The 60,948-nt window shown below is 41.9% G+C and overlaps 1 long non-coding RNA gene across 1 annotated transcript; it reads left to right on the top strand.

The window, feature by feature from the left end:
• Window positions 1-50,235: 50,235 nt before the first annotated feature.
• LOC140740350 (uncharacterized) lies at window positions 50,236-60,715 on the top strand. Its single transcript, XR_012101827.1, has 3 exons — window positions 50,236-50,346; window positions 54,974-55,046; window positions 60,358-60,715. It is a non-coding gene; the product is annotated as an uncharacterized lncRNA (long non-coding RNA).
• The last annotated feature ends 233 nt before the right edge of the window (window positions 60,716-60,948 follow it).

Raw genomic sequence — 60,948 nt, forward strand, 5'->3', positions numbered from 1 at the left:
CAAATAACTACGCATTACAACATTGGTGTGCAGAAGAGCTTCTCTGAATGCTCACCACACTGAATCTTGAAATTTTGGGCTACAGCGACAGAAGACCAGACTGGGATTCATGCATGTTGCCACTTTATTAGGCACACTCCAAATAAAGTGGCGACTGAGCGTACAGTAGTTTAAAATGCAAAAGGAGGTTGTAAGCTTAATCAGCTCCATCATGGGCACTAGCCTCTGTAATATCTAGGACATCTTCGAGGAGCAATGCCTCAAAAAGGTGGTATTCATCATTAAGGACCCCATCACCCAGGACATGCCTTGTTCTCATTGCTACCATCAGGGAGGAGGTACAGAAGCCTGAAGACACATGCACAGCAATTCAGAAACAGCTTCTCTCCCTCTGCCATAAGACTTCCAAGTGGTCATTGGATCCATGAACACTAACTCACTACGTTTTTTATTTCTTCTTTTTGCACTACTTATCTATTATAGATACTAATATATGTATTTACTACTAATGCTGCTGCAAAGACAACTTTCATGATATATGCCGGTAATAATAACCTGATTCTGAAACATCGTAGCACAATTGAGAGTGACCATCAAGTTATGGCTGTGACCTCAAAGCTTCAAGACCCAGAGTCATACAACACAGAAGCAAGTTACAGTGAAACTCTCAGCCACAGCGAGAGAAAGTACAAACGATATTAAACATGGAATCCGGAACACACATCAAAAGACCGCAGATCAAATAAAAACAGAAAATGCTGAAAGTACTCAGCAAGTCAGGCAGCATCTGTGGAAACATAAACAGAGTTAACATTTCAAGCCAGAAGATTTTCATTAGAATTCAGAAAGCTAGCTTTAAATTGCAGGGGCGATCTGAGGGATGGGTCGGGCACGGGGTATATGTCTGATCCAAAGAAGAATACTGTGAAGATATGCACTACACGAGACCTCAGGCTCCCCCCACGAGACTGCAAATGCTGGAACTAGTAATCTGGTGGAGGAGCTTACCAGATTCAGCAGTATCTGTGGGAGAAATGAGTAGCTGATGTTCTGGGCTGAAACTTGATACAGATTTTTGGCCCAAAACGTTGACAATTCCTTTCCCCCAAAAGATGCTGCTTGAACCATTGAGATTCGTTTGTTTACTTTTTCTCTCCTTAAATGCCTGCATTATCCTATCAACCAGATGACTTCATTTGATTCCTTTATTTACTGTATATTCTTTTATTCCCTCATTAACCTATTAACCAGGTGGCTGCATCAGCAGTTTATGACCAAGGCAACCCATGCTTCATCCTATTAGCAATTCTCCCTCCGTCCTATCCTGAACCCTGAACATCCTCTGCATAGCACCATCCAGAGACAGAGAAGCAGCTTCAGCGGCAGGTTGATGTCGATGCAATGCTCCTCAGACAGGATGAAGAGATCATTGCTCCCCAATGCCATTCGGCTTTACAATTCAACCGCCAGGGGCAAGGTATGTTAAAGTGCCGGGGTTAGGACTGAGCTTAAGTTACCATTCAATGTATTTTAGTAAACTATTTAAGAACTTTTTAAAAGCTATTTATTAATGCTTTTTTTGAGAGGGTGATTTTAGATGCATATCATATTTATACTGAGTTAAGTATTGTAAGTAATTAGTTTTGATACAATAAGTGTATGGGACATTAGAAAAATGTTGAATTTCCCCATGGGGATGAATAAAGTATCTATCTATCTATCCGTCCCTCCCCACCTTCTCTGCAGTTTAAAACTAACTTGCCTTCTCTCTCTTCTAGTTCTGGCTCAGAATCTATAACCTGACTCACTTTCTCTCTGCAGCCATCTCCCTGATCAGCAGGGTGTTTCCAGGATTTTCTGTTTTTGTCCCGGAAATCCTTGAATTCATCAGCTCTCTGGGAATGGGGATTTCCGAAGATTCACGAACCTCTGAGAGAATGAACTCTTTTTCAGTTTGGCTCAAAGTTATTGCATCCCACTACCCCTCTCTGAGACTGTGCCCACTGAGTTTTATTTCCTGCCCCGGTGGTGCAGCCTCAAGTCAGCCACTCTGTCAAGCCCCTTCAGAATATTATGTTTCAGAAAGATTATCACTCATTCTTCTAAACCTCCCGATTTTTTGACCAAATCTAATCAATTGCTTCTGCTGCATTTTGCAGTCACATGGTGAATTTCCTTCCTGAATTCAGTATTTTCAAATAATATGAACAGTCCTCTGTAAAGGTTTCAGATACAGTGTTTATATAACCATTGGCTCATGAACTCAGTCTCATGAATATTAAGGAAAACAGATTCATCGTTGCTGACAGGTGTCTTGCTTACTGCAGCAATCCAATTCCTTTTGAAGCTCAGCAAAGAACTTTGTAATTAATGTGTGAAGTATAATGAGCAGAATAAATGTTGCAGGGACAGTGCATGGTTATATCATAATTATAATTTTTTATGGTTAGATGCTATACCTTTTATTTTTGATCATCTCTGCTTGCTTCTGACTTAGACCATTAAACAGTACAGCCCAGGAACAGGCCATTCAGCCCACAAAGTTGTGCCAAACCAGTGAAAGAGCAAATCAAAAATATCCAAACACAAATCCCTCCTACCTACACCATGTCCGTATCCCTCCATCTTCCTCACATCCATGTGCCTGTCCAAACATCTCTTGAAAACCTCTAATGTATTTGCCTCTACCACCACACCAGACTGTGCATTCCAGGCATCCATGATTCTCTGAATAAAAAACTTACCCCTCAACCTACATCCCCTATCAACCTACCTCCTCACACCTTCAATGCATAGCCTCTGATATTAGTCATTTCAATCCTGGGGTGAAGATACTGTATCTGCTCTATCTATGCTTCTCATAATCTTGTAAACCTCAGCCTCTAGCGCTCCAGGCAAACTACCCAAGCTTGCCCAACCTCATATCATAGCACACATCCTCCAAACGAGGCAACACCCTGGTAAACCCCTTCTGCACCCTCTCCAAAGCCTCAGCATCCTTCCTATAGAGGGTCAACCAGAACTGTATGCAATCCTCCAGAGAAGGCCTAACCAGAGTTTTATAAAGTTGTAACATAACCTCCTGACTTTTGAGCACAATGCCTCGACTAAGAAAAGTAAGCATTCCATAAGCCTCCTTAGCCACCTTATTGACATTTGTAGTGACTTTCAAGGAGATATAAACTTGGATCCCAAGATCTCTCTGCTCAGCAGCACTGTTGAGAACCTTGCCTACGTTTACTCCAACAGACAGTACAAAAGCACTTATATCTATTCATTTCTATCACAAGAAAAAGAGAGATTTGTGTTACTTCAGTTAAGGGTTTTTAGCTTTTCATTGTCAGGACCATGCTATTCACCTGACTAATTTATGTATATTAGTCTGACCATAAGGGCACCACAAAGTCAGGGAGATCTATGGGCACCACGATGTCAGGGAGATCTATGGGCACCACGGTGTCAGGGAGATCTATGGGCACCACGATGTCAGGGAGATCTATGGGCACCACGGTATCAGGGAGATCTATGGGCACCACGATGTCAGGGAGATCTATGGGCACCACGAAGTCAGGGAGATCTATGGGCACCACGATGTCAGGGAGATCTATGGGCACCACGGTATCAGGGAGATCTATGGGCACCACGAAGTCAGGGAGATCTATGGGCACCACGATGTCAGGGAGATCTATGGGCACCACGAAGTCAGGGAGATCTATGGGCACCACGATGTCAGGGAGATCTATGGGCACCACGAAGTCAGGGAGATCTATGGGCACCACGGTATCAGGGAGATCTATGGGCACCACGGTGTCAGGGAGATCTATGGGCACCACGAAGTCAGGGAGATCTATGGGCACCACGATGTCAGGGAGATCTATGGGCACCACGGTATCAGGGAGATCTATGGGCACCACGATGTCAGGGAGATCTATGGGCACCACGAAGTCAGGGAGATCTATGGGCACCACGATGTCAGGGAGATCTATGGGCACCACGGTGTCAGGGAGATCTATGGGCACCACGGTGTCAGGGAGATCTATGGGCACCACGAAGTCAGGGAGATCTATGGGCACCACGATGTCAGGGAGATCTATGGGCACCACGGTGTCAGGGAGATCTATGGGCACCACGGTGTCAGGGAGATCTATGGGCACCACGATGTCAGGGAGATCTATGGGCACCACGATGTCAGGGAGATCTATGGGCACCACGATGTCAGGGAGATCTATGGGCACCACGGTGTCAGGGAGATCTATGGGCACCACGATGTCAGGGAGATCTATGGGCACCACGAAGTCAGGGAGATCTATGGGCACCACGATGTCAGGGAGATCTATGGCTATTCAACACATCATACCTACGCTAAGGCTCCTATTCAATGACACCCAGATCCAGGAAGGTCTTCTCCCCTCCATGACTGACTACACTTTACACTTCTAGCGAAAGCTGCCAACATAATTTAGAACAGCTCACCCTCCGTTTAATCTCTCTTTGCCCCGTTCCAACCCAGGGAAGATGCAAATTTTGAGAGCACCCACCTACTGGGTTCATGGACACCCTCCATCCCACAGGTATCAGACTTTTGTATGGACTTCAGTGATAAAGGTGAAGTTTTGATCTCTCAATCTACCTTGTCATAGTCCTTGCACTTCACTTGTCTACTTGCACCATACTTTCTCTGCAACTAACTCTATAGTCTGTATTTTGTTTTTCCTTCTTGATTTATTTAAATATGAATCACCTGTTTGAATGGCACGCAAACAAAGGCTTTCCATTGTATCTTGGTATGTGCGCCTCTGATGTTTTAATTTTCTCATCATTTAGATAAGTCTGCACTATTGTTCCTTTTACAAAACTGCATTATCATGCATTTTCCAACTAACAGTGTGGCGCGTGGCCAAGTGGTTAAGGTGTTCGTCTAGTGATCTGAAAGTCGCCAGTTCGAGCCTTGGCTGAGGCAGCGTGTTGTGTTCTTGAGCAAGGCACTTAACCACACATTGCTCTGCCACGACACCGGTGCCAAGCTGCATGGGTCCTAATGCCCTTCCCTTGGACAACATCGGTGGCGTGGAGAGGGGAAGGCCTGCAGCTTGGGCAACTGCTGGTTTCCCATACAACCTTGCCCAGGCCTCAGTCATCATCAAAAATCGATGGACTGCCGAAGATTCCAACTAACAACACACATAAAATGCTGGAGGAGCTCAGCACGCCAGGCAGCAGCTATGGAAAAAAGTATTGTAAAGGGTTCAGCTCAAAACATTAATGATACTCTTTTCCATAGATGCTGCCTGGACTGCTGAGTTTTTCCAGCATTTTGTGTACGTTGCTTGGATTTCCAGCATCTGCAGATTTTCTCTTGTCTGTGACTGTATTCCATCTGCCTCTTTTTTACCCATTCTTCCAATTTGTCTAAGTTCTGCTTCAATCATATTGCTCCTTCAGCACTACCTACCCCCCACACCTATTTTCATATCACCCGCAAACTTTGCCACAAAGCTGTCAATTGCATTACCTAAATCATTGATAAACAATGTGGAAAACAGCGGTTCCAATACTGACCCCTGATGAATTACACTAGTCACGGGCAGCCATCCTTATGCAGTTCTTTACTTCCCTGTTAGCCACAGTGGCCTACTCCTGCTATTTGAGAACTACTTCTTCTGTGGGACATATCTATCTTGTGCCTTGTGAAATATTCCCAGAAACTTCAGCCCCCTCTGCTCTGCTGTCAGGGAATTACAAAAGGAATTATAAAGGCATGAGAGAGGACCTTGCCCAAGTATATTGGAGGAGGATACTGGTGGGGGTGACGGCAGAGCAGAGATGGCTGAAGTTTCTGGGAATAGTTCACAAGATGCAGGATAGATATGTCCCATAGAGGAAGAAGTTCTCAGATGGCAGGGGTAGGCAACCGTGGCTGACAAAGGACTGCATATAAGCCAAGGAAAGGGATATAAGGTAACAAAAGTGAGTTGGAAGTTGGATGATTGGGAAGCTTTTAAAATCCAACAAAAAGCAACCAAAAAAAGCTGTAAGAAGGGAAAAGATGAAATATGAGGACAGGCTAGCCAATAATATAAAGATGGATACCAGAAGTTTTTTTCAGTTATATAACGAATAAAAGGGAGGTGAGAGTTGATATTGGACCACTGGAAAATGTTGCTGGTGAGGTAGTAATGGGGAACGAGGAAATGGCCAATGAACTTAATGAGTACTTTGCATCAGTCTTCACTGTGTCACAGTGGAAGACAATAGCAGTGTGCCAGAGGTCCAAGTGTATCAGTGAGCAGGAGTGAGCGCCATTGCTATTACAATGGGAAAACGTGCTGGGCAAACTCAAAGGTCTTAAGCTGGATGTCACCTGGGCCAGATGGACTACATCCGAGTCCTAAGAGAGCTTGCTGAAGAGATAATGGATACATTGGTCATGATCTTTCAAGGATCATTTGCGTCTGGCATGGTCCCTGAGTACTGGAAGATTGCAAATATCACTCCACTCTTTAAGAAAGGAGGAAGGTAAAAGAAATGAAACTATAGGCCAGTTTTAACCTAACCTCAGTGGCTGGGAGAGTATTGGAGTCTATTATTAATATTAAGGTTTCGAGGTACTTGGAGACTAACGATAAAATAAGTCAACGTCAGCATAGTTTCTGTAAAAGGAAATCTTGCCTGACAAATCTGTTTGAGTTCTTCGAGGAAGTAACAAGCTGTGTGAACAAAGGAGAGGGAGTGGATGTCATTAACTTGCATTTTCAGAAGGCGTTTGATAAGGTACCACACATGAGGTGTAACTAGATAAAATCCGATGGCATAACAGGAAAGATACTGGCTTGGATAGCGGAATGGCTGACAGGCAGGAGGCAGCAAATGGGAATAAACGGGGCCTTTTCTAGTTGGCTGCCAACGACTAGTGGTGTTCCTCAGGGGCCAGTATTGGGACCTCTACTCACATTGTTTGTCAATGATTTAGATAATGGAATTGATTACTTTGTGGCAAAGTTTGCAAGTGATACAAAAATATGTGGAGGGGTAGGTAGTGCTGAGGAAGCAATATGTTTGCAGCAGGACTTAGACAAATTGGAAGAATGGGCAAAGAGGTGACAGATGGGATACAGTGTTGGGAAATGTATGACAATTAATTTTGCTAAAAAGAACAATAGTGCAGACTGTTATCTAAATGGAGAGAAAGTTTAAATATCAGAAGTGCAAAGGGACTTAGGAGTCCTTGTGCAAGACTCCCAGAAAGTTAATTTCCAGGTTGAGTCTGTGATAAAGAAGGCAAATGCAATGTTGGCATTTACTTAAAGGGGAATAGAATATAAAAGCAAGGAGATAACACGGAGGCTTTATAAGACACTAGTCAGGCTGCACTTGGAGGATTGTCAGCAGTTTTGGGCCCCATATCTCAGAAAAGATGTGTTGTCTTTGGAGAGAGTGCAGAGGAGATTTACAAGGATGATTTCAGGAATGAAAGGGTTAACATATGAGCAGCGTTTGGCAGCTTTGGGCCTGTACTCACTGGAACTTAGAAGAAAGCAGGAGGATCTCATTGAAACCTACCGAATGTTGAAAGGACTAGATAGGGTGGATGTGGAGAGGGTGTTTCTTATGGTGGGGTATCCAGAACTAGAGGGCACAGCCTCAGAATTGAGGGGTGCACCCCTTTAGGACAGAGGGAAGGAGGAATATTTTTAGCCAATGAGTAGTAAATCTATGGAATGCTCTGCCATGTTCATGCATATATTTAAGGCAGAAGTTGATAGTTTCCTGATTGGTCTGGGCATCAAAGGATATGGTGAGAAAGCAGGTGTATGGAGTTGAGTTGGATACAGGATTGGCCATGATGGAATGGCAGAGCACAATTGATAGGCTGAATGGGCAAACTCTGCTCCTATGCCTTATGATCTTATGGTCTTCTGGTTATCCCTGCCAGTATCCTCTTCCAATCTACTTGGGCAAGCTCCTCTCTCATGCCTCTGTAATTCCCTTTATTTCATTGTGATACAGATGCACGTGACTATGCTTCTCCCTCTCAGATTGCAGTATGAATTCAATCATATCATGATCACTACCTCCTAAGGGTTCCTTTATGTTAAGCTCTCTAACAAGATCTGTGTTATTACACAACACCTAATCTCAGATTGCCTTTCCCCGAGTAGGCTCAAACACAAGCTGTTTTAAGAAGCCATCTCGTAGGCATTGAACAAATTCCCTCTCTTGTGATCTGACGCCAACCTGATTTTCCCAATCCCCTTGCTTATTGGATTCCCCCATTACAATTGTGACATTGCCATTATAACATGCCTTTTCCACCTCCCTTTGCAGTCGCAGTCCCACATCTTGGCTACTATCTGGAGGCCTATATATGATTCCCATAATTTTTTTTTTACCCTTGCAGTTTCTTAACTCTTCCCTCAAAGATTCAGCATTCTCTGACCCCGTGTCACCTATTTCTAAAGATGTAATTCCATCTCTTACCAACAGAGCCACACCACCGGCTATGCCTTCCTGTCTGTACTTTTGACACAATGTATATCCTATGATGTTAAGTTTCCAACTGTGGCCTTCTTTCAGCCACGACTCAGTGATGCCCACAACGTCATACCAACCAATCTCTGATTGTGCCACAAGTTCGTCCACCTTATTCCAAATGCTAAACCTGTTGGCTCATCCTCAGCTCTATCATACTGGTTCCCATCCCCCTGCCATATTAGTTTAAACCACTCCTAAAAGCTCTAGTAATCCTGCCCACTAGAATATTGGTCTGCCTCAGATTCAAGTGCAACCCGTCACTTTTGTACAGATCACACCTGCCGCAGAAGAGGTGTCAATTATCCAGAAATCTGAATCCCTGCCCCATGCTCTAATTCTTCAGCCATGCATTTATCTGTCAGCTCATTCTGTTCCTATTCAGACTGTCACAGCACAGGTAGCAATCCCAAGATTATTACCCTAGAGGTCCTGCTTCTCACCTTCCTTCCTAACTCCCTGTGTTCTGTTTTCAGGACCTCCTCCCTTTTTCTACCTATGTCATTGGTGCCAATATACACCACGACTTCTGGCTGCTCACTTTCCCTTTTCAGGATATTGTGGGTGTGTTCTGAAACATCGTAGACACTGGCACTTGGGGGGGGGGGGGTAAACTGCCATCCTTGATTCACAGAATCGCCTATCTGTCCCCTAACTATTGTCCGCTATTTCTGCTGCCCTCCTCTTCACTTTCCTACTCTTCTGAGCCACAGGGCCAGACTCAGTTCCAAAGGCAAGGCTGCTGTTGCTTCCCCTAGGTAGGTCCCTCCCTCCACAACACTACTCAAAATGGAGTACTTACTGTTGAGGGGGATGGCCAGGGGGGTGTTCTCCACTATCTGACATTCTCCCCTGCCTCTCCTGACAGTCACTCCTTTATTTGTCTCCTGTAGCCCTGGGGTGACAACTTTCCTGTGGCTCCTGTCCATCACCTCCTCACTTCCGAGCCGCAGCTCCAGCGCCTGCATTCTCTAAGAAGCTGCATCTCAATGCGCCTGGTGCAGATATGGCCACTAGGGAGGCTGGTGGTCTCTTGGAAATCTTACATCTGACATTCAGAACAGAGCACTGGCCCTGTAGCCATACCCCTTATTCTATCAACAGTTAAATAAGATAAAAAAGAAATAAGAAATATGGAATGAACTTACCTTGGCTCCACCTGTTCTCGCCGAAGTCCTGTTGAGTCATAGCTTTACCACTCTGACTCAGACCACTCTGACGACAACCGCTCCCATGATTACTGCTTTGCTCGATGGTACCCCTCTTTTATGGAGACTGCTCTTCGTTGGATTTGTGGAGGAACACTTCTACTGCATCTGTGCAGTACTCCAATCAATATGGTGTACCATATATAAACAGACTCTAGTCCTTGGTTTGACTTCCCAGCCTTGGGAAATGCCCTCTCTTCATTTGTCTTGTTGTGGTCTTTAAGAGTTCACTGTGTTTCAATAGGTTTCATAAGCTGCATTTAACATTGGAGAAATGTACACAATATACATCCTGAAATTCTTTTTTTTCGCAGACATCCACGAAAACAGAGGAGAGCCCCAAAGAGTTAGTGACAGTTAAAACATTAGAACCCCAAAGCCCCCTCCCCCCAACTTGCCCTCCCACACACAAGCAGCAGTGAGGTAACTGTGCTTCTATGAGATCAGCTCCCATCTTTATAAACTAGAAAGCAGAACTTGGTTCAACTCATGGAACAACCCACCATCCCAAAAAAAACAGTCTGTTGAATCATTATCACAGTCCTTCACTGGCATATATATCCTTCAGTAGGTAACGAGATCAAAACTGCGCATGATACCACTGGTGTAACCTTATCAAGATGCCTCTATAATTGCAGTAAGTCATCTTTTTTCCTGTCCCTGAAATGCCTTCACTTAGTGAGTTATATCTGCTTGTTCATTTTCAGTGATTGTGTATAAGGACGCTTACATCCCTTTCGACAAGAACAATGCCCAATCCCTTACCATTTTTACAAACGAAAAGCTTTATTTACAGTTCTGTGAACAGAATGTGGATGATCCCACAATTTTCTGTATTATGTTACATCTGTTGTACTCTCACCAATTCATTTAGCTTGACAATATCTGCTGAAAGATATTTGCATCATTTGCATCGTTCTCCCTACTTCCAGTTCCACTTAGTTTTGAATCATCAGCAAGTATAACACTTAGTCCCCTCAACCAAATCATCGATATGGATTATTCAGCTGAGTCTGAAGGACTGATGCATGCGTAATTAGGACATTTTCCATTGAGATATCGTTGAGCTTCACTGGGTTCCTGTAAGATTCTCATGATGGAGGTATTTCTCATGTAGGTGCTTAAACACCTTCGAGAACTAGCTGGGGTACAAAAATTTCTAACAAATAGCCAGATTCTGGAACTGTTGTAGCACTAGAAGTAGTTGGTCACACAAAATCATCTTTATAGGGTGTTGGGGGGGGGGAAATGTTTTTTTATTCCATAGATTGATCAATTTTATCAGCAATATGCTTGAAAAAATTTTCAATAATTTTTTAGTTTTGTCAGGTGTCATTTACTCTTCACAAGTTCTCTCTGATTGACTGAAATTTTTCAGTGAGATCAGTCACTCAATGCTTGATTGCAAACTCTAGCAATTTCCCAAGTAAAAAGTTAGCTTTGATTTCCTCACTTCTTCATTGTCATCGTTATGTGCCATGTCGAATGACATAGATGACCATGGTCTTACCATGGTTATTCTTGGTAAATATTTCTACAGAAGTGGTTTGCCATTGGCTTCTTCTGGGCAGTGTCTTTACTAGGCGGGTGACCCCAATCATTATCAATACTCTTCAGAGATTGTCTGCCTGGCATCAGTGATTGCATAACCAGGTCTTGTGATATGCACTGGCTGATGATACGACCATTTACAACCTGCTCCCATGGCTTCATGTGACCCTGACCATGGTGGGGGGGGGGTGGTGCTAAGTACTTGTTTCACTTTCTCCAAGGGTGATCTGCAGGCTAGTGCCTTACACCTCCTTTGGTAGAGTCGTATCTCCGCCCTGCCACCTTCTCTTCTTATGTGGCTCTTTAGCACTGACGATGATTCGTTTCCACTCCAGTTTCACAAGTTCTGAACTGACAGTCAGTAGCACTATTGGAACCACTGGTTTGCACAAGGGTTCAGTAGGTGCATGGCTGAGTGGGCAGGTGAGTAGGTTATGAAGAGATAATCTGCTTATTCCATTTGCTCTGGTCTCTTTTGCATTCCTAATACCTGGACCTCTTGTGCTCAGAGCCACCCAAAGTGCACTTTCTCCACTTTGAGCAACAAGTGGCCAGGGGATTCCCAAGAGTTAGGGGAAAAATTCCTGTCAATTTTCCCAAAGAGCTTCTGAGCAAATCCTTGAATCATTCCCTTTTGCTGTCCTCTGTCCCTCAGGCTATCTCTTCCCATAGCATAACATATAATGAAGTGTATGATTGAGATTCTGGTCTTGTGCATGTAAGTTATTCGGTCTGCCCAATGGACATAACTACTGGGAGATTCTTCACAGTTAGGGCAAGGTGAGAGGTGAGTTGATTGCAACATGTAATGTACAGAGGGATTTTGGTAAGGTGTATGTAGAGGGCAAGTTTTTTTCCTGCTGGAGAATCTATAACTTGGATGCACCATTTTTCACTCAGAGATGTACATATCTTCTTAAATTTTTCCTGTAAGGGAGTTGAAAGCTGACATGATTACTTGTTTTTAAAGTAGAGTTAGATTAATATATGTAAGTAAGTGTGTGAATGATTACCACAGAAAAATAGGAATGTGGAATTGGGTTTTGTATCAGATTAGCCATTTGGAAGGATGGAAGAGACTTGAGGGAGCAGTGACCTACACTGGACCTTAATTCATATGATGGTCTGGGGAAGGATACTGATATTGGTTCAGTCACCTTCCCATTGAATTTGGTGTTATTTCTCCAATTATTTGAGGTGCCTACAAAAGTGACTCCAAGTCTCAGAAAGGCAGGGATCGTTGCTTCAGGGTAAACCCATGTTTTGTGCCAGGTTTGAAATGTTGATCTTCAACCACCCTTTTCATATTTCATATGACCATACTGGTACACTGAAGGCAGTGGTGAATTTCATCATGAAAGCCTGAATTTGTTGAGACATTGCTCCACAAACTGTGGGAAGTGGTTTGTGCTCTCCATACTTTTAGTGTGGACCTATACTCCCAAAGCGCAGTGATGGTAAATGAGGACAGTTTGGTAGATGAAATTTGTTTTGCTGATTTTGTACATAAGATCCATACGCTTCAGTGAAGGAATCAATTGGAACTGACAATTGAGTTTTGGGCAGAAATGATCATGAGGAGCTTGGCAGCAAGAACAGCCCTCTACAGTTACTGTAGCTGGATTTGTCTCCTTCTTTGAAGATGGTCATGATTGTGACATCTCTGTAGACTCCTATCATACCTTCTCTTCCAAGATGGGGAAATGCAATTATGATGTTACAATGACTGTCACCCCTCCAAGAGGACCACAACTTTGTCATTGGGTTTGGAGGCTTGCGTGCCTCAATGACCCAGAGAGCTATGTTGGCTAGACTCAGGGCTTTAAGCTTTGGCTCTTGGTGAGGGCACCATGCCAAATAGGTCAAAGGGTAGAGGCCTGACTAAGAGTGGTTCACCAGTCTTCCAGGTTTGAGGGTTCAGCTCAGGGCTAACAACCTTGACCGGTAAAACAAAATAGTTATGGAAACCTTCTACATCTAAGTGCGTTGATATTCCTGAGTCTCCACCCGGGACTTGAGTGACTGACAGTAGTGAAACTACTGACATGATGAAAGAAGCCCTAAATGCCACCATAGATGGTGGTCCTGCATTGCTGCCCTAAATGCCAGCGGTGTAACGGACAGTAAATACAGATTGACAATCACCCATTATCAATGACCAGAACTTCAGTAGGAATACCTTGTGCTGCAGAGACACTGCTTTCTAGGCATTTAGTCCATTTGACGTCTTGTATCTAATTCAGCTTTGCAATCACCCCAGGTGTCATGAAGTCATTTTCCTTAAATAACAGAATGACATGCACAGTTGTTCAAAGTAAAGTAATAGTTCTAATTTGAGGAAAGACTGTTTCAGGCATCTGCAACATTCCCATCTACTTTTTCTCAAATCCTGCATTGGAAACCATCTGCTCCTGGGTTTCTTTCACTTTTTGGTGCCTTTACTTGATAAATCAGTTTTACTAAATTGGGTGAATCACCCTCCCTGATTCATACCTTCCTAGGGATGTCCAATGTATTGTCTTAAGTTAAAGCTGATGTAAAGTAAATATCCAGCATAATGGAACATTTTTTTTTATAAATAAATGCTGATTTGAAAGTACGAATGAGTCTTAAAAAAGGTGGAGGCTTCCCTGGACTAGGAGCCGGTATATATGAGTGAGGATTTTAGTGAATGGACCTGTGTGGGAGTAAGGACACAGGCAGCAAATTGCTCAGTGAATTTAAATTAATAAAAGAAGACAGAGACTGTCTGCTTGTTGGTGCAAAAAAAGCAAAAGAAAACAATAGTTGGCAGCACAGTGAGTGGTGTAGCTACTAACACCGCTACCTCACAGTTCCGACTACCCACGTTCAATTCTAACCATCGGTGCTGTCTGACGGGAATCTGCAAGTTCTCCTTTATGCCTGTGTGGACATACTCTGAGTGCTCCGGATTCCGCACACATTCCAGAAGTGCACAGGTTGGTAGACGGGCCACTGTAAATCGTCCCTAATGTGCAGACAAGTGGGGAAATCTGGGGCGAGTGGATGAGGACGTGGGGAGAATAAAACTGGTTTAAGTATAGAGTTAGTACAGATTGTAAGCAGAAGAGATTCTGCAGATGCTGGAAATCCAGAGTAACACACACAAAATTCCACGGAAAGGAATAAAGATTCAACGTTTCGGGCCGAGACTGGTCTCAGACTGAAACGTTGACTCTTTGTGCCTTTCCATAGATGCTGCCTGACCTGCTGAGTTCCTCCAGCATTTTGTGTGTGTTTGTACTAATAGTTACTTCATAGTTGGTGTAAGGTCAGTGGGGGAGGTTTCCGGAGGTGTAATTCTTAATGACTCTTTGACACACAAGCTCACCACAAGAAGATGAGGGCTCCTTGGCGACTAAACTAGTCTATGAGGAGGAACAAAGAGTTGAAGTTTCAAGTTGAGACTGGTTTCAATTAGAGACACCTGTCTGTGTTAATACAGATAATTACTTAATGGTTGGTGGAGAGTCAGCGGGGGTGGTTTCCTGAATGGCATTTCTTCATAACTCTATGACACACACAATTCAGCGCAAGAGATGTATACTCATTGGTGACTAACTAGTACTCCTTCCTGCCACAGATGCAGTTAGCTTATTTATTCCCCCAGTCGGTATCATATAATCTGGTCTTTCTCACAATCCTCCTCATAAGATTGCCTGCTCTGTTTCCCACAAGACAGCATTACACACTTTTCAACATACACCTCATTGCCTTAAAAAGCTTTGAAAAGACCTGGGACACGAATAGAGCAATAAAAGCACAGGCTGAAAATAGATGTACATTGAGCTGGTAAATATTGAAAGAAGGAATGTAACAGCCTTGATTTTTTTTCAGGTTTACTGAAACTGAATGAACACACCCCTGTATCTATGTGGTAAATTGATTTTTATTTTATTTATTAGTGTGATAAGGTTCTGTACCTGCAAAAAATGTCAACCATATCAAATTTGCATTTTCATTAATTTTGCTTTAAGGATATTACATGTGGCTTTCAAAGTGTTGGTTTAGTGTACTCAGTATTTGCATTTGTCTGTGGGAAACCTTCGTAGTTTGTAAGGTAGGAGGAGAGATCAAAAGGTGTCCAATAGTGCATGAAGGATGGAGGTGATTTTGCCAAATTTCGACTTGGGTAAAATCTGAACTCTTCAGTAACTGTTTTTCAATGCTGTACTGAAAAATAAAGACTGGTATATCCCTGAAGTAAGTCTTAATTAACTGAGAGTATTTGATTTTGCTGGACATAAATAGAAAATGAAATCTGCAAACTGAACCACAACTAAAACTTTTTTAAAAAATCAGGCCATATAGTAAACAGCATTTGGAGAGCGGACAATAATTAAAATTTTCTCTAGGTATTCTACTAGGAAGAGTTTGCTCTAGCCTGACTTAACAGTTAACAGAAAATGGTTCTCCATTGCTGAAGCAGACACCACACAGATACTTTTTAATTCCACATTTAAATAGAGTCGATAGATTTGTAATTAGATGGGGAAATGATGATTTGCCTTTTAAATACAGTAAAAGACTAGCTCCACATGGATCTTTTACACTGATAGGTCTAGGATTGTTTATAAACTGCACCAAGTTAAGAACATTCTCAATTACCGGAATACCAGAAGGTCAATAATCTCAATCCTCATTAGTGATTAGCAGGCAGCCTGGCACATCGCCATTAACTTGGAGAAATAGTTTTAATGATAAAGCACTGCAGGGCCTCGTTCACTGATGATGCATACTAGGAAATCCTAATCATCTCCCAATTGTTAAGCCTACCATTCTATTAAAGTGGATTTTCTTGATTTTAGGAATCTGGTGCACAAGTCTGCAAAGTAATCTGTTATAGAGCAGATTCAGGAAACTTCACAGTCAGTTCCCATAGGAAAAAAAAATGTGCTTACAATAAAATTCTTGAAAGCTGCTTGATTACTAAACAAACTAATGCTAATCATTCATCTTTATCTTTTCCACCTATCACTACCCAGCTTCTTGCTTCAACACCTGCCCCATCCATCTGGCTTCACTTATCACCTTCTAGCTTACTTTGGCTTTTTCCCCCTTCCTTTCCAATCCTGAGGAAGGGTCTTGCCCTGAAACGTCGACTGTTTATTCTGCTGAGGTTCTCCAGCATTTTGTGTGTGTTTCTCTGGACTTCCGGCATCTCCTGTGGTTATTAACACAAACTAAACCCTGCACATGATCCTTCTCCTTATTTATTGGCTGTGCAAGTGTGACATTTGACCAGGTTACTTCATTGTTCCAAAAAAAAAGAACACACTGAACTCTGAAACCTAAAAAGTGGCAGTGACATTAAAAGGAACAATTTCAATTTGCTGCACCATTTGATATTTGTTGAACAAATACGGACTTGTTGATGTACAGATAATCAAATACGGACTTGTTGATGTACAGATAATCATCAACTGACGTGGATTTGACTTCCAGGTGTTAGCTCTTTGAATATTCTCACCGTTTCTCTGCACGCACACGTACACACCTGCTCTACCTGTTGTATTTTCAGGTATAGTCACAAATAAAGTCCCAAAAAAAATGCACTTTGCTTCTTTGCGTCTATCCATCAAAGCTTATAATTTCAACAGCTGTTGGAGCATTGCTTTACTCAGTAAATGATGATAGCAAGATCAGCTGTCAGGAAGACTTGGACTTCTGCGCCGTCCAGGCGCGCAGCAAAAATCAACAATGCTTTGTGCAGATGTACGTCTGAAGATTCAAGATTCAACATTATTTATTGACACTCTTCAGTGCACGGTTTAAAGGGGAATGGGATGATAGCTTACTCCATATCCAGCGCAGCATAAAATAAACACAATCAGCACAAAGGGCACAACAGGAAAACACGATAACTATAAATATAAAAGCAATCCTATTAAAAACAATGTACGGGTAACTGCTTCAGTGTGGCAGTATATACCGTACATAAGATTAGCTTATATACAAGACTGATTGTATGTACTGTACATTAAGTGACAATAGATGCCAGAGTATCTGTACATAAGATGACTGACAGGAAATGAAGCATGAAGCATATATTGTATATAACAGCAGGATTTTTGTTCTTGAATTGAATAAAAGATCGTTTACACCACTGATGGGGAACAATTAGATGGGTCACTACATCTGAGGAGGTCTGTGCTAAGAATGCTTGACTTATGGGGACCCCTACATACAAACAAGCTCTTGCAATATTATTAAAAGTCAAAAGTCTGATGTATCACATATACAGTGTTTGTTGTTACAAATTGGTAGAACTAGTTTCCTCTCTGTCTCTTCACTTTTAAATAATTGTTCTTTTTATTGGTGTTATGCTCTTTTAATGCCATTCACTGCAATACAGTGGAGGTATTTTTACCATCTTGAGTGATTTCTGTGTATTTTCCAATTGATGGTATCCTACAAAGTACCTAGGACGTCTTCAAGGAGCCGGTGTCTCCATTATTAAGGACCTCCAACACCCAGAGCATGCACTTTTCTCATTGTTACCATCAGGTAGGAGGTACAGAAGCCTGATGGCACATACTCAGCGATTCAGGAACAGCTTCTTCCCCTCTGCCACCTGATTCCTAAATGGGCATTGAACCCATGAACACCACTTCACTTTTGAAATATATCTTATTTCTGTTTTGCATGATTTTTAATCTATTCAATATACATATACTGTAATTTATTTATTTATTTTTGGGTTTTTTTTTCTAGATTATGTATTGCATTGAACTGCTGCTGCTAAGTTAACAAATTTCATGTCACATGCCTATGATAATAAAGCTGATTCTGATCCAGATTATGGACAAAATTGACTTAAGGATGTCTGTAGAAATGAAACTTGTCAATTTCCTATGGACACCATGCACATTGGAAAAACGAATATCTGCAAACCCTGGAGATCTGAAACAGAAGCAGAAACTGTTGGAAATGCTCAGCAGGTCAGACGGCATCTGTGAAGAAACAGAACTAATGTTTCTGCTCATTGGATTTTATCTGTTCTGATCTAGAATTCAAATCCATTCCAGACTAATAGGATGGTTTAGTTGCAAAGTTTTGTAGTGAAACGATCTTACAGCTTCTCAATCAGAAAGGCACAGAGGAATCTTTATAATTTTATCCTAATTTGTTAAGACCACACACAGGACCAAGGTGCTGGTAATATTCTTTAGATCCATCTTAATACTGGTTAAAACATTGGATTTTTAATCCAAGTATCCTGGTCTAGTGACTCAGGTATATGAGTTCAAATCCCACTATTTTAATTAGGGAATTTAAAATCAATTGATTAAATAAACTATTGTCAATGGTGACCATTACATGACAGGATTGATGTATAAACCTAATTGATCTCCAATAAATTTTTGAAACAAAAATCTACTCTTTTTTCCTGTTCTGAGTTTTTATGTGACTGTAGAACCACAGCAAAGATGTCTGTGATTGAATCTTAAACTGTTTTCTAAGAAGTTCACATTCCAGGAGAAATTTGCTATGAACATTTCATATTTTCTTGTCTATATTAGCTGAATAATTAAAGAAAAAAACAAGAACTTTTTAATGGAGATGCTGGAAGCTATTGGAAATTTATGAATCTGTAATACAATGAGGAAAAATGAAACTCCATTACACATAATGGATTCTTTGAACTTAAAATGGTTTAACAGTAATGGCAGACATGAAGAGTTTAGAGAGTTAGAGATACAGAATTATAAAGCACTACAGTACAGAAAAAGACATTATATATATATCTTTAACGATAGATAGATAGATAAATAATATTATATTATGTGTTAGAGAAAAAATACCTTTTGAGAAGAAATATATTAAAGGAATCCAAACATCCCAATTTAAAACGGTCATTTTCATTTGAAGAGTTCACTATAGCAAAAACTTGAGGGACTGAACGGTCTTCTGAATTGCAAATAAAAGGGAAAAAAACTCAGCAGCAAAAAGATTTACAAAGAAATAAAAAAAAAACTTACTTGAAAAAAAATACAGTTCCATTTATTGAAGTCCAAATGCATGCACTTTTATTTCAGACCACTTTTCAAACAGCTGCGATCAGGTGAATTTAGAACAACCTCTGGCTCTCAAGCATCCTCATGCCTGGAATAATCTTAGGGGGCACTGGCACCACAGCAGGGTTTCAGGAGAACTGGTAGATTGCTGGAGAATGACAATGTTAACATGAATATTATGCATCGGGTCTGGACATGCTGGGAAAGGTCAGCAGAATTCACACAAGCAGAATAATTCATTCTATTTTAGTCTTTCATTTTATATCGGATTCTGTTTGCTCAAACTTTATTAGTGTCACAAGTGTTATTGCCAGTAAGGGCTGACAATTGCATTGTGCTACAATATTTCATGTGTAATGAATAAAACATCTGTTTTTCTTCCAGTTTCTAGCCTCCATAGTATCCAGGACATCTTCAAGGAGCAATGCTCAAAAAGGACCCCCTTCACCCAAGACTCTCATCGATACCATCAGGAAGAAGGTACAGATGCCTGAAGGCATGCACTCAATGATTCAGGAACCACTTCTTCCCCTCTGCCATCTGATTTCTGAATGGACAATGAACCCATAAATACTACCTCACTACTGCATTGTGTGTGAACTTCAGGAATTCTGTTTGCCAGTTGGTTGTGGAGTCTAAAGCATTTGAGGTTAAGAAATAAGAGGAGAGAAATAATTTGCATTGAAGATCATCAAATTAAGGTGTTGCAGGATTGATGCAAATGAGGAGACAAGTCTGGGCATATCAGCTATGATCCGATTAAATGGCAAGAGAGGTGTGAAGGAGGGTGGAGGAATAGGTTATCTATTCCTGCTTCTAATGTTTTTTTATGGACATGTATTTGTTGTTGTCGACCTGCAATTAAGTGTTGAAGTTCCTGGTATCTCCTAGAGATGATTATATATTGGACCTTCCAGACCCACAAGATTATCTCCATTTGCATTCCAGATGGGCAATGTGATAATGTGTGCCAATTTTCAATCTTGAAAGTTACTTCACATTAGAAGTTCCAAGTTCAAAATTCAAAGTAATATTTCATTCAGAGGGTGATGTACATATGGAACAAGCTGCCTGAGAAAGTGGCAGAGGCAGTTATAATTACAGCATTTAAATAATAATTAATCCTTAACAGCAGTAAGTTTTATAAACTTTGCAACAAATGATAGTCACGGTGTCAGGTTTTTCTGCATTATTTTCTTTGGACTCCTGATTTGCCTATTCAATACTGATGCATTTTATTTACAAGGATGTTACTAAATTAGAGAGATTGAGTTGTTAAGAGAAGCTGGACAGACTGGAGTTTTTTTTCCCTCTGGTGTGTAGGAGGTTGAAGAGTAACCTCAGAGAGGCATGCAGGATCGGGACAAGAAGGGCGGCATGAGAGCTAAATTCTGAAGGAAGGCAGTTCTTTTAAAAACTTCTTCGAGTACAAGAAGGGCAAGACTGTGCAGGCGCGTGATGTAGATAGGACAGTGAGGAGAGTTTAAAAAGACCACCCTATACAGTGGGCAGCGGAGTGAGTGGCAGCAGAGTGTAGGGCTTTGGCTCAACGGGCTTAGGCGGTAATGGGAGGAGGCGAGAATGAAGCACCAACTTTTTTTTTCCCCTTGGCGAATCAGTCTGGACAGACGATGCAACAGCAGGGCTCACACAGCTAACAGTACGAGCTAATGGTTTAAAAAGTTTGTGTGTTTGGCGAGGTTATGTGGGTGAGTAGACTTATTTTTCCTTGTTTCATTCCTGTAGAATTAGGTAGCATGTCTGCAGGGTTAGTGCTTTGTTCAGGGTGTCAGATGTGGGAATCCTGGGAGACCTCCAGCCTCCCTGATGGCCACATCTGCGCCAGGTGCACCGAGATGCAGCTCCTCAGAGACCGTGTTAGGGATCTGGAGCTGCAGCTTGATGACCTACTGCTTATTAGGGAAAGTGAAGAGGTGATAGACAGGAGCTGCAGGGAGGTAGTCATCCCTAGGCTACAGGGGTCAGAAAACTGGGTGACTGTCAGGAGAGGGAAGGGAAATGTCCGGATAGTGGAGAGCACCCCTGTGGCTGCCCCCCTCAGCAACAAGTATATCGTTTTGGATGCTGTTGAGGGGGATGACCTGACAGGGGACGGCCACGGTGACCGGGTCTCTGGCACTGAGCCTGGCGCTGTTGTGCAGGAGGGAAGGAGGGAGAAGAGGAATGCGGCAGTCATAGGGGATTCCATAGTCAGGGGAACAGACAGGAGATTCTGTGAGCCTGATAGAGATACCCGCATGGTGTGTTGTCCCCAGGTGCCAGGGTACAGGATGTCTCAGATCAGGTCCGGAATATTCTGAAGGGAGAGGGCAAGCAGCCAGCTGTCTTGGTACATGTTGGTACCAATGACATAGATAGGGAAAGGGAGGAGGTCCTGAAGAGAGATTTCCGGGAGTTAGGAAGGAAGCTGAGAAGCAGGACCTCCAGGGTAGTAATCTCAGGATTGGTACCTTTGTCACGTGCTAGCGAGGGCAAGAATAGTAGGATCAGGTGTGGCTGAGAGAGTGGTGCAGGGGCAGGGCTTCAGGTTCTTGAATCATTGGGATCTCTTCTGGGGGGAAGTATGACCTGTTCAAAAAGGATGGGTTACACCTGAACCTGAAGGGGACCAATATCCTGGCGGGAAGGTTTAATAGAGCTGTTAGGGAGGGTTTAAACTAATTTAGCAAGGGGATGGGAACCGGAATAATAGAGCGGAGGAGGGGGAAAACAGAAATAAATCTAAGATAGTGAGCAGTAAAGATGTCAGGAAGGACAGGCAGGTGATAGGGCAAATTTGCAGCCATTGGGATGAGTTGCAGAGCAATAAAGTCAAAAGGGGCATAAATTCTGTGAATGGTCACAGTCCTTTTTCCAGAGTAAGGGAGGCTAAAAATTGAGGCCTCAGGTTTAAGATGAGAAGGCAAAGATATAAAGGTGACCAGAGGGGGTAACTTTTTCATAGAGAGGGTGATGTACAGTATATATGGAACAAATTGCCAGAGGAAGTGGTACAGCCAGGTATAATTACAGCATTTAAATCATTTCGACAGGTTTGTGGAGAGAAAGAGTTTAGTGGGATATGGGCCAAATGGGACTAGCTCAACCAGGCAGCTAGGTTGAAATGGGCAAGTTAGGACTAAGGGCATGTCATTTGCTGTATAACTTTATGTATGAAGGAACTACTTTGGATTCCAAATTCAGTTATACAGGGGTGTCAAACTCATTTTAGGTCACGGGCTGGATTGAGCAAAATGCAGCTTCATGCGGGCCGGATCAGTCGGACGCGCACGAACGCAGCTTTCGTTGCCTCCGTTTTTTCAGCCTGCTCTCATGTGTCTCAGTCTCTGCTATAACTACAAAGTGTTTCACTTTACAAATTCCGTTTCTTATGAAGAAGACTGCCGAATAAACACTAAAAACCCTGAAAACCTGGTACCTGAATAAACTCAGCGTTAGCCATATCATATGCCATAGGCGCTCCGATTACTGGGGCCAGCTTTAATAGTAATTAGATATTATCTCGCGGGCCAAAGATAATTCCACCGCGGGCCGGATTTGGCCCGCGGGCCTTGAGTTTGACATATATGATGTATAGCATTCTTCTCATGTCTAACAAGTGGGATTGACTTCTTTCTACGGTATCTATAAAGTTAACTAGATATTAAAATGATAGTGTTTATACTTATTCAGGTAACAGGAGCTGGAAGACTGCAAAATACTTGCTGTGTGTCTGATTATCTATGATTGTGTAATATTACCTCTGGACTCATTGCTGCCATCTGCTGGAAATCTTAGGCATGCCATTGACACTTGCCAGCTGATCATCAATCTTCTTTTGAAGAACTATGTCGCCAAGGTGCTTTTAAATTTTTTACAAGACTTTACAGATGCAAGGAGGGTGTTTCGCCTGGCCGGCAAGTCTAGAACCAGGAATCACAGCCTCTGAGTACGAAGTAGGCAAGTTAAGAGTAAAGCGAAGAGAAGCTTCTTCAATCAGCCAGTTGGAGGTGTCAATGGTGGCATTTAAATCTGACACTGGTAAATTCTGAATATTAAGAGAAACAAGGACTATAGAGGTGGTGCAGGAAAAATGTGTCTAAGGTGGTCATTCAGCCATAAATGATGAATTTCAGAGCTGAGATGAAGGGCCAGATGGCCAACTCCTGCTTCTAATTCTTACACTCTTGTAAGAATAGAGGAATAAACAACCAATAGGCCTTGGCATAAAACATTGACTCTTTATTCCTCTCCATAGATGCTGCCTGATCAGCTGAGTTCATCCAGCGTTTTGTGTGTGTTACTTCAGACTCTGGACCAGCTTCTCCCCCTCTGCCATCAAATATCTGAATGGACATTGAACACACGAACACTACCTCATTACTTTTTTTTGCACTTCTTATTTATTTATATATATATGTATAGATAATTATATAGATATATAAGTATATATACTCATTAATGTTATTCACAGTTTCTATCATTATGCAATGCAATGTACCTCTGCTGCATAATGACAAATTTCACAACATATAAACCCTGATTCTGATTCTGGTTCAGGATCTGTAGAATCACTTGTGTTTATGATTTGGGTAGTTCTCATGGAGTTCAAAAATCTAAACTGGAGTGTGCTTGTAGCATTTTTAAGTTCATAACTGTTCAATTTATACCCCGTTCATCACGATATTGATTGTACCTTCAGTCTTGTCGACCTCAGCTCCAGAAGAATCCTTGCTTGCTCCGTGATCTAAGTGATGGTGAAACTGACTCCAAAGACTTCAAAGGTTGAGAAAACACTCCCATTTTCTTGGCCAAGGAGGAAATGCCACTATTGCACAGTGAATGGTCCAGCAGTCTGACAATGATTGAAATTAGTATGAGAGATTGTAAATTTTCTAACAGAACTCTAATAAATACAAAAAAAAGGAAATACTCAACAGATCAGGTAATATCTGTTGAGGGAGATGCAGAGCTGGTGTTCCATGTCTAACAGAGCTGAAATATATCTGAGTGGAACTGCTAACTCTGTTCCTCTCTCTCCACTAATGCTGTCTGATGTGCAGCTTATTTCTCGTATTTTCTGTCTTCACTTCAAACTTCCAACAACTGCAATTTTGTTCTTTTGTCTTCTATTAGACTGTATTAGATCTCATAACTTAGTTGCCTTTATTCAAAACTTTGTACAGATCTTTCATTCCTCAAACCTCTTGTAATGACACATGCATTCAAGTATATTTATCACTATATTTAAATATTTGGGCTTCATTGTTTGACATAAATGTTCCCCCAAAGACAGCATTTTAATTGTTTTTTTCTTTCACAATTAACTGTTTAATTGTGATTGATTTCAGTGGGAGCAATGTTTGCACCTTTGATCACGGATGTCCTTCCAGACAAAAATATAAATGTTTCCACAATTCCACTGCAACTGCATAGCAACAAATTTCACAGTGTATGCCAGTGATATTACACCTGATTCTAATTCTGATTCACAATATTCCACTTACATGAAATTTTAGAATAAGACTGCATTGCTAACGTGGAATACCAGAATTCATGAAATTGTATTTAGTAGTCTACATTCTTCTTCATCATCTTGGGCCCTTAGCTCTCAGTAGAGTGCAGGCCATCAATGACTTCCTGCCTCCTTCATGCAAAGTTGACAGTATGGTTGTTCGTCAATGTTTTCGTAATCCACTGTACAGAGGAGTGGCCTATACAGCTTCACCAGAGCCCTGTTAGCCGACCTTACCCATTTCCACCTCTCACGAGAGGCAGTAGTCTACGTTGGCAATACTCAAACTTGTGAAGCCTTCACACATTGTGGTTACATGGCAACCTGATGTAATCATATTCAATGGAATTATCCTGGGAACCTTACTGGAGTTTGTGTCCTCATTGAGAGGCAATTGCATGTACATGGTTAAGAAGACTTTCTTCTATCGCTGTGGTCGTCTATTCTGCCTGGTGCTTCTGATGTGGTCTCCTCTACAGTGGTGAGATCTGTGGTAAATAGGGAGACACTTTGTCGACACTTGTCACCAGTTACCATAAACTGGAATTCCCAGTGGTCAAATGTATTCATTCTCATTCCCATTCCGAAGTGTCGATGCATGGCCTCCTCTTGTGCCAAAATGAGGCCACCCCCAGGATGGAGGAGCAACATCATCAGGCACCCTCCAACCTGATGGTATTGATTTCTCCTTCTGAAGAACAAAATTACCCCCCTTCCTCAATTCTACACACTGACACTTTACTTCATCTCACCTGCCTATTGCTTCCCTGAGTCCCCTCCTCCTTCCCTTTCTCCTATTGTCCACTCTCCTCTCATACCAGGTTTTTTCCTTCTCCAGAACTTGACCTTTCCCATTCACCTTGCTTCACCTACTACCTTTCAGCCAGCCACTTATCCCCACTCCCACCACTTAATTCAGGCATATCTCCCTTTCCCTTTGAGTTCTGAAGAAGTGTCTTGGCCAAAAATGTCATCTGTTTACTCTTTTCCATAGATGCTGCCTGACCTGCTGAGTTCCTCCAGCATTTTGTGTGGGTTGTTTTCTTTTATTCTATCAGAATCTTTAGCAACCATTTCCTCTGAGAGAAAGACAACCTCAAAACCCTGAAATCCTGAAAAAGAATTTCAGGATGTATATTATATACATTTCTCTGACATTAAATCTACTGAACAATAACGCTAGTTAACACCCTGCTGAACTCCTTTTGTCCAAAAATTCCATTTCTCTTCCCTTGCCAAATGCCCCTCTCTTATTGTGACTAGTCTGGAGCATGATGTTAGTGATGGGGAGGAAGGGAAAAATAATCAGAAAATGCTTTGTTTATCTGGCCTGGAGCTCATCAGTAGATCCACTGACTTGATTCTGCAATTATCTTAGAAGCAGGAGATTTCCTTCCAATTTGAAATTTCTGACAACTGTGACAATTGTTTGATATAAAATCAGAACGTTGGTTAATTAATTCCATTTGGAGAAGAGAAACTGTTTTTTTCCCCCTTTCCTTTGGATTCCAGACTTGTTTTTGTTCATTTTTGATTGAAATTAAAAAGTCTCCATGATCCATGATAATGGGTTAAATTAAGTTTCGGATTGCCAGCTCTGTGCAGTGTTTCTCGATGAAAAATGCAAGGGGCATTAAGGAAAACTTGGCACAGCCCACAGCAGCAAGCAAGCAATGTAAAATTTGTATTTGACTTGAAGCTACACAAACATGGTTAGTTATTAGTTGCAATCTCTTTTGTGCATCAGCTTTTATAAGAATACTAAATGAGATTATAAGGCTGCTAAAAGCACTGGCTATGGCTGTATTCGTTCAATATTAAATAATCAAAGTGTGTTTTTTCTTTATCAGGTTTTATAAAAGAAGAGATGCTCACTGTCAGATTTCATTTTTTTTGTCGAACTGTGTAATATTGGATGATTCCAGCCTTCTAAATCACTCTGCCTCTCTCCTCCTTCATTACCTCCTGTTTTTCCCTCACTTCTTCCTCTATTCAAACTCTCATAGGATCATGCACAGAAAAGAACTTCCTTCTATAATAATGCATACTAATAATCCAAAGCAGTAATACTCTTATACAGTCCTACCAAATCTTTTCTCAGCCTTCTTTGTTCCAAGTAGAACAACCTGAAAGTGATGCTTTGTAAACAGGGAAAGGAACATGGAAGCAATAGGAGTCCAAATTTAACCATCAGCTGAGCCATTTGAGTAAATCTGATCTGCACCCTCTCTAGGATCTTCATCTTCTCCCTGAAATATACAGTACTTACTTACTTACTGGCCATTACACCACTGGCATTCAGGGCAGCAATGAAGGTTTTCTTCATTGCTGTTTACATAACAATTTTCTTCATCCAGTCAGGATTGTGAACCCTCAGCTGAACCCCTGAACCTGGAGGACCAATGACCCACTCTTAGTCTGGCCTCTACCCTTTGACCTGTTTGGTATGGATGACCCTACCAAGAATCAAAGCATAAGGACCTGACTCCAGCCAACATAGCTCTCCGGGTCATTGCAAACCCTCAAGCCACAGCAAGGTTGTGGTCCTCTTGGAGTTTCCTGAAATATGGAATCCTGTTATTGTGATCCAGTACTCCAGTTGAGAGCTAACTGATACTTTATGCAGGCGCTGTGTAACTTTCCGGGTTTTGCACTTTGTACTTCTGTTTTTCAGTTCCCGAATCCAAAATGGCTTACTGTCCACTCTCTCAACACTATCTTTCATATTCATACTTTCCCAGATCATTTTCAACTACTTCCTTACCTTGACCATCTCATGTCCTCCTTTTATCCATCACCTCAAAAGAGGCGAACTATAGTCACATCCTTACAGTAATAAAGCTTGGCCCAAATTAAGCCCAACTTGTCCACGCCAACCAAGAGGCCTACCTATGAATGTCCCCTTGGTCTTCTTCCAAACAGATGTTTCTGAGTCCCCCAAAAATTCTGCTGTAAGATGCTTAAAAGAGAACTTTTAACAGAACTATTCAATTTGGGTCCTCATTCAATGCAGTAGCTCCACAGTTATTGATTGGATTGATCACACCTTTACTCCATATATAACCAGCAATGGAATAATTGCCATGATTGAAAGACCCCCACCCCCCTTAAACAGGAAGAGAGCCTCATACACAATCATGGTACCCAAGTAATGAATGGTTTGGAATGTATCCCTAACGTCATGTGAAAATGTACCAAACCCCTTTTTCTGTTGATTTGTGAACTCTCACGTGATGTACGACCGATGTCAGAATAACGCGTCACCATATATCTCTATTTGCACTTGACCTTATGGAGTTGAAAGAAGCGTATCAGTTCTCTCATTCTTTCTCACATATTAAAAGGTTGGTGAACTCTTTGTCAGCAAGAGCATGTCATTTTAATTGCTAGCCAACCTGAGATAAGGATTAATGAATACCGTGCAAGAAGCAATAAATTATTTTGCTCCTGTGATCGCTGTCAAAGACACTTAATTGATGATTGCACAGGCATAGACTGAGCAAGAGGAACTGCTACTGAACAGAATAAATCCTGCGGCCGTCTGCATCGAAGGATTGCAGGACTTATGTTAGCATTTACATGTGGAAAATTAGTCTTTGAAACATTAATACTTCTGTCAATGTGTGCTGTGGTTGATTCAACCTTTTTAAATTTTCCTCTTGTGTGTATCAGCTAGGGTTCATTGCTGCTTCTGTGTAAAAGGATAGTGGGTTTAAGTCTTACTTCAGAGTTAGCCCTCAAAATTTGAGCATACTGCACCCATAGTTGGTAGCCAAGCTGGTCGTCGATCTTATTCCAGTCACTTGTATCGTGAGTCACTTTGATCACCATACTGGGAAATGAAATAGCACACGTGACCCATTCACAGAGCAGAAGCTTACAGAGTTGATGGATTATAATGTCAGGCAGTGTGCAACAGTGATCTGATATCACTGCTGTCAAATTAGACCTCAATATACAGCTTTGGTACTGAGGAGGATCCCACACTGCTGAAATCTGATGGGACCTCAATGAACTCAGTGAGTTTCAGACCTCAACGCATTTTGTGAACTTCCCCAGAGCAGACCTTAATTTATTCAGAGCAATTACACCCATGTGACTAATTAACCTACTAATAGGTATGTCTTTGACACGTGAGAGGAGACCGCTACAGTCACAGGGAGAATGTACAAATGCCTTGTAGACAGCGGTGGATTTGAACCCAGATCACTGGCACTATAATAGAGTTATGCTAACTGGTATGCTACTGTCCTGGCAGCAGGTTGCAGCAATAATTTTTATTTGTGACAGAAGCAAGACTGCAACTGCTGGAAATCTGGAGTAACGGACATAAAATGCAGAAAGACCTCAGCAGATCAAGAAGCACCTGCGGGGGGAAATGAACAGACTATGTTTCAGGCCGAGACGCTTCATGAGGATCGGAAAGCAAAGCTTTGATGAGAGCTGGGTGTGCTGCCTCAGTAACTATTGCCCGACAGAACTCACACCTACCGTGATGAAGTGCGTTGAGAGGTTGGTCATGGCTGGAATTAGCTTCTGTCCGGGCAAGGTTCTAGACTGGCTGCAATTTGCCTTCTGCCACAGTGGGTACAAGCAAGAGGAAAGCTTCACACACAAAATGCTGGAGGAACTCAGCAGGGCAGGCAACATCTGTGGAAAAAAAATACAGTCAACATTTTGGGTCGAGACCAGTCCTGCTGAAGGATCTCTCTTACTTCCCTTTGTAAGAGAAAATCTGCAGATGCTGGAAATCAAAGTAATACACATAAAATGCTGGATGAACTCTGCAGGCCAGGCAGCATCTATAGAAAAAAGTAAACGGTCAACTTCTCAGCCTGAGACCCTTCACCAGTGCTGATGAATGGAGAGGGAGGAACACAGAGGAGGGTGGTTACAAAGATAGAGAAATTGATCCTCATGCCATCAGATTGGAGATTTTCAAGACTGAATAACATTCACAAAATGCTGGAGGAACTCAGCAGGTCAGGATTTGAAAAAAACAGTCAACATTTTGGACCAAAACCCTTCTTCAGGACTGTGTCTCGGCAGAGTTCCTCCAGCATTTTGTGCGTATTGTTTTGGATTTACAGCATTTGCAGACTGTCTTGTGTTCAAGACAGAGTATGAGGTGTTGCTTCTCCATTCTGCATCTACTGTGGCAGTAGAGGAGGCCATGACAGATGTGTCAGTGTGGAAATGGGATGGAATTAAAATGGCTGGCCTCCGTGAGATCCTGACTGTTATAGCAAATGAAGCAAAGATACTCGAGGAGCAGTCCCCAATCTGCATGGGGTCTCACCAATGTAGAGATGGTCGCACCAGAGCACTGGATACAGTACTTGAGAAGTGCTGTCTCTTCTGGAAGGGCTGTTGACTTCCTTCCATAGACGCTGCCTGAGCTGCTGAGTTTCTCCAGGATTTTGTGTATGTTGCAATCGATAAAACTAAAGGAATAGTGAAGGAGAGTATGCTCGAAGGGGAGAATTGCATTGTTGAAGCTCAATATCAAGATCTGTTGAAGATCTGCCTGCTCAGATATTTATAAAAATCCTGACAGCAAAAAGCAAAGCATACATCGAGTATCATAGACAATGGTAAGGATAACATTATTACAACCCGGAATCAATTCCACCAGTGTCTGTAAGGGTTTACACGTTCTCCCCATGACCACATGGGTTTCAACCGGGTGCTCTGGTTTCCTCCCACATCCCTATCTGGGTGGTGCGGGCTCCTTGGACTGCACAGGTCTGTTACTGTGCCCAATCCCCAAATAAATAAATAAATAAATAATAAACAAGTAAGTAAATAAAGGATTGATAATGATTAGCACAACACTTTACAGTATAGTGTGACACAGGTTCAATTCCCGCTGCCTCCTCAAAGGAACATACGTTCTCCCCGTGACCATGTGAGTTTCCTTTGGGTCCTCTGGTGTCCTCCCACAGTCCAAAGATGTATCGGTTGGTAGGTTAATTGGTTATTGTAAATTATCCTGTGATTAGACTGGGATTAAATTAGGGGATTGTTGGTCGGAGTGCCTTGAGCGGCTGAAGGCCTACTCTATGCTGCATCTCAATAAATAAATAAAAGCAGTTAGATAAGTAAATAAATAAACAAACTTTCAAACAATGCAGATGAAAACATATCCTCAAAACACTTACTCAGTTAATGCTCGTGAGAGCTTTATGAATTAAAAGTTGTCCAAATTCACCGCCATGAGCTTTCACATGTATCAGCAATATTTCAGTAATGGAAAATTCTTTGAAGAGCTGAAAGATTATGAGAACTTATGTACAAAATCTTACATCAGAAATGTATTCATATCTTTGCTGTCAATAGAGTTGACTGCATAAAGCTCACATTTGAAAATAGCACAACAGCAAAAGTTAGTGCTGTGTACTGGGATTGTTTCTATGTCACTCGAATGACTGACATTTTCTATTGTTGGAAAGAATTAACCTCATGGCTTGTTATGTCATTTTATAGTTTAAAATGTGCTTCCGGCTTCTGCAAACACTCGAGCCCAGTGACGGTGTTTTTGGGCCATTATCTGCAGCAGATCCCTGTTTATTGACAAGTGCCTATCAATCTTCCTTGAGAAGTAGATAGAAGAGCTATGTCATCTTAGGAAGCATGGCAGCTTCAACAAAACAGAAAGGCAATCATAGGTCACCAATGACTTGCAGGGGCTGCTTTTATATTTCCATGAGCATGTCAAGGCCAGGTGTATTCAGGATGAATATGGTTTCAGAATAGAGTATCGATGCCGACCATGATGCCAGTTTTAACTAATCCCCTCCGCCTGCACGTTTCAGATTTCGGATTTAGATTTATTTATCAAATATACATCAAAACGCACAGTGAAATGTGACATTTGTGTTAACAATAGTCTGTATCCCTCCATTTCTGTCTGCTACTGTGCCTTCCTAAATCCCTTTAAGATGTTGCACTGCTATTTGCTTGCAGCACTCCTCCTGGATCTGTGTTCCTGGCACCTACTACACTCTGGTGGAAAAACTTGCCTTGACATCTCCTTTAAACTAACCCCCCCCCCCCCCCCAACCCCACCTCACAGTTCACTTTAAAGCTATGACCTCCAGTATCTGACACTTCAATCCAGGGAGAAAGACCCCAACTACCTTATCCACGCCTCCAATAATTTTATATATGTCGATTACATCCCTCCTCGTACTGTGACTATTCAGAGGAAATCATCTAAATTTGTCCAGCCTTTCATTCTAGCCAACTATAATTCAAGCAGCAGCTTGGCGAATCTCTTTTGCATCCCTCTCCAAAGTCTTCACACCCTTCCTTATGTGGTGGTCAGAGATGCCCACAATGCTCCAAGTGCAGCCTAATTGATGTTAAATTCAGCAGCAAAATGACCTCCTGGCTTTTATACTCAACACGCTAACCACTGAAAGCAAGCATGCCATAGGCTTTCTTTACTACCTTGTCTAATTGTGATGCCACTTTCAGGGAACTGTAGACTTGCACCCCTAAATCCCTCAAAACATCAATGCTCCTAAGACCCCTGCCATTTACTGTATACTTTCCTCCTACATTTGATTTCCAAAGGTGCAAGACCTCACACTTGTCCAACTAAAACTCCAAATGTTATTCCTCTCCTCACATGGTTTGTATCTTGATGAATCCTTTGACAAAATTCCTCAAGGTTGTGTATTAGGCCCCCACAGAGAGGAAGTCATCACCCTGACACAGTGGTGTCAAGAAAACAACCTCTCCCTCAACATCGCTAAAACAAAGGAGCTGGTTGTGGATCACAGGAGTAGTGGAGACAGGCTAACCCTTATAGACATCAATGGATCTGGGGTTGAGAACAACTTTAAGTTCCATAGCATAAACATCACCAAGGATCTTACGTAGTCTGTACGTACCGGCTATGTGGTGAAAAAGGCACAACAGCTCCTCTTTCACCTCAGACACTTGAAGAAGTTTGGTGTCACCCCCAAATTCTATGAATTTTCTATAGGAGCACAATTAAGAGCATCCTGACTGGCTGCATCACTGCCTGGTATGGGAACTGTACTTTCCTCAATCACAGGACTCTGCAGAGAGAGGTGCAGGCAGCCCATTGCATCTTTAGATGTGAACCTCCCACTATTTAGGACATTTACAAAGGCAGGTGTGTAAAAAGGGCCCGACAGATCATTGGAGACCCAGGTCACCCCAACCACAAACTGGTCCAGCAGCTACCATCCAGGAAATGGTACCATGGTATAACAGCCAGGACCAACAGGCTCTGGGACAGCTTCTTCCACCAGGCCTTCAGACTACTTAATTCATGCTGATGCAACTGTATTTTTATGTTATATTGACTATCCTGTTGTACATAATATTTATTATAAACGACTATATTTGCACATTGCACATTTAGACGGAGACGTAACGTAAAGGTTTTTACTCCTCATGTTTATGAAGGAAGTAAGTAATAAAGTCAATTCAATGCCATATAGAATTCCACCAATTTCTGTGACAGTTTTATTAACAGGACAAGATGACAAAGGACAGGACTTGCCTTTTTGTTTGTATTGGGTGTGAATAATTGTAGGCTCCCAGATTAGCAATGTAATTACCTGTAACCATTCTGGGTGTTTGTGCTTGTGCATGCACACAGCTTGTCACAAAGTACATCAAAAAATTGCAGCATTGTTGTTCCCCTTGTAAACATAAAGCCCGCTGGATTATAGTCCTATGTTTTGAGACAAGTGTCATGAGACGTTTTTTGTTAAGCTTCCCACGATTAACATTGGGTTCACTTTCCCTGTAGACAGACCCAGTACCAGTATTGAACAATGCAAATTCAAAACCAATTGTACATCATAGATCCCCAGCTCCTAACCTCAATATCAACCTTCTTACGTTGCTGAGGCATTTCCAATTCAACAACTCATTTTATGTACAGTACAGTGCAGAACCGTTAGGCTCCTTTATATAGCTAGGGTGCCTAAGACTTTTGCAAAGTTCTGTAATAATTCTACATATTGCACTCTACTGCTACCACAAAAATAACAAATTTCATGACTTATGAGTGATGATAAACCTGAATCTAATATGAGCCTTTATAGTGGACTGAAACTTCCAGTTAAAGATGGCACTACTGAAGATGGCTGACAACTGACTGGCAGTTCATTAAGCAAGAAACATAACTAAATTATTAATAAAATTTTTCCTCTGGAAAATTGTGGTAAATTTATCACCACAGACAGTGAAGAGGCGAGCAAGGTCAAGGCTGACTCGAGGTGTGTGGATGTGAGGCAAAGTCGGAGCGAGGGTGAGACATGGTCGGGGAGGAGTGGTTGGAGCAAGTTGGAGACGTGATCAAGACAGAGTTAGGATGTGCGAAGCGGAGGAAAGTTGGAGCAGCGAAGTTTTTGATCCCGTCTGCCTAAATCGAGAGTGAGGTCAGTTCGATCTAGACACTGGGTTGATTTAGAAAGTTTGGGTACTGGCTGGAACAGGCCCAGAGCATATCGAAGTGACAGTGCCTGGGTTCTAGTGTGAGGGACGACCTGTCGTTTGGACAATTGAAACCCCTGGATAGATGGATTGAAAAGGTCAGTTGTGGGAACCGGAGGTGAGGGTCAAGCCGATTCTGCTTGCTGCTTTGCGATGTTTGCTCTGCCCTCTGTGGCACTAAGGCTGTGGCTGTGTCCTGCACCGGCTGCTCCAGACTTTGTATCTACGAGCTCGGGTTTGCTCCGCTGTGTGATGAACTGAAGTTTTGGCTGTGGCCTGCTCCAGCTGCTCTAAGCTTCACGTCTACAAACTCACTTTAGTTCTGAATGCTGTTGCCTTTTATTGTTTGCTCAATTTGTGTTTTTTTTCTCTCTCTACGTATTGGGTGCTTGTTGGACTTTTTTAAATGGGGTCTTTTGTGTTTCTTGTTTTGTGGCTGCCTGTAAGGAGATGAATCTCAAGGTTGTATAATTTATACATTTGATTTTAACTGCACTTTGAACTTTGACTTTGAGTGGGAAGGGGACAGGGAGAAGGGAATCATAGTTGAGAAAAGGGGAAAGGAGAGGGGAGGGAGCACCAGCGAGATATTCCATAATGATCAATAAACCAATTGTTTGGAATCAAATGATCTTGCTGGTGTCTCAAGGGTGGGTATGTCTGCACCTTTATGCCTGGCACTCCTTGTCGGCAACTTGTCCCACATATCTCCCACGATACTCCACCCTTGTCATTCCCAACATCCTTTGCTCCTGCCAGATTTACATATTCGCTCTCCACTCCACGTTGACAAGTACAGTGCTGTGAAAAGGTGTTAGGCACCTTAGCTATATACGTGTACCTAGGACTTTTGCACAGTACTGTATTTGAGAGGTATAAATAATTACATCCATCTTATTGAAAAATTGATACACCATGTATCTGTCTGAGAAAATATCATGGAATGGTCAAAACTGATTTACGGTCAACAGGAAGGGAAACACTTATCTCTTAGGGAAATTAGAGTCTTGGAGTGTATCTACAAGCAATACACTCCTCATTTCTTAGATCATGAACATACTCCTTCAACATCATGAAGGGAGTGATGGTAGCAAGAATGTTCTTTTTCTTATGTACCTCATCATTAATATGTACTTTAGTTTCTATTGTAAAAGATCACAATGTCATTTTGTGGGTGGAGCAAGAATTTCAAGCATTCTAATCACTTCGTTGATCACAAGATTGGAATGTTCTCCTTTGAACTCTTGATCTACTGTAATCCATGCCCTGAAGGTTCTCCCAAAATGCTATTGGGTAGGGAGTATCTCTATGATGATCAGGTAATGAAAACATCTTTCCCAGACGGGGGGCTGTGTGTGAACACGAAGATGGCAGAGATGGAAGAGATGTGAAATTCCACTCAGGTTCTCTCTGACTGCAGATGAGTTCAAACTGTGGTAAATGGTAGAGCTGAGCTCCAAAACACCTAATATTTCTGAGATTAGGCTTGACGCAACCTCCAAATGCTGTTTGCGTTGCCAAAACCATCGTGAAGATGACCTCAGGACAGAATTATTGTCAAGTGATCATGCATCCAAATTCACACTTCTGTCGTGCAGCCAAGATCCAAAGAATGTCAAGAAGTGATCGGCGTATCAGTGGAAGGGTCAACATTTATTGACCAACCCTAATTCTACTTGAGAATGGGATAACGGTGAGACTCACTTGCCATTGAGCTCTTCTATAAGAAGACTGCCACAAAAAATCAGCATCCATCATCAAAGACCCCTGACATTTAGATAATGCTCTCTTCTCACTGTTGCCATTGGGAAGGAGGTACAGAACCTTTAGGTCCCATACTACCAGGTTCAGAAACAGTTATTACCCTTCAACTGTCAGGCTCCTGAACCAGTGTGGATAACTCCACTCACATCAACTCTGTAATGATTGCATAACCTATGGAATCACTTTCAAAGATTCTACAACTCACGTTCTCAGTATTATTTATTTATATATATTTTATTTACATCAGTAGCCTTCTTCTGCATGTAGGTTGTTTGCCAGCCTTTGGACGATGCTTTTCAGTGATTCTATTGTATTCTACTGTGAATGCCTGCAAGAAAATTAACCTTAGGGTAGTCTATGGTGCCTCCATGTCGGCTACCCCGCAGAGTGTTATACGGCTAGCTACATCATGTTCAACGCTCAGCTGGAGGGTCGAAGAAGCACTATAAGGATCAGATGAAGAATGCTTTAAGGAAGTGCAAGATCAGACCTGAGGACCGGGAGGATGTTGCTGCTGACCGTATCACTTGGCGACAGCTGTGTAGGGACGGAGTTCGTATTCTGGAGATGGAAAGAACAACCAGAAGACAGCAGAAGAGAGCCAGGGGAAATGCATCCATGGCTGCCATCACCACCACCACTACCACATATACATGTCCCACCTGCAATAGAGCTTGTGGGTCCAGGATAGGACCGTATAGTCATCAAAGATCTCACCGTTAAAGGAGTGGACGTCGTCATCGGATTCCGATGGACAATCAAAGAAGAAGAAGACGGTATACGTACTTTGGTAATCAATTTACTTTGAAGTTTGAACTTTGAACTCTTGACTAAAATGTTGTTGTGTAGGGAGTTTCATGACTTAGCCTCTATTGTGATGAAGTAATGAGAATATCCTTCCAAGTCAGCATGTTTGTGAGTGAAGAGGAACATGTATTCCCTTGCACCTGCTGCCTTGTTCTTATAACGAAGAGGATTGAAAGTTTAGTTTGCTGGATGCAGCTCCAATAAAATGGGATACTTTATATGGGATGCTAAATATTATTGACAGTTGCACTCATCCAGGCAAGTGGAGAGTTTTTTGTCATGCTCCTCCTTCATGCCTTGTAGAAGGTGGGAAAGGTTTTTGTGTGCCAGGAAGTCAGTACCTATCCACAAGAAATCTAATTGTTAAAAGTGCATTTGTAGGTGCAGTATTTACGCAACTCACGCACAAAGATCTGGAAGAACTTAGCAGCATCTATGGAGAGGAATAAACAGTGATGCTTCAGGCTGAGACTTCAACAGGAAGGGGGAAGAAGGCAGAATAAGATGAGAAAAGGAGAAGTAAAACAAGTTGGCAGGTGAAAGGGGAGGTGAGAGTGTGGTGGAGAATGAGTAAAGTAAGAAGCTGGGAACTGACAGGTAGAAGATGGAAAGGGCTGAAGAAGAAGGAATCTAATAGTAGAGGGCAATGGACCCAGCCTGAAAGGTCAATTGTTTATTCCCCTCCTTAGATGCTGCCTAATCTGTTGAGTTCCTCCAACACTTTGTGTGTGTTCCTTAAGTTTTATATATATATATATATGTATATAGCCATCACTGCTGGCCCACCAACTGGAGAGTGTCGTAGTTAAGGGTTGAAACTCTCTGCGAAGGTTGGGAACCACCCAAGGTTACCTCATAAGATATCTGGAGAAAGCACCCTAGCACCCTAACAGGTGTGTGTAACAAGACAAATGTATCTATATATAGATAGATAGTAGAGAGAGAGAGAGAAAAAAGTAAAAGTGAAAGTTTAGGTGTGCATCTTGTTTGGCATAGGTCATGGACCATGCTCTTCTTCCAAGATCACCTTGGGTGGTAATCCACTTTATTTCCCTACCCAGTGACCCAGTGGCAAATTCAATGGTGTTCAATATACGAGTTCTGTACAACTGCAAAGCTGCTGAACACTCTCATAATAGCTGCATGCTCAGTCAATAGAGCACATTCTTGGGTCCTGAATCATAAAGGTCAGCATTTATTCCTCTCTTTTGTTGCATGAGATGATCTTTGTGTGATCACGGTAGAAATTGACCTGGTGTAAAAATAGAACAGAAGAATATCATCACACATCATCCAAATTGGTGGGGTGGAAACTACTTTTTAAATACTTTACACCTCTTAAACTATGGAGCATATTTGCCTTTTTGCTACTGGCAAAAGAGGTTGCTTCAATCAAGAATTTTTTAACAATGTACTTAAAGGAATTTAACCATATGTTGTTCCTTCAACGGCACAATCATAAAGGTGGAGAATTTAAAGTAGTTTATTATCATATGCATGTGTACATGTATGCACAGGTCCAATAAAAACATTTTCTTGCAGCAGCATTACAGGCACAGAGCTTTAGGAATGTCATATTCACAAGAAAAATATAAATTTAGTATAATTCATACAAATTTATGCAAGAAAGAACACAATTTAAGCAAAAATAATAAGTCTGTTATAGTGCAAATTGTTCACTGTGATGCTATGCTGAGGTGGCGATTAAGATTGTGCAGGTTGGTTCAAGAACTGAGTCGTATCTGTTCTTAAGCCTGATAGTGTGGGACTTCAGGTTTCCATACCTGGTGGCCAATGGTAGCTGAGAGAAGATAGCATGGCCCAGGCTGTGGGCATCTTTGATGGATAGATGTTGCTTTCTTGAGTCGTGGTCCAACGTTGATACTTCTGATGATGGGGAAGGATGTGTCCATCATGTATTGGGCTGAGTACATTACTCTCCGCAGCTTCTTACATTCCTGTGCGTTTGAGGTGCCATGCCAGACCTAGATGCCAACAGTCATGATGTTTTCTACAGCACATGCCAAGCCTCATTAATCTTGTTAGAAAGTAAAGTTTATACTGTGCCTTCCTTGTGATTGCATCTGAGTTACGGTATTGAGGAAAGAACATGACAATTTCAAGAATAATGGAAGAATATTTCCATTTCGAGGGAAAGTGAAGGTGGAATTCCATTAATGGAGGGAAAAGACTGTCGATGTTTCTGGCCGAGACCCTTCACCGAGACACTTCTCAGCCCCAAATGACAGCCCATGTAATCACAAGGAGAATGTGCAAACTCCACACAGACAGCACCCAAGGTCACGATTGAACACAGGCCCCTGGAATTGTGAGACAGCGGCTCTACCAGCTGCGCCACTCAGCTGGAATTTTGAGTGAGACTCTTACGTTTTCATACCAAAAATAATCTCTAAATTTTGGGCAATACTGAACTTGCAACTGACAAGTGCTGGTGTGTGGTGCACTTCCACCCACTTCAACCACACCATACATCACCATCATATACAGGGTGAACTACTGCTACAGTCCTTTTTCATTAGAACAGGACACAGATGAGATTTAAGGTATCTTAATGATAATGAGACACTCATTTCAAATTCCTTAGATGTGAATCCAAGCGACCTGTTTGTATTGACTGTGTTTGTTCTGTTGCCCGGTGATGAACTACAAACACAGGATTTATCTATTACATACGGAACAGCAGAATTTAAATTAACGTAATTGCTTACCTTGCTAGACCACTTTTTATTTGTTAAACCAGAGCGTGTAATTCTTAAAGGATGAATACCCCGCAGGTAAGTGTTTTGCCTAGAAAGGGTTCATTGCAGAAATATTTCCCATTTAACAAAACCTCAGTGGGAATGGAATTTAAAACTTAAAAAAAACACGACTTTAAATTGGACTGGGACTTGGCCAATTATCTTAGCATTAGCATTGAGATGCAGATGTGCTTCACAGGGATCCGCTTGGCCAGGACACGGTAAAGAGATGTTCCAACTACAGATCCTTTTAAAGAACATTAATGACAAGTGCAACAGATTTCAGGAGTAAATACCTCACATCTAGAGTGCCAACCAAGAAGGTCCTTCTCCATTTAATCCCCTGTTTATTTATTTATTGGAATACACTGTAGAATAGGCCCTTCCATCTCTTTGAGGCACTCTGCCTGGCGAACTCCAAATTGACCATAGCCTAATCATGGGATGATTTACAATGACTAATGAACTGGGAAACTGTTTGACTGTGGGAGGAAACCAGAGCACTGAAGTCACAGGCAGCGGTGGGAATTGAACCCACGTCAGCTGTACTGTGAGGCATTGTGCTAACCACTATGCTACCGTGGCATTTATCTCCATTAACCATTTGATCTTCCAGGTGATTTAACACCATTGACACTTTATAGGGTTAATTCTGCAAATCCCGATGAAGGGTTTTGGCCTGAAATGTCGACTTGTTTTTCTCTCCACAGATGTTGTCAGACCTGCTAAGTTCCTCAAGTATTTCATATGCGTAATGCTTTGCAGCCAGCTCAAACCAAAGCTACTAAGAACTCATTTGCATTCTAGGATTGATGCTCAGTTTTCAGATTGATAATGTTTTAAATCGGCATGTCATTTTACCGAAGCTCAAGTGGATGATGCTTTAAAGTCTAGCTTTCTAGCTAGAACTTTTATCATCTTGTAATGGCTCAGATTGGGACGTAAGTCAGTGAACTACAGTAACCATATATATAACCATATAACAATCACAGCACAGAAACAGGCCATTCCGGCCCTCCTAGTCCGTGCCGAACTCTTAATCTCACCTAGTCCCACCTACCCGCACTCAGCCCATAACCCTCCACTCCTTTCCTGTCCATATACCTATCCAATTTTACCTTAAATGACACAACTGAACTGGCCTCTACTACTTCTACAGGAAGCTCATTCCACACAGCTATCACTCTCTGAGTAAAGAAATACCCCCTCGTGTTTCCCTTAAACTTTTGCCCCCTAACTCTCAAATCATGTCCTCTCGTTTGAATCTCCCCTACTCTCAATGGAAACAGCCTATTCACGTCAACTCTATCTATCCCTCTCAACATTTTAAATACCTCGATCAAATCCCCCCTCAACCTTCTACGCTCCAATGAATAGAGACCTAACTTGTTCAACCTTTCTCTGTCACTTAAGTGCTGAAACCCAGGTAACATCCTAATAAATCGTCTCTGCACTCTCTCTAACTTATTGATATCTTTCCTATAATTCGGTGACCAGAACTGTACACAATATTCCAAATTTGGCCTTACCAATGCCTTGTACAATTTTAACATTACATCCCAACTTCTGTACTCAATGCTCTGATTTATAAAGGCCAGCGCTCCAAAAGCCTTCTTCACCACCCTATCTACATGAGACTCCACCTTCAGGGAACTATGCACTGTTATTCCTAGATCTCTCTGTTCCACTGCATTCCTCAATGCCCTACCATTTACCCTGTATGTTCTATTTGGATTATTCCTGCCAAAATGTAGAACCTCACACTTCTCAGCATTAAACTCCATCTGCCAACGTTCAGCCCATTCTTCTAACCGGCATAAATCTCCCTGCAAGCTTTGAAAACCCACCTCATTATCCACAACACCTCCTACCTTAGTATCATCAGCATACTTACTAATCCAATTTACCACCCCATCATCCAGATCATTTATGTATATTACAAACAACCCCCAAAACAGATCCCTGAGGCACCCCACTAATCACCGGCCTCCATCCCGATAAACAATTATCCACCACTACTCTCTGGCATCTCCCATCTAGCCACTGTTGAATCCATTTTATTACTCCAGCATTAATACCTAACGACTGAACCTTCTTAACTAACTTTCCATGTGGAACTTTGTCAAAGGCCTTGTTGAAGTCCATATAGACTACATCCACTGCCTTACCCTCGTCAACATTCCTCGTAACTACTTCAAAAAATTCAATAAGGTTTGTCAAACATGACCTTCCACGCACAAATCCATGCTGGCTACTCCTAATCAGATCCTGTCTATCCAGATAATTATAAATACTATCTCTAAGAATACTTTCCATTAATTTACCCACCACTGATGTCAAACTGACAGGTCTATAATTGCCAGGCTTACTTCTGTGCAAAAGAAGTCTTAGGCACACATATATAATTAGGATGCCTAAGACTTTCAAACAGCACTGTAGTATTTTTATACAGTATATTGCTTCCACAAAGAAAAATGAAATTTCATGATTTATGAGAGTGATGATATACCTGAAGTTGATACGAATCTCAATTGTGGGCTGAGAGTGGGAAGGGAGCAGGGAGAGGGGTATCATGGCTGGGGAAGGGGAAGGGAGAGGGGAGGAAGCAGGAAGCAGCAGAAAAAAAAATTCTGTAATAATCATAAACCAATTGTTTGAAATCAAATGAACTTGCCTGGTGCCTCACAGCTGGGTGTGTCGGCACCTCTGCCAACCCCTCCCCTGGCGTTCCTTCTCTGCCCCTTGCCCCACACCCCACCCATGACATTCCATCCTCGCCATTCCCAACATCCTTTGATCTAACCAGATTTACAAACTCGCTCTCCACTCCACATTGACAAATGCAGTACTGTGCGGATTCTAATGTACTATTGTCACAACGTAACAAACATAATTTCAGCTGAAAAGCTGCAGAACTCTTTGGGGAAACGTGCAGAGCAGAATTTATTTCAGGATTTGCACTTCTGATTTTGGAAGATTTGTGAAAATCCTTTGAGATGAACAGAATGGTTTCCGACAAATTCCATAGATCCAAAAGTAATAAAAGCTCTTAATATCTGTTGAGCACTTGGCTAACAAAAGGACAGTCCAGTGTCAGGAGGCAACAATGCAAATCCCAGAAATTCGAATAGAGAAAGGAAGGAAGGAAGGATCAGCAAGTGGATCAGTTCTATAAAAGGGAAAAAGTAGCTCATTCCCACAAAGGAGAGCATGATGTGTAAACGAGGAAGAAAAGGAAGAAATTGATCAGATAGAATTAAATAAAGCAACACACAGAAAATGCTGAAGAACTCAAAAGTCCAGATTGCATATATGGAAAAGAGTAAACCCACGGTCTTGACTCTAACCTAATCATGGGACAATTTACAGTACAATGACCAATTAACCTTCTAACCGGTACATCCTTGGACTGTGGCAGGAAAACAGAGCACCCGAAGGAAACCCTTGCATTCCTCAGGGAGGACATACAGAGACTCCTTACAGAATGGCACTGGAATTGAACTCTGACCTCCAGCAGCATGCTAACCACTACGTGACCAACTTGAACTTGTTGGCAGAATCTCAGATGGTGACAAGGAGATATACTGAAGTGAGGTAAATTAGGCTGATTGGGTGGTGTCACAACAATTGTACTCATTGTCAGTAAGACCAAGGAACTGAGTCTGGACTTCAGGAAAGGAAAGTTGGAAGAACACACCAAGGAGTCAGCAGTGGAACAGGTGAGCTGCTTTGAGCTACTGTGTACCAGCATCTCCTAGGATCTGTCCCAGGCCAAAATATTGATGCAATCCTGAAGAAGGCACACCAGCAGCTACTTTTTCATACTTCATTAGGAGTTTGAGGAGATGTGATATTACAGCAAAGACCCTCGCAAATTTCTGCAGATGTACTGTGGAGTGCATTCCCAGTGGCTGCATCACTGCCTGGTTCGGAAACTCCGATGTATAGGATCCAGAAAGGCTACAGAGGGTTGTAGACTCAACCAACTTTCAACATGAGCACTAGTGATGTCTGTCTGCCATTTGCAAAATCTCCCTGTGGCCATGTGCAGTTCCTCTGGGAGCATTGGTTTCAACCCACATGCCAATGGTGTTTTAGTTGGAAGGTTATTTGGTCACTTTCAATTACCCCTGGTATGTAGGCAACTGTAGCAATTGGATATAAGGGGAAATGATGGAAATTTGGGAGGAGTAAAATGTGAAATGTGTAGTTGATGAGATTTTGGCATGATTCCAGACCGGCCAGTTAGTCTGACTTCAGTGGTTGGAAAGATTTTGGAGTCTATTAAGGACGATGGTTCGAGGTATTTGGAGGTACACAATAAAGCAGGATAAAGCTGGCATGGTTTCCTTAAAGGGAAATCTTGCCTGACAAATCTGAATCTGTTGAGGAAATAACAAGCAGTGTGGACAAAGGAGAGTTAGTGGAAGTTGTTTACTTGAGTTTTCAGAAGGTCTTTGACAAAGTGCCGCATTTGAGGCTGCTTAACAAGACAAGAGCCCATGGTATTACAGGAAAGATACCAGCATGGAGAGAAGATTGGTTGATTGGTTGGAGGCCAAGAGTGGGAATAAAAGGTGCCTATTCTGGTTAGGTGCCAGTGATTAGTGGTGTTCTGCAGTGGTTATATCGGGATCACTTCTTTTCACATTGTATGTCAACAAGTTGGATAGTAGAATTAATGGCTTTGTGGTCAGGTTCGCAGGTCATACAAGGATAGATGGAGGGGCAAGTAATGTTGATGAAGCACGGAGAGTGGGCAAAGAAATGGCAGATGAAATATAGTGTAAGGAAGTGTATGGTAGAAGGAATAAAGGCATGGACTATGTTTTAAATGGGGAGAAAATTCAAAGATCAGAGGTGCAAAGGGGCTTGGGAGTCCTTGTGCACAATTTCCGAAAGGTTTACTTGTAGGTTGAGTCAGTGGTAAGGAAAGCAAATGCAATGTTGTATTCATTTCAAGAGGACTAGAATATAAGAGCAAGGATGTGATGTTGAGGCTTTATAAGGCATTAGTCACACTGTACTTGGAAGTATTATGAGCAACTTTGGGCCCCTTATCTAAGAAAAGATGTGCTGTCATTGGAGAGGGCCCAGAGGAGATTCACAAGAATTATTCTGGGAATTAAAGGGTTAACATATACTGAGTGTTTGATGACTCTGGGCATGTACTCGCTAGAGTTTAGAAGAATAAGGGGGGATCTCATTGAAACCTTTTGAATATTGGAAGACAGAGTGGATATGGAGAGGATGTTCCCTACATAGGGTGAGTCTAGGACCAGGGGGCACTGCCTTAGAATAGAGGGATGTCCATTTAGAACAAAGAAGAGAAGGAACTCTTCAGTGGTGAATCTGTGAAATTCATTGCCACAAATGGCTGTAGAAGCCAAGTTACTGAGTATATTTAAAGCGGAGGTTGACAGTTTCTTGTTTAGTCAAGGCGTCAAAGGTTATGGGTGAGGGCAGGAAAATAGGATTGGAAGGGATAATAAATCAGCTATGATGGATTGGTGGAGAGGACTCAAACGGCTGAATGGCCTAATTGTGTTCCTATGCTTTATGGTCTAAATGAAATGTGCTGATGGTGGTTGCTAACGCAAATGACGCATTTCACTGAATGTGTCAATGTGATAAATACATGAATCTGATCTGATAAACGGTTAATGGTCAGAACACACTCAGTAGGCTGAAAGGCTGAGAGGCTTGCTTCCGTGCTGCATGATTTAGATTATGTGATTTAAATTTCAGGGTCACTAAAATTACTGTAAGACCAAGACAAACTGATACTTGCACTGCAACACACACTCAGTGGCCACTTTATTAGGTACCCTGTACACCTGCTCTGTACACTCTGTCAGTCACGCAGCAGTAACTCAATGCATGAAAGCATACAGACACGGTCAAGAGGTTCAGTTGTCATTCAGACCAAACATCAGAATGGAGAAGAAATGTGAACTAAGTGGCTTTGACCGTGGAATGATTGTTGGTGCCAGACAGGGTGATCAGAAACTGCTGATCCCCTAGGATTTTCATGCACAACAGTCTCCAGAGTTTACAGAAAATAGTGCAAGAAACAGAAAACATTCATTGAGAGACAGTTCTGTGGGCAAAAGTGCCTTGTTAATGACAGAAGTCAGAGGAGAATGGCCAAACTGGTTCAAGCTACAGGAAGGCAACAGTAACTCAAACAACCATGCTTTACAACAGTGTTGTGCAGAAGAGCGTCTCTGAATGCACATTAAGCCTCCAAGTGGATGGGCTACAGCAGCAGAAGGCAAAGAACATGCACGCAGTGGCCACTTTATTAGGTACAGAAGGTACCCAATAAACTGGCCATTGAGTGTATTTTACAATGTGCTAATTGCTTTTCATTCTGCCTGCTGTTTACTTTGTACTGATGTGCATAGGTCGGAGTGACAGCGCACAAAGCCAGAATTCCAATCGCACATCATCTTTGACAACAAGGAAACACAGAGGTGAAATCCGCAGCTCTAAGATTTTTACAAGATAGATAGAACCGAGCACTTCAGGGAGACCCTTCGCTTCCTCTTTTCATCTGTTCCTAATGACTGATCCTTGTGGTCTCTTGCCTTGTTTCTTTTGCCTGGCTAATTATCCAACGTTGGAGGATGTCAGTTTGATCTTCTAAAATCCTGACAGTCAGAATACATGAATCTCTTACACAGTCACCTCTGAACCCGTGAGGCATTAGTAACTGATAAATCACTATTTGTCTTTGCAGACTGCCAATTTTCAGCAGTACTAATGCTCGCCGTTAGCAACACAACAATTAATTAACCAACCTTCAAAGACAAAGCACTTGTTCCCTGGACGTGGATTATACTATTAAGACTGCGCTGGCTGACTGGTGCCCTGGACAAATGCAAGTGACTGACCTGCTCGGGAAAATGGTTTCACAACTGAGTCGGTTTCTACAGCAAGCTTGAGTCCACGAAGGGTCGACCCTTGGGGGCTGGCACCACGTGTAGATCAGCGATGATAAATTTGATTCTCTTAATTAGAGTGTGACCCATCCATATTAACAGTCATCAGTCTTCCCGCATTCATTAAGCTCAATTTCCTATCCCGGCATGATGAATTTGAACAGAAGGGAGAGGGTTAGCTGAGAGACTAGACGTTCACTGGCCACTTTATTAGGTACACCTGTACGCCTCCTGCTTATTAAAGCAAGTACCTAATCAGTCGATCATGTGGCAGCAACTCAATGCGTAAAAGAATGCAGAACTGGTCAAGGAGTTCAGTTGTTCAGATCAGAATAGGGAAGAAAAATGTTATCTTTCACCATGGAATGATTGTGAGTGTCAGCCGGGTGATTTGAGTATCTCAGAAACAGCTGATCTCCTGGGATTTTCAAGCACAGCAGTCTCCACAGAGATCGGTGTGATGAACAAATAAAAAACATCCAGTGAGCAGCAGTTGTGTGGGCAAAAATGCCTTGTTAATGAGAGAGTTTGGAAGAGAGTGGCCAGACTGGTTCAAGCTGCCAGGAAGGAAGAAGTAACTCAAATAACCACGTGTTACAACAGCGGTGTACAGAAGAACATCCCAGAACACACAACACGTCAAACCTTGAAGTGGACGGGCTACAGCAGCAGAAGAGCACAAAATACACTCAGTGGCCACTTTACTAGGAATGGGAGGTACCTAATAAAGTGGCCACTGAGTGTATCATATTTTTAAATATCCTGTTATGTGGTTGTTAAACAACCCATCATGGAAAATGACCAACTTTCATTCAAAATAGTCTTCATGAAATTGTTATGTCACAGAAATAACCTTTAGTTTGTGCCCAGTTGCTTTTCACTCACTGATGGTAGAGTGACTTTAATCTATGTATCAACCTGGCTTGAGATTTTCTCCTCTAAGCCTCAATTCCTTTGAGGACCATTCTAAGCCCTTGTTTGCCTGTCTTAATATTCCATGTTGCGAGGTGATGTCAAAATATGTATTTGCTGCATTAAGGTAGATTGTTGTTGGTGTAGTACGGGAACCTCTGCACTAACACCCCAGCTTGACAAGTGTATTGATTTCCATCAAGTAGCTCCAATTCCTACAGAAAATTAAATAAAATAGGTCAGACAATACATTTCAATGGCTCCCTGTTGACCATCTACCACAATTCTATTATTGATTCTCCAACAATTGCACCTGAAGTGGATTTCCTGGCCATGTTCAATGCTTCATTAGGCCCAGATTCTAGACGTGAAGGGATAGATAGTCTATCATTCAAGCAATTAGAGCCAGAGGCTTTTCAATTTTATTATAGCTTGCCAGAATAACCAGTACAAACACTGTCTACTTTAAGCTTAAAATTATTACCCCTTTCAAATATTCCTCCGTGTGAAACTCATATTATAGTGAACTGCGTGCTGAATTATCTATTCGTTGGGAAAAAGGAGTGGTAACACAGTAAGCAACTCCAATCTAAATTGAAGATAATTATTTCTATTTATTCAGTTTAGTCTTAAAAACAACAGATGTTCCCCCTTTTCTCTATTCCCCACTCTGACCTTTTACTTCTCTCACCTGCCTATTACTTCCCCGGATCCCCTTCTCTTTCCCTTTCTCCTTCTGTCCACTCTCCTCTCCTATCAGGTTCTTTCTTCTCCACCCCTTGACCCTTTCACACCCATCTGGCTTCATCTATTACCTTTCAGCTAGCCTTTTCCCCCTCCCTCACATTTTAATTCAGGCATTTCTCCCCTTCCCTCTCAGTCCAGAAGAAGGGTCTTGGCCTAAAATGTCAACGGTTTATTCTTTTCTATAGATGCTGCCTGACCTGCTGAGTTCCTCCATCATTTTCAGTGTGTTGCTTTGGATTTCCAGTATCTGCAGATTTTTTTGTGTTTGGGATGTCCAGGTAAATATTGTTGCTATTGTTTCTTAGTCAATCAGGAGACTTGAATGGTTTTATGTCATTTCCTTCGGACAATCTGAATTCCTCTCACTGATTTTGTTTCCAGTCAGTTGATACAAAACGTGCACAGAAAATACACCAGGGCATCCCTGAGGCAAGCCACTGAGACGTGCACAGGTAGAATTTCTATTTCTTCCATAAGGCATGAATACCAAATCCTCATACACAAAATATATGCGTGGGGCAGGTCTTCAAGATCTCTCCAGCAGATACACATGGAAAATTCACTGTACAACCACATGTAAATTGTTATGGTTTGTAATTCCAAAACTTTGTTCTAATTCAAAGGAAGGCACAAGAGTCTTTGTGTTTTACTTTAAGTGAGGCATGCACATATCAAGTGGTAGCGTGATGACATATGCATTTCACATGTTTGTACATATAACCTGTAATGAATTTTTTAAGCAAACAAGAATGCTTAATTAAGAAATATATACAAGATTACTCAAATATTACTGAAATATTAAATAAACAACATATTTGGGTATTTATTTATTTACTTATTTATTGAGATATAATGCAGAATATGCCCTTCAGGCCTTTTGAGTCCCACTACCCAACAACCCCCGATTTAACTCTAGCCTAATGACCAATTAAACTACCAATCGGTACGCCTTTGGACTGTGGGAGGGAACCAAAGTACCTGGAGGAAACCCACACTGTCACGGTGAGTAGTAACAAACTTTTTACAAAGTAACAGTGGGAAATGAACCTAGGTTCCGTGTGTTGTAAAGCATTGTGCTAACCACTACACTACCATGCCACCCAAAATACTAGCAAGCATAGAAAAATTAAGCCCTCAGAAAACAATTAATAAATATAATACACCCCATTCCAACAAGTGCTTTATCTTGCAGCCACCAGGTTTTTAAGCCCAAAGGCTTGCAATAACTAACCCATCCTGCCATTTGTAGGTTGCCTTTACTCCTGCTCATTTTACCCTTGGTGATACTGTGAACAGTCTGTTATATTAACTCAACTAACTTCTACAGCTTAGAAAGACGGCTATAAAAAGGAACATGAGTAGGCAGAAAAATCAATGTTGAGCACTTTGACTCCCTCCTAGATCAAGGCTTCTAATGGGTTGTGCATTGAATGTAACTGAAAAATGGCTAATTGGCCAGCTATGATGAATAGTCTCCTCTATACCATGCTGTTTGTCCCTGAAGCCAAATCCACTAAGAGATATTCCCAGTTATAGTACATTCCTTTTATTTTTTTCCAGATCGATATATTTCTATTGTAAGGTAGCTGGCATTGTGGTATAATCAATACCTGAGTCACTTGACTGTTCTCCTGTGTTGAGTGTGAGCAGCCAGGTTAAAGCTAGGTTTTTATTCAGTACCGAGGGCTGCTAAGTAGCTCAGTAAAAAGAGTTGCTGCCCCTCATGTCCTATCCTGACCTCCAGCGTTGTTGTAGGGTAACATAACTGGTGGAATTGTACATAATTCACAACAACTAACATTGAGTTGTGGTTTCACTTTAAGAGGTGGGTCTGACATGATGACATAATTACGGAAGAGACCTTTACCGCTCTTTGTGTTCAGTTCATAGAGTTCAATAAATGAGTAACGAGTTGTGCGTTTTTTTTTCTTAAACATAAAACTCCTCCAGTCATTTTATTTGTGAAAATCTGCACTCACTGGCTGGAGGCTTCATTCCTCTATGATGGCTTCCTCCAGGTGGTTGAGTTTCTTTCCTCATTCCGAAGGTGTTTCGGTGGGTGGGTTAACTGGCCTCGAAAGATTACCTCTGGTGAGTAGTAGAATCTTGGGGGAGTTCCGGGGAATGGAATGGGTTGGAGTAGAATTAGTGTTAGTTAGTGGTCGGCAGTTTGCTTAAGGTTGTCATAGTCGGTGGTGTTGGGGAGGGAAGGGGTTAGTAGGGAGGTGCTTCCAGTCTCTGTCTCTCTGGCTATCTCTCCCATAGGATGATGATGGTTCCTTTCAGTCAGTTAGTGGGGTTTAATATGTGCGTCCTGGAGTGGCTGTACAGGCCAATCCTTGGCAGGCACTGCTTGCCACATTTGGCAGGTGAGGCCTGGAGGGGCAGCAAGGGCAGAAGCTCTGTTGTGGTGCTTCCTGTGCCTTTCCTCTGTTGCCTCTATGAGCTTGTTCTCAGCAGCGTCTGCACCTTTTCTGATGGCATCCCTCCACTGTGAGCGATCTTGAGCCAGATCCTCCCATGTTGATGGGGCAATGTCAGCTTTCTTGAGGCTCCTGTGCAGAACATCCTTGTACCGTAGTCCGCTGGCCTCCTCTTTTTTAGGTACCACTGGACAGTTGACCGTACAAGATGTCCTTGGGCAGTCTTCCGTCAGGCATTCTGACAACATGTCCTTCCCAGCATTCCAGCTCGAGAGAGGACCTCGGTATTGGAGATCTTGTCTCACCAGGTGACCTTCATCGGGGAACGTAGGTGACGCTGCTGCAGTTGGTCAAGCTGGCGTAAGTGACTCTGATATGGGCACCACGTCTCACATCCGTATAGCAAGGCTGATATGACAACGACCCTGTATGCCTTGCACTTGGTGGCCAACCTGATGTTCTGTGACCAAACTCGATCTTTCAGCTGACCAAAGGCAAAGCAGGCTTTTCTGGTTCTTGACTCAATCTCTACATCCAAAGAAGCTGAGGATGTTATTACACTGCCAAGTGGTGTGCATCTCAAATAGCCTCTAACAATCAAGTCCGGCTCCTGGCCTTCACGTGTGTCTCAGATACTGAGCCCAACTGAACCATTTCTACTAATAGGGGAAGTAACAAAGATGGGATTCTGCCCCCTTAAAGCCAATCACTTCAGACAGATGGGGCTCGTTTGGCAGCTCACCTCGGAGAAGGAATATTCTGATTTCAAAACTCCACAGTCCTGAGGCTCTACCCACTCATGGGGAAGGCTTTGGGAGTAAACCCCAAGGAAAAATCGAGCTGGACTCTCCAGGGCAGTCTTACGTTGAGTTTAACGCTGATTGGCAACTCCAGTTACACCACTGATACCAATCTGTATTGGTGTCTGCTGTTCCTTTGGACTCATTAGCTGCATGGAGAGGGTGACCTGCCACATGCTCACCATATTGTACTGCCCCGACTTGTGCACTGCCTTGTGTACTGTCTTGTATAGTGAAGGTAGACAGTTAGGACGCAATATCCGTGGTCAACCCCAATCAACAGAGGGCCCCAGTATTTGGCATGAACTCGATGGCGGAAGATCTAGTTCTCTTGCTGAATGGAGAAATCCATTAGGTTGTCAGGGTACCATATCAATAGTGACTTAAGATTGAGGAGAATTGGCATGAAAGACTACTTATACAGCTATGCCAGAGCTCTTGCTGAAGTTACTCTGGGAGATCAGATGACTTGGTGTACATTCTGTTGGCTACATAGTGTCATAGTGTATAACAGCACAGAGACAGGCCTTTTGGTCCATCCAGACCATGCTGACCTGAACATCTCCCTAATCCCATCTACCTGCATCCGGATCTTCAAATTCCTCTCATCCATGTACCTATCCAAACTCGCCTTAAAAGTTGAATCCCTACCTAACATTTCTGCTGGAGGCTCATTCCACACTCACAGCACCCTCTGAATGAAGAAGTTTCTCCTTAGATTCCCACTGAATATCTCACCTTTCTCCCTATACTATGACTTCTATCTAGTCTCAGCCTGACAGGGGAAAGCCTACATGCATTAACCATCTATACACCTTATAATTTTGTATACCTCTATTGTATCTAGCCTCATTCTCCTGCACTCCAGCGAAACAAGTCAATAAATTTGGTCGACAAATTACAATGGGAGATAGAAAATGCATGTCAAAAGAGCAATGTTACAATAATCATGGGGGATTTCAATATGCAGGTAGATTGGGAAAATCAGATTGGTGCTGAATCCGACCAGGGGGAATTTCTAGAATGCCTTCGAAGATGGCTTTTTAGAGCAGCTTGTGATTAAGCCCACTAGGGAATCAGCTATTCAGGATTGGGTGTTATGCAATGAACCAGATTTGATTAGAGAGCTTAAGGTAGAAGAATCCTTGGGGGAAAAGTAATCATAACATGATCAAGTTCACCCTGAAATTCAAGAAGGAAAAACTAAGGTCAGATATATCACTATTACAAACACAAAGTACACTGCAGATGCTGTGGTCAAATCAATACGTACAAACAAGCTGGATGAACTCAGCAGGTCGGGTAGCTTCCGTTGAAAGGAGCAGTCAACGGATGCTGCCTGACCTGCTGAGTTCATCCAGCTTGTTTGTACGTCTTGATATCACTGTTACAGTTGAGTCAAGGGTATTACAGTGGCATGAGAGCAGAGATGGTGAAAATTGATTGGACAAGAACACTGGCAGAGCAGCAATAGCTGGAATTTCTAGAAACAATTTGGCAGGCACAGGATATATACATCACAAAGAGGAAGGAGTATTCTAAAGGAAAGATGTCACAACAGTGGCTAACAACAGAAGTCAAAGCCAACATTAAAATCACAGAGAGGACATATAATAGAGCAAAATTAGTGGGGTTAACAGATTGAGAAGTTGTTAAAGACCAGCTGAAGGCAACTAAAAAAGTCATTAAGAAGGAAAAGATGGAATACGAAAGTAAGCTAGCCAATAGTATTAAAAAGGATACTAGAAGTTTCTTTAGATACATAAAATTTAAAAGAAAGTCAATATTGGATCACTAGAAATCGATTTTGGAGAGGTAATATTGGAGGATAAGGAAATGGCAGACAAAATGAATAAGTATTTTGCATCTGTCTTCACTGTAGAAGGCACTAGTACTATAGTGGAAGTTCCAGAGTGTCTGGGGTTAGAAGTGTGTGAAGATACCATTACTAGTGAGAGGGTTCTTAGGTAACTGAAAGGCCTGAAAGTATCAGATGGAGCAGATGGTGTACACCCCAGGGTTATGAAAGAGGTGGCTGTAGTGATTGTGGAGGCATTAATAATTATCTTTCAAGAATCACTAGATTCTGGAATGGTTCTGGAAGACTGGAAATTTGCAAATGACACTTCACTCTTCAAGAAGGGAGAGAGGCAGAAGATTGGAACTTATAGGCCAGTTAGTGTGAACTTAATGGTTGGGAAAATGTTGGAGTCGATTGTTAAGGATATGGTCACGGGATACTTGGGGGCACGAGATAAAATTGGCCATAGTCAAGGAAACATCTTATCCGACAAATCTGTTGGAATTCTTTGAAGAAATAACAAACGGGATAGACAAAGGAGAATTGTTGATGTTATGCATTTGGATTTTCAGTAGGCCTTTGACAAGGTACCACACATGAGGCTGCTTAACAAGCTATGAGTCCATGGTATTACATAAAAGATTCTAGCATGGATACAGCAGTGGCAGATTGGCTAGAGGCAAAGAGTAGGAATAAAGGGAGCCTTTCTTTTCTGGTTGGCTGCCAGTGACTGGTGGTGTTCCATAGGGGCCTGTGCTGGGATCACTTGTTTTTATGTTTTATGTTGATGATTTGGATGGTAGAATTGATGGTTTTGTTTCAAAGTTTGCAGATGATATGAAGATAGGTGGAGGGGCAGGTAGTTTTGAGGAAGTAGAGAGGCCACAGAAGGACTTAGACAGATTAGGAGAATGGGCAAAGAAGTGGCAGATGGAACATAAGGTGCAAAAGGAATCCTTGTGCAGAACTCCCTAAAGGTTAATTAGCAGGTTGAGTCTGCGGTAAAGAAGGTAAATGCGATGTTAGCATTCATTTCAAGAGGACCAGAATATAAAAGCAAGGATGTAATTTTGAGGCTTTATAAATCACTGGTGAGGCCTTAGAGAGTATTGTCAGCAGTTCTGAGACCCTTATCTTAGAAAGGATGTACTAAAACTGGAGAGAGTTCAAAAGAGGTTCAGAAAAATAATTCCAGAATTGAATGGCTTGTCATATGAAGGGCATTTGATGGCCCTGGGCTTGTATTCACTCGAATTCAGAAGAATGAAGGGTGACCTCATTGAAACCTATCAAATGGTGAAAGACCTTGAGAGAGTGGATGTGGAGAGGATGTTTCCTATAGTGGGAGTGTCTAAGACCAGAGAACACAGCCTCAAAATAGAGGGGTGTCCTTTTAGAACAGAAATGTGGAGGACTTTAGCCAGAGAGTGGTGAATCTGTGGAATTCTTAGCCACAGGCAGATGTGGAAGTCAAATCTTTATGTATATTTAAGGCAGATGTTGGTAGATTCATGATTGGTCAGGGCATAAAGGGATACAGGGTGAAGGCAGGAGGCTGAGGCTGTGAGGAAAAGTAAATGAGCCATGATGAATTAGTGGAGCAGATTCGATGGACCAAATGGTCTAATTCTGCTCCTATATCTTATAGTCTTACATCCAAGTCCTAACCTATTCAACCTTTCCTTATAACTCAGGTGTTGAAGTCCCAGCTTCATCCTTGTAAATGTTCTCAGCACGTTTTCAGGCTTATTAATATTTTTCCTGCAGGTAGGTGATTATATTTTTAAGAATAGTTTCATTTGTCACATGTATATTGAAATATGCCATTTGCATCAAATTAGATCAGCACGTATTGTACTGGGCATGCTGTAAGGAAGTGTTGCCATGTTTCTGGCACCAATATAACATGCCCACAGCTTTTAGTCGTGTTTGAAATGTGGGAGTAAATCAGAACAACTGGAGGAAACTCATATGGTCACATGGAGAATGAACAATCTCAGTTCAGGCACTGGCAAGAATTGAATCCTGATCAGTGAAAGCTGGCACTGTAAAGTTATGCGCTAACTCCTACACTGCCATGCCGCCCAGTAACATCCCATCACTTGTACTCAATGCACTGATTTATGAAGGTCAATTTGCTATAAGCTCTCTTTGCTACCCTATCTGTCTGTGATATCATGGAAGCGATACTGCTGTACAATTGAAGAAGAACAGGGTGGTTATTCACAACATACTAGTTAACATGCTTCCTAGCTTAACATTGAGAGGGCTACACAGGAAGAGCTTAATGTACAGACTAGTTAAGTTCCAGATCTTATTGCCAGCAGAAATGATGAAAACTGAGTCAAACAATGTCTTCAGAATAGAATTGGATAAGAACTTCAGAACTTGCAAAGCTAAAAGGAATGAATGGGAAATGATGGGAATAACAGGATTACTTTTAGAGTTCTTGCATATTTTTTGGGCTGAATGGCCTTCTTTGTTGTTTGTGAAATGGCCAAATAGGCTTTATGTATGCTAATGGGGGGATGGAGTGTCCGAGGGTTGTGGCACCTCCAGTGAAGGGACTTGACGTGTCCGTTCCAGGGCAGCCCACGCACATTTCGTCCCTGTTGAACATACAGCACTCATCTGTGGCTCCAAGTAGCTGTTTGCACATGAAGGTGGCCACACCCCGGTGCACTGCTTCGACAGGTGGGCTAAACCAGTTGAGGGTTGCCAGTGGCCTCAAATCCTGGTGAATTAGGGACATACCTGTCCCAGCATGCAAAGTCAGCTCTGACGGCCTGGGTAGATAAGATCTACAGTGAGGTCCAACAGCTGGGAAGGCAGTACTGTAACATTCCATGGGGAGTGAAGGGCACAGAAAACATCATGGTCATCCACTACAACAAAGGAAGATCCCCATTTGTGACGCTTGTTCTTACCACTGTTCCCAGACTGCTGACACAGAGAGAGTGGAGTTGCCCAGGAGCAACAGCTTTTCCATTTTAAAAACTCTCCCGCACAGGTTTCCCATCATTGTCGGATACAACGGACAGCCACCATTCCATGCGGGGAAAGCTGTGGCTGTGCGAAACCCACACTTGTTAGAGTAGACAATCCACCTGTTAACACAAAAAAAGTCATTCAAGAACAATTCTATGTTAACAAATAGAAGACTAATGGGGAGACAAGAGATTGCAGATGTCAGAATCTAGAGCAACAAACAATCTGCTGGGGGAGCACTGTGGACCAAGCAACATCTATGGGGTGGTGTGGGGAGGTGATGAGGAGAAATTGTTGCAGTGTCCTGTTGAAGAGGTTCTCCCAAAATGTTGACAGTTTCTTTCCAGCCACAAATGCTACTCAACCAGTTGAGTTGCTCCAGCAGATTGTTTATCGTAATAGCAAGCTAATGTTGCAATAATTACTGAATACCCATACTTTTACTGGAGCGGGCTATTCACAATATCATTTTCAATGTAATATTACCTCAGTAATTCATTTTGCAAGAGCTTAACCAACCCTAGCAGAAATTGGACTGCACCCACTTTTAGAGCACTGTTTAGCCCAATCAGCATTCATACAAAAATTGTGAAATTGAACAGGATCGGAAGAAGCTGCAGCGGGTTGCAAACTCAGCCAGCTCCATCATGGGTACTAACCACCTCAGCATCAAGGACATCTTCAAGGGGTGATACCTCAAGATGCTGCCACCCGTCATTAAGGACCTCCATCACCCAGGACATACCCTCTTCTCATTGCTACCATTAGGGAGGACATACAGGAATCTGAAGAAACACTCTCATTGTTTTAGAAACAGCTTCCTTGCCTCTGCCATCCGATTTCTAAATGGACAATAAACTCATAAACACAACCTCACTATTATTGCTCTCTTTTTGCATTATATACATAGATATATTCTTATTGTAATTTACAGATTTTTAAATATTGCTCTATACTGCTGCTGCAAAACCACAAATTTCAGGACATACATATGTCAGTGAGATTAAACCTGATTCTGATTTCTGATTTTAACATTTTGTGCTTTAGAAATCATGAGAATGGTTTTCTATTGATTTTTAGATGTGATAGATCCCATCCTCCCCAGTTGCTGATTTCACAGTGTGATGAATATTCATTGTCCAGGGACATGGGGCCTTTCTTATTTTATAACCAAGCTCAGCTTTCTAAGCAGAGCATCTGACGGTACTAGAGATCAAAGTGTTGTATCCGAGTAAGTTAAACATCCAACCAAAATTCATTATTCAGCTTCTTGAATAAAGAATTGGGAACGGGAGTCAGTCTTCAGTTCTTCATGTAAATGGCAAGCAATAATCAGTCAGAAGTTAAAAGGACAGCTTTGCAAATAAACAACACTGTCCAAATAGCACAGGATGCTGGCTCATAGCACTGGGCTTATTACTGGAGAGATGCAGTGTAAGACAATGGTGAGGTGTTAATTGGGCTTGTATCAAACCAGACAACACTGGCTGAGTTATATAGTTCAAGAAAGCTTGCAAACCAGAATGATACTAACACTTAGCGCAACAAATAGCTGATCTATTAATAGTTGGAAGGTTAGTGTACTCAAAGAGTCAGCTTCACAGCATTATTTGTGGAATCTGGGAATCTGTCCCAGAGGCTTTTAGATCACCTGTGTAAAAAGCTATCTGAAAAAATATCACACATGTGAAGTCACCCAAGTGGCAAAAAGCATTATAAATTTCAGAGAACAGTCAGACCTTTTAGGAATAGTTAAAAAACATAAAGAAGCATAGTGAGAAAAGTGAGAAAAGTGAGACCAACTACAATCCATTCCTCTGCCTTCGATTTCTGCGACAGATGATTTCTCGTCTGCAACTTGCTGATTGTCTTTTTAGCTTTTTGGAATTTAACCTGTGTTTTGGAACTCTTTTGTGTTTTAGAAATTGTTTTGTGATTTTGGGAATCTTTTATAAAATAAAAATCCTCTGTGAGTTTTAGATGTGTTTTAATAATTTTATCTGGATTTAATTGTGTATGACTAAAAATAGATGAAATGTGTTTAAACTACCTTGTTAGGTGGAATTATCTCCTCCTTGGTCAGGAGGTGGTACCCAGCTAAGCTCGCTGTAGAGGATAAGTAGGAAAGTAATTAGCCTTTGGAGAGTAAATAGTTAGAGTATAACTTCCCTTTAGTGAGCGTGCCCATAGCTATCTATATTGGATAGGGCTTAAGATCTTCATTTGAGTTTCGAACTTTGCAGTTACCAAACCCAATGCCATCTCAAAGCTGACATCTCATTTGCACACTGCTCAGTAGGTGAAGGGTTAATTCTGTTGACGTGAGCTCCCTTTGGCAGCCACATGGCTGCTATGGAAACTGTAGAGGATGGAGAGGCAATTGAGTTGGAGGTAGTCCATGGAGTCTGGGTGGAGATACAATGAAGCAGCCGAATTGTCTACTGCCCCAGTGGTCATCAAATCAATGGATTCACTGCAAGATTCTGTGATATTTATCAGTTCCAGCTATCATTGAAAGAGTAGCATATCCAAGTCAATATGGGGAACTTAGTTCAAAAATCAATGTTCCAGCCAGTGCTCTTTCATCATACTTGATAATTAGCCCTTGTGTGATATGCGGCTTATTTTACTGTGGTGAAAAAAAATGACTCATGACCTTTTGTTCCATCTCCCTGATTAGTAACACATTGACAACATAGTCATGCCTACAAAATTTGATGGGCAAATCACGTCATTAAAGAAAATGACGACATTAAAGAAAACCCTGTCCAATTCCTGGTTGGGTTGAATTTCTGCTGGAAATGGTAGCAAATACTTCAAAGTGCAATTTTTGTGTTGAGCAAAACAGTAGGCAAATTTTTCCTACTTCTTTGGAACACGAACTGTTGCCAAAGAATGTTTAAGAGCTGTAATAAAAAAAAACATGTTGGGTTATGTTCAAGACCTCTCCTGATATGCTGGCCAGGATATATCCCCCTGTGGTACAGCATATAATGTATGGAGTAATATACATACATAACTGAATACATACAGCTGTTCTCCTCCAAGTTATGAGGAATCATATTGAGTTGGAAGTTCATCTTGTGTCACTGTTTTGAAATATATCAACAAATTTCAGCACCCTTGTGAAACTCGGAATGATACATTGTCATCAACCCAGTATTCCTCAGTAAGGAATTAAACAACCATCTTAGATTGTGAATTTAAACCTTAATGTGAAATTTTAAAGCACAACCTTCTGACCTGGGGTAATGAGTAATACTGACTTGTCAATTTACTTTAGTGCAACCTCTATTTTATCCCATTGGTAAATTATCCTTTCCACTTACGTACATTTAAATAAAGAAGTTGGTCAGTAGACTAATGATTTCCAAACAGTTGCCAACTTCAGAAACTTTTCTTCACAATTGGCTTCCAAAAAAACTACATACCGGTAGTTTTAGAAATAGTTTTAACTCCACTTGCAGTTAAACATCATAACAGTATTTCAGTACTTAGCCTAGCAAAAATTAATGCCTCAGAGAATTGGTTTGTATCATAAACATACAATAGTGTTCAATAATCCAGTTTATGGTACTTTTGACTTATTTTTATTGCATTCAACGAAAAATTACTGTAGCAGATGGGCTTTTTTGTGAGAAAACCCTCACATGCTGGAAATCCAAAGCAACACATATAAAATGCTCGAGGAGCTCAGCAGGCCAGGCAGCATCTATGGAAAAGAGTAAACTGTCAACATTTTGGGCCAAGAGCTTTCATCAGGATAGGAAAGGAAGGGGAGAAGTCAGAATAAGAAGGTGGGAGAGATGGGGGGGGGGGGGGGGGAGGAAAAGTACAAGGTGACGGGGATAGGTGAAACTGGGAGAGGGGGAGGGGGTGAAGTAAAGAGCTGGGAAGTCAATTGGTGCAAACTTGTAAACTGATTTTCAAGCTGTTTTTCATTGTTAGCAACCTATCTTGTTACTTGAAACTACAGAGAGGCCATCTATAATTTTACCCCATTCGTTAGTGTGCAAGAATTCTAAATACTTCTGAAATATTTTTGTGCGGCACCAATAATGAATTATTATTTGACATTTTTTATTTATAGGCATCTTGGAAATGTAGACTGGAGAAGACTGAATCAAAACTCAACCTAACAGTATTGAGGGAGAACAAAACTCAGCGGTCAAAAATCAAAAACTGAGGGGTTGATGTACTCAGCAGATCGGGCAGTTTCTCTGCAGCGAGGAGTTCACATTCATAATGGAGACCTTGTATCTTATTAGTTCATTAATCTAAAATGCTAGTTGTATTTCTCTATCCATGGTTGTAGCCCGACCTGCTGAGCATTTTCAGCACATTCTGTTTCCATTCCAGGAAGGCCAGAGTTTTGCCTTTCTGACAAGATGCCAAACAAAGGCACTGTCTACACCGAATAAAAGAAACCACATGTTGTTTATTTCAAAGAGTGAGAGGTTAATCCCCAGTGTGTTCATCAACATTCATCCATTAACAAACAGGTAATTTGATTTACTGTATAAATTCAATCACAGTATTTGTTGGTAGGAACTTGTGTACAAATTGGCTGTGGTATCTAACTGCACAACTATGATTACACGTCATTGGTTTGAGGTCATGCAAGATGCCATATAAATGCTGGTCGTTTTTATTTTTGTCTGTGAATCAACTTCATCCTTTA

The sequence above is a fragment of the Hemitrygon akajei genome, chromosome 16 (assembly GCF_048418815.1).
Source record: "Hemitrygon akajei chromosome 16, sHemAka1.3, whole genome shotgun sequence".
NCBI lineage: Eukaryota > Metazoa > Chordata > Chondrichthyes > Myliobatiformes > Dasyatidae > Hemitrygon > Hemitrygon akajei.